This window comes from Mauremys reevesii, linkage group 25 (assembly GCF_016161935.1).
Source record: "Mauremys reevesii isolate NIE-2019 linkage group 25, ASM1616193v1, whole genome shotgun sequence".
NCBI lineage: Eukaryota > Metazoa > Chordata > Testudines > Geoemydidae > Mauremys > Mauremys reevesii.
Window position 1 is genome coordinate 3,277,093 of NC_052647.1, and position 71,003 is coordinate 3,348,095.

The 71,003-nt window shown below is 49.3% G+C and overlaps 3 protein-coding genes across 4 annotated transcripts in view; 2 read left to right on the forward strand and 1 right to left on the reverse strand.

The window, feature by feature from the left end:
• The first annotated feature begins 23,281 nt into the window (after positions 1 to 23,281).
• On the forward strand, positions 23,282 to 25,919 carry LOC120391270. 2 transcript variants are annotated; one of them, XM_039514758.1, is made up of 2 exons: positions 23,282 to 23,420; positions 24,400 to 25,919. In XM_039514758.1, exon 2 carries the CDS (start codon positions 24,507 to 24,509, stop codon positions 25,407 to 25,409), a length of 903 nt encoding a protein of 300 aa, XP_039370692.1. In that variant the 5' UTR covers positions 23,282 to 23,420; positions 24,400 to 24,506; the 3' UTR covers positions 25,410 to 25,919. The 2 variants fall into 2 exon arrangements, with proteins under 2 accessions (XP_039370692.1, XP_039370693.1); XM_039514759.1 differs by having other exon boundaries at positions 23,310 to 23,413.
• A 4,944-nt stretch (positions 25,920 to 30,863) lies between these two features.
• Positions 30,864 to 34,893, reverse strand: TRAPPC5 (trafficking protein particle complex subunit 5). The gene is made up of 2 exons (XM_039515139.1): positions 34,738 to 34,893; positions 30,864 to 33,722 (listed from the first exon to the last, which is right to left on the reverse strand). Exon 2 carries the CDS (start codon positions 33,716 to 33,718, stop codon positions 33,152 to 33,154), a length of 567 nt encoding a protein of 188 aa, XP_039371073.1. The 5' UTR covers positions 33,719 to 33,722; positions 34,738 to 34,893; the 3' UTR covers positions 30,864 to 33,151.
• A 21,837-nt stretch (positions 34,894 to 56,730) lies between these two features.
• The window catches only part of LOC120391209 (C-type lectin domain family 2 member E-like), a 16,842-nt gene continuing 2,569 nt past the window's right edge, over positions 56,731 to 71,003 (forward strand). Inside the window, exons 1-6 of the mRNA XM_039514681.1 lie at positions 56,731 to 56,747; positions 57,972 to 58,156; positions 61,658 to 61,771; positions 64,341 to 64,466; positions 66,094 to 66,239; positions 67,168 to 67,274. Coding sequence (XP_039370615.1) covers positions 56,731 to 56,747; positions 57,972 to 58,156; positions 61,658 to 61,771; positions 64,341 to 64,466; positions 66,094 to 66,239; positions 67,168 to 67,274 — 695 coding nt within the window. The remainder of the gene's footprint in view (positions 56,748 to 57,971; positions 58,157 to 61,657; positions 61,772 to 64,340; positions 64,467 to 66,093; positions 66,240 to 67,167; positions 67,275 to 71,003) is intronic.

The window sequence follows — 71,003 nt, forward strand, 5'->3', positions numbered from 1 at the left end:
TGGGCAGGCAGTTCTAGGGTCTCCCCCTCCCAGAGGGTCCTGACTGTCCCTGACCTGGGCATTCCAGCCGCCCTCCCCCCAGGACTCGCCCCACTCACCAATCACCACCTCCCACTTGCCCTCGCTGGCCTGGGTCACTTTGTAGGCACAGCGCATCTCAGACATGGACACCCCACCCAGCACGTAGATGATGAGGCGCTGGCCCGTCGGGTTCTCGGCTGCTGGCTTGTTCTTGTGCCAATGCCTGAAGTGGGGGCTGGGGGGAGAGAGGGGCAGTGTGGATACCGGGGGCTCGCTGAGGGAATGCCAGGCAGAGGGGTGGCACTGCCTGAAGCGGGCACTGGGGGGAGAGAGGGGCAGTGTGGATACCAGGGGCTCGCTGAGGGAATGCCAGGCGGAGGGGTGGGCACTGCCCGAAGCGGGCGCTGGGGGGAGAGAGGGGCAGTGTGGATACCAGGGGCTCGCTGAGGGATGCCAGATGGAAGGGCAGGACCCCGAGGAGGCTGGGGGGCAGGCCCTGCCCAAGGCCGTGGGACAGGAGCCCCAAAGCAGGCAAGAGGGAGCAGGGGAGGGTGGCACCTGCCCTGGGCTGGGGGTGCTGTCTACAGCCCGGCCAGTCCCTTCCCTCCATCCTGGGCCCTGGTGTGTTGAGGGGCTGGTGGGGGGCGGGAGACATGCTGAGAGGGGTCCAGGGCTCCAGGCTCTTGGGCACCCCGTTCCCTGTAGAGGGCCGGGTCCTGGCCACACACTCCCAGGCACGGAGGCTCCTACACCCTGGGCGCGGGGAGGGGGAGGGGGAATGTCAGGGCTCTGCCCCCCACAGCCCAGCCAGGCTCAGCCTTACCTGACAACAGCCTGGGGGCTGGCGGCAGCAGGGGCGGCTCTAGACACCAGCGCGCCAAGCAGGCGCTTGGGGCGGCCGTTTCCCGGGGGGGCGGCATTTGGCTCCGGTGGAGCTCCCGCCGGCATGCCTGCGGCAGGTCCACCGGAGCCCGGGATGAGCGGACCTGCCGCAGGCATGGCTGCGGCGGGTCCCGTCTTCCCGCGGCTCGGTTGAGCTCCGCGAGCATGACTGCGGCCGGTCCGCTCGTACCGGGCTCCGGTGGACCTGCCGCAGGCATGCCGGCGGGAGCTCAACCGGAGCCGCGGGAAGACGGGACCCGCCGCGGGACCGGGGAAGGGCGGCGCAGTGCTCCGCGCTGCTTGGGGCAGCCGGATTTCTAGAGCCGCCCCTGGGCGGCAGGGACCGAGTCCAACATGAAGGACCACAGCTTCCTGTCCAGTCTGTCCTCAATGATGTTCTGGGGGGGGGCAGTGGGGCAGGACAGGTCAGCAGGGGCCAAGCAGTAACCTCAGACCTGGTGGCCAAGCCAGACCCCATTGGGGGGGGGAGGGGCTGGGACAGCTCCTCACTGAATGATTGACAACCCCTGGGGGGAGCAGCCTGGGGCCCCCTTTCCAGGGAGGGGCATGGGGAGCCAGCAAAGACCACGCTGACTCCTCCTGTGATGCCCCCCCATCTCCCCACATCCCCCTCAGCTGCTCAGTGCCCTGCTGTGAACTCCCCACTCATCCACCCTTATGGGGAGGGCAGAGACGTCTTGCAGCTGGATCCAGGGCCCCGCACTTGGGAGGGGGGGAGGCAGGGGGCTACCCTCAGTGCCCCTTTCCTGCTGCGGGCAGATCCAGGCCCTGCCTCTTGCCCCATGAGGTGTGTCCCAGCCATGCAGGGGGCCCAGGCTATGATACATTCTAATGCCACATAATAGGGGCTTTTACATTAATCCGCTGAGTTGACTTGTACAGGGAAGCTTAAGGCCTGCCGAGCTGCGGCTGGCGCGGGGCGGGGCGCCCCTGATTGGATTAGGCATGGGATTGAGGCTACCGTAACTGCCTGCCCCAAAATCCCACAGGAGGAACCATCAGAGCGCTTGAGCAGGGGCCTGGGAGCCTCCTGCCTGTGATCTGCCAGAGACAGGAGCTCGGGCAGCAGGGTTAATTCATGGCCTGGAGGAGCCCCAAGCCAGTAGGTTAAAGGCAACTAAGTGTGCTCCCCCCACCCCCTCGAGGAGTGCCGCACAGGGCAGGGTGATGAGGGGCTCAGGCCCCAGCAAGGTTGTCCCACCACAATTACCTTACAACATGGGCTACAGCTATAAGTGAGGTTAACACATACAGCAACTTACAAGCATTCCATAAAGTCTAAACACAGAGAACATTTTTATAACCATGTGACTGAGGTCCCTGGGGCGGGGGGGATGCTGCAGCTGCTCAATTAGGGCAAACTGCAAAGAATGGGGCAGACAATCCTCCAAATTAGCAGTTATTCTAATACTTAGATTCACCAAGCCAGCAACAAAACAGCTTCCCCAATACCTTACTGGTTACCCAGAAGCCAGAAATACATTTCCCTTATAGCAACCCAGCCTTGAGCTTCCACCCAGACAGCCAAGTCAAATATGATGAGGATTACAGAAAATTTAGTTCATTATATAAAAAGTTTTACCAGTCCCAAAGGATCGGGCACATCACCCACCAAGTTAATGAATATTTCAGCTCTTACTCAAATCCATGCTAACAGCCAATTCTTGAGAACTAAACTAAAATGTATTAAAAAAGAAAAGAGAAAGTATTGGGTGGAGATCATTATACATACAGATATGAATAAAGTTCTTAGGTCAGTTTCATAGCAGAGATGGTGAGCTTTAGAGTTGCAAAAAGTACTTTCAGAATTAATCCATAGGTTACAGTCCAGTGTCCAATATCAGGGTGATTCAGATGGGACTGGAGACCTTAGAATTGTGACTCAAACTTCCCCTGATGAAGCTTAAGCAGATCTGAGATGAGAGGATCAAGGCCCTAGAGTTCTTTTTATAGTTTCCTAGCAGCCTCTTGACAGCGTGCAGTCCTTGGATGAACAATAGGCAATTATCCTGGCTTTGAGTATTCCCTACACCTCACCGATAATTAGCTACATGATTAACATAAGGCAACTGCCCATCGTCAGCCATTCACAGGTAGTTTACTACAAACTTCAGAGAGAAATAAGGACGATGATATTACTACATTCACAGTTCATCTAAATGTTAACATTTCCTTTTGATCTCTGAATTAACAGAATACAGCGATAGACAGGAACCATTTGATTACATTGTCAGCCTCTAACAATAGGCAGGTAAACACACAAAAAGCACAATAATTATCCACTAATATGTCTTTAAAGGTTGAATCTGGGTCAATTAGCCTCCTAGTTGTGTAACCCTTTCTGGCCCTGTGTCACAAACCCTAATACCTAGTTTAACAACACTAACACCCAGGCGAGCCAGACTGGCTCCAGCTATGTCTTTGTCAGGCTTCAGTTGAGGCCTAGAGGCCTTGACATGAGCTGGCACCTAGTCTGCCAGCATCACAGTCTATATTTCTAGACAGGGTAATCCCCTGTCTGTTGTAATCTTTTTTTTTTACCTCCAAGAGGTTTCAGTTGTTTGCAGTTCTCTCTGATGGTTTGCCATGGATAGTCTTGGGATGGAGCAAGGCTGGACAATGGAGCCTTGCATTACATCACCGACTAACCAGGGCAGGTACAACTCCCTCCTGCTTGAACAGGCCGTCACTGAGACATATTATCCCCATGGTGACTGACTTTTACTCCAAGTTTACAAAGCATGTTATCAATATAAAAACATTATTCCTTAAATATGACCTGTACATACCTATGTCTTATAATGAATACGAATCTTGACAAGTTATGAGCTTTCTGTAGATACCTTATACATTACCGTTTATGAGCAATATCCTGCAAGTCTTGGTTGGTGTAGAGAGCTTGTCGGGTCAGAGGTGAGAGATGTTTGCAAAGAACAAGGGACCCTTTGCCAAGGAGTCTCTATGTCACACCTCCCCTTTCATTATTACCACCCCTTGGTGCTGCTCATGTAATTCCACGAGCAGCCTTTTCTGTAAGATTTCTGGTATTATTACTCATAGGCACCATGGCAAACAACCATTCTCCATGGATAACTCCACTTTCCTGAAATAGCAAGGGCCAAGTTGCTCTTTGATTGTGTGATTTGGCCACCCTGAAAGTGCTCAGTGCATCACCTTAACTAAAGCAGGGTCTGTGCTTGTTATCAGAGCAATTTCCTGAGCTGTAATAGGGAGGTGATGTAGGAAAGAGATTGTATACACAGCGTTTCCCTCTCTCTTTCTCTGTGTAAATAAGCAAATGGGACAGTGCATCAGATGGTGTATGTGTGACACTATGTACCTCAGGGGAACACCTTGCACCCTCATGTTCATCCTTATAGGATTGTGTGGTTTATTCTACCTGACGCAGTGTATTTGGTTGAAGCGTGTCAGAGATTCCCCTGGGGATAACAAGCCTGGTACATGTCAATTTCTTTGTTAAATTGACGAACTCATATAAGCTTGCAGCGTTCAGCGGGCATAACTGGACACTGCAAAAATGGAAGTTCCTAGGGTCGTGTTTGGGACCAGAGATATTGGCTAGTGTCATTCGGTTGCACAGTCCAAGGAGCAGTTACATGCCAGAGGCTGTGTGAACAGCCCCGGAGTGGGGTTCTCACAGCAGAGCAAGGATGGCTCCCAGAGTCGAGGATTGGAGTGACCTAGCAGATCACTGGTCCAGATAACACCAGAGGGGAACATCACAGTATGATAAACATCATTCTGGTAGGCAGCTGAGATCACAGCTGTCATAAACAGTTAGTTAATGGTTAAGGTCTCTTTTACCTGTAAAGGGTTAACAAGCAGTACCTGATGAACACCTGACCAGAGGACCAATCAAGGACAAGATAATTTCAAATCTCTGTAGGGAGAATTTTTTTTTTCCTCTCGGTCAAAAGCACAGTGAACAAGCAACATAAGCATCACACAATTGCAAATCAAAAGCTTTTGTTTCTTTCTATTCAGTCGCGAGTAGACAGGGTAGGAATTGGGAAGCAAGCAACCCAATTCCCTGACTGCAGAGGGGTGTGGCCAGCACCAGAAGGCACAAACATGAGTGGCAGTGAAACAGTTGACAATCTGGAACTTGCTAGGGTGCAAATAGAACTAACGAGGGTAGAAATGGCCAAGGAGGAAGCTGCCCACAAGAGAGAGCTGGAGAAGCAAGAGAGTGACCACAAAGCCAAAGAGGTTGACCACAAGAGAGAGATGGAAAAGCAAGAGGCTTACCACAGGAGACAAATGGAGTTAAAAGAGAAAGACCTGGAATTAGCCAGGGCTAACCCAACTGTTCCACCCAACCCAACGACCCTTCTCCAGGCACTGTCCCCCATCCCAAGATATTTCCCACCTACAGGGCAGGTGATGACACTGAGGCCTTCTTGGAAAATTTTGTACGGACCTGCCGTGGGTACAATATCCCTGAAGACCAGTACATGATAGAGCTGAGGCCACGGCTCAGTGGACCCTTAGCAGAAGTGGCAGCTGAAATGCCTATGGACGACATGAACAATTATAATCTGTTTCAAACAAAGGCCAGATTCAGGATGGGGCTAACACCTGAACATGCCCGTCGGCGGTTCAGAGCCCAAAAATGGAAACCAGATGGGTCATTCCCCAAAGACGCCTACTACATTGACAAACATTGGTATACATGGCTATCGGGAACAAAAACTCACAATTTTGAAGAGCTGTCACTCCTTATAAGACTGGAACAGTTCTTAGATGGTGTTCCTGAGGAAATAGAATGGTACATCCTAGATAGAGAACCCAAAACTATTGTCCAGGCAGGAGAGATTGGAGCCAAATGGGCGGAAATAGCAGAAAAGAAAAAAGCTACCACCCAGGGGAGCGAATCTAACAAGGGACAAACTGACAATAAATCCTACCACCGGGGGCCAATCAAGACCCCAGCTACAACCCAAGGAAAACCTCAAACCACCTACAGTCCCACCTCACCAGTCTCCAGCAACCCACCTCGGCCCAGTGACCCGTCAGCTGGGCGATGTTTTAAATGTAATGAACTGGGACATATAAAGGCCAAATGCCCCAAGAACACCAATCGAGTACAGTCCATTACACCATCATCACACCAAGGATCCCCAGGCCCAGATATCTCTCAAATACCCCCGAAGCGCAGGGAAACCTTGAGAGTGGGCGGGAAAAAGATTACAGTGTGGAGAGACACTGCGGCAACCATGTCAGTTATCCACCAGTCCTTAGTGGACCCAAAATTCATCAACCCAGAGGTCAAAATCACAATTTCTACATTCATGTCAAAATCTGTAACCTTACCTACAGCTGAATTGCCTGTCCAGTACAAGGGCTGGTCAGGAAAGTCGACTTTTGCTGTCTATGACAATTATTCCATCCCCATGCTACTGGGGGAAGACTTGGCCAACCATGTGCAGCTGGCCAAGAGCGGGGGAGTGGTCACCCGCAGCCAGGCCAAACAAGCTTCCACTCCCATCCCTGTTCCTGAGCCGTCCACCAGGACCCCGTCTGTGTTACCAGAGACCCAGACAGAGGTGGTGGAACCGGATCCCATGAGAACAACTACAGCAGCCATAGTACATCCAGTCCCAGAACCGGAACTGGAAGAGCAACCAGCGGCAAAACCATTGCCAGCACTGACCCCAGCGCATCCAACTCCACTGCCAGAGGGCGCCAATGGGCCCGAACTGGCAGAAGCAGCAGACAACCCTAACCAAGAGGCTCAGCCAGAGCCTGAAATATCACCTAGTGCACCAGCGGAGAGCGGTTCACAGTCAACGGAAACAACCTCATCACCTACATCACTTCCGGAGGGATCAAGCCCAAGTCCACAGTTTACGGAGGAACTGGTGTCTCCAGCCTCAAGGGAACAGTTCCAGACTGAGCAGGAAGCTGATGACAGCCTTAAAAAAGCATGGGCGGCGGCACAGAGCAACCCACCGCCTCTCAGTTCTGCTAACCGATCCCGGTTCGTTGTAGAACAAGGACTTTTATATAAGGAGATTCTTTCTGGTGGACACCAGGAAGGCTGGCATCCTCAAAAACGGTTGGTAGTTCCAACTAAGTACTGGGAAAAGCTCTTAAGCTTAGTCCATGATCATCCCAGTGGTCATTCTGGGGTGAACAGAAGCCAAAGACAGGTTGGGAAGGTCCTCCGACTGGGAGGGGATGGGAAGGGCCATTGCCAATTATGTCCGGTCTTGTGAGGTATGCCAAAAGGTAGGAAAACCCCAAGACCAGGTCAAGGCCCCTCTCCAGCCACTTCCCATAATTGAGGTCCCATTTCAGCGAGTAGCTGTGGATATTATGGGTCCTTTCCCAAAGAAGACCCCCAGAGGAAAGCAGTACATACTGACTTTTGTGGACTTTGCTACCAGATGGCCGGAAGCAGTAGCTCTAGGCAACACCAGGGCTAAAACTGTGTGCCAGGCCTTAACTGACATTTTTACCAGGGTAGGTTGGCCCTCTGACATTCTTACAGATTCGGGAACAAATTTCCTGTCAGGGACCATGAAAGACCTGTGGGAAGCTCATGGGGTGCATCACTTGGTTGCCACCCCGTACCACCACCAAACTAATGGCCTGGTGGAGAGGTTTAATGGAACTTTGGGGGCCATGATCCGTAAATTCATAAATGAACACTCCAATGATTGGGATCTAGTGTTGCAGCAGTTGCTGTTTGCCTACAGGGCTGTACCACATCCCAGTTTAGGATTCTCACCATTCGAGCTGGTGTATGGCCATAAGGTTAAGGGGCCATTACAGTTGGTGAAGCAACAATGGGAGGGGTTTACGCCTTCTCCAGGAACTAACATTCTGGACTTTGTAAGCAACCTACAAAGCACCCTCCGACACTCTTGGGCCCTTGTTAAAGAGAACCTAAAGGATGCTCAAGCAGAGCAAAAGGTCTGGTATGATAAACATACCAGAGAGCGTTCCTTCAAAGTAGGAGACCAGGTCATGGTCTTAAAGGCGCAACAGGCCCATAAGATGGAAGTGTCATGGGAAGGACCATTCACGGTCCAGGAGCGCCTGGAAGCTGTTAACTACCTCATAGCATTTCCTAATTCCTCCTTAAAGCCTAAAGTGTACCATGTTAACTCTCTAAAGCCCTTTTATCCCAGAGAATTACAGGTTTGTCAGTTTACAGCCCAGGGAAAAGATGACGCTGAATGGCCTGAAGGTGTCTACTACGAAAGAAAAAGAAATGGTGGTGTGGAAGAGGTGACCCTCTCCACAACCCTGGAACGTCTACAGCGGCAACAGATCAAGGAGCTGTGCACTCGCTTCGGCCCTTTGTTCTCAGCCAACCCAGGATGGACTGAGCAAACGTACCACACCATTGACACAGGTAATGCTCACCCGATTAGAACCCCACCCTACCGGGTGTCACCTCATGCCCAAGTTGCTATTAAACGGGAGATTGAAAACATGCTGGAAATGGGTATCATCCACCCCTCTACCAGTGCATGGGCATCTCCAGTGGTTCTAGTTCACAAACCAGATGGGGAAATACGCTTTTGCGTGGACTACCGAAAGCTAAATGCTGTAACTCGCCCCGACAATTACCCAATGCCACGCACCGATGAGCTATTGGAGAAACTGGGACGTGCCCAGTACATCTCTACATTAGATTTAACCAAGGGGTACTGGCAAGTACCACTAGATGAACCCGCCAAAGAAAAGTCAGCATTCATCACCCACGCAGGGGTGTATGAATTTAATGTGCTTCCATTCGGACTGCGGAATGCACTCGCCACCTTCCAAAGGCTGGTAGATGGTCTACTAGCAGGATTGGGAGAATGTGCAGTTGCCTACCTCGATGATGTGGCCATTTTTTCTGATTCCTGGCCCGAACACCTAGAACATCTGGAAACGGTCTTTGAGCACATCAGGCAGGCAGGACTAACTGTTAAGGCCAAAAAGTGTAAAATAGGCCAAAACAGAGTGACTTACCTAGGGCACCAGGTGGGTCGAGGAACCATAAACCCCTTACAGGCCAAGGTGGAGGCTATCCAAAAGTGGCCTGTCCCAAGGTCAAAGAAACAGGTCCAATCCTTCTTAGGCTTGGCCGGATATTACAGGCGATTTGTACCACACTACAGCCAAATCGCTGCCCCACTACCTGATCTAACCAGAAAAATGCAGCCAAATGCTGTTAAGTGGACTGATGAGTGTCAGAAAGCCTTTACCCAGCTTAAGGCGACGCTCATGTCTGACCCTCTGTTAAGGGCCCCGGACTTTGACAAACCCTTCCTAGTGACCACAGATGCATCTGAACGTGGGGTAGGAGCAGTTCTCATGCAGGAAGGATCGGATCACACCTTCCATCCTGTCGTGTTTCTCAGCAAGAAGCTGTCTGAGAGGGAAAGCCATTGGTCCATCAGTGAAAAGGAATGTTACGCCATTGTGTATGCCCTGGAAAAGCTACGCCCATACGTTTGGGGACGGCGGTTCCAGCTACAAACCGACCATGCTGCGCTAAAGTGGCTTCATACTGCCAAGGGAAACAACAAAAAACTTTTCCGATGGAGTTTAGCTCTCCAAGATTGATTTTGAAATTCACCACATTTCAGGAGCTTCCAACAAAGTAGCTGATGCACTCTCTCGTGAAAGTTTCCCAGAATCTCATGGTTAACAACTGTTCTTGAAATGTGAAAAATCTCGTTGGTTACATACTTAGTAGTATCTGTAATAGTGCATGTGTTTTATTAATCTGTTTATTTTAAAGTTCTAGGAGGAAATCACCGCCAGTGTGGGTCCCCCACTGTCTGCGATTTGGGGGGCATGTCATAAACAGTTAGTTAAGGGTTAAGGTCTCTTTTACCTGTAAAGGGTTAACAAGCAGTACCTGATGAACACCTGACCAGAGGACCAATCAGGGACAAGATAATTTCAAATCTCTGTGGAGGGAAGTTTATTTTTCTGTGTTTTTGTTTGAGTTGAGTCTCTCTTGGGAGCTAAGGGAGTCCAGACATCTTAATCAAGTCCTCCCAGGTTTCTGCAGTATTTTTCATCTATTCAGTCTAGTGAGTATTAGAAAGGCGTACTAGTATTATAAGTTTATTTCTACATTTGCAATTGTGTGTTTTGCTGAAGGAATCTCTTTATTTCTATTGCTGTTACTTTGCTTTTACTGAGAAAGAAAGGGGGAGGGGGAATTCTCTCCAGGTTTATAGGTTAGACTCTGTGTATTGTTCCATCCTGGTATTACAGAGATAGTGTACTTTCTTTTTGTTCTTTTTAATAAATTCTTTTCTTTTTTGGACTTGGTTAACTCCTTCTCTTGTGGGAATTCAGGGGAAGGGGAGGAGGGAAGAGTGAGTTCCTCCTGGGTTTGATTCAGGGAGTTGAATCGGTGTGTATCTCTCTGGAGTAGGCTAGGAGAGAGGGAGGGGGGAATTGGGCTGCTTCCCTTTGTGTAGAGATTCAGGGAGATTGAATCTGTGTTCCCCAGGGAAAGTTTTGGGGGAACAGGCAGTGTGTTACCCACTTTAAACTTAACTGGTGGCAGCAGGACCAGATCTAGACTGGGATTAGTTTAGAGGAGCCCATGCAGGTCCCCATCTTGGAACCCAAAAGCTCCAAGTGGGGGAGAAGACCTATGACAACAGCCCATCTCTGAAGCTTAGCTGCCTCTAGCAGTGAACACCTGCCTTTGGGCCTAGGGTTTATGATCAGTGATGAGGGCAAACGTGTCTAAACAGACCCTCATGGAGTTTAAGTCCCCCCCCAAATGGTGCCGAAAGCCTCTCTTTCTATTTGTGAATAGTTTCTCTCAGCCTTTGAGAACATTCTGGAGTGAATGCTCTGGGGTTTTCACTCCCATCTTTACCAGTGTGTGCAGCGACAGCCCCAGCACCTACAGGAGAGGCCTCACTCACAGACCAGTGCTAGGGCGATCCCGGACTCAAATGTTCCAGGAGCCTGGAACGACTCCGCTTCTTTTTTGTGACCTCAAAACCCTTGTTTTCCTTTTCTGTCCAAACCGGCTTCATGTTTTTCCATAACAGCGCGGACATCAGACTGCTTAATGTGACTACATTTGGAAGTAGCCTTCCACAGTAGTTTAACGTGGCCTGAAACAATCTAAGCTCCAAGACATTCTGTGCTACTGGTGCATTCTCAGTGGCTTCTCTTTTAATGGGTTTACCCTTCTCCACCTCTACAATGCTCCAAGTGCGTAACCTGATTTTGAAACACGTACACGTCTCTTTGCAAAAATATAACATTAGAGTTAACAATCTCTGTAGATCCTCCTCTAGTCTTTGTAAAAGTTCATAACAGACATCACCATTCATCCCCTGCAGCGCCTGACCATTACTCTTTGATACACAGCAGGTGCACTCCCCACAAGGGGTCATAAGGGCATCGTTCACACCCAATAGCCCCTTCTATGGCTTCACTGTCAGGTATTTTTTAATCTGGTTCTAGTACCCCCTGCTGGTAGGCTTGAGACAAGTCTATTTTGGGAAACATCATTCCTGCTGCCAGTTCTGCAAATACATCTTGTTGTTTAGCAATTGGATATGGGTCCACTTTCAGCCCGGGGTTTATGGTGATGTTATAGTCCCCACACATTCTTATGTTGCCATCACTCTTTGGAGTTCACACAACTGGGGCAGCCCATTCAGTGAACTTGAACTTACACCATTTTGCAATTTCTCCATTTGGTTTTCTTCTGTCTGTCGCAGAGCATACAGCACAGGTCTCCGTCACCAATCCACAGGAGCGGTGCTATGAGCCCAGCTTTGCAACAGGCTCTGGGAGAACTCCTTCAGTGAGCCAGACCCCTCCTAGTGGCCTCACTCTTCCTCCAGGGAAAGCACATGGCTTCACCACCTCCTTAGGCTGGACCTCTGGGCCTTCAGCACCCTGCTTCGCACCGTGTGCTCCATTCAGCAAGTCCAACTGAGGCAGATAGCTGAGGGGGACTTGTACTATCTTAGGGAGCAATGCTCCTCCTCCACTAGCATCCGCATGGACACCAGCCAGCGCTGTCACACAGAAGAGTTTATTAGTTGGCTGGAACACAGCAAAGGAAGTCCTTGGCTAGCACAGAGAAAAGGAAGTTACAGCAGGGTCCATCCTGGTCAGCACAGAGCTCAAAGCTCTGTGCCTCCGATTGCTCTGTCCCAGTTCAGGTGTGTGACCAGAAGCCCTCAGCAGCCAATACTTAATCACCCCCTGGCACCTCCCCAGTCCTTTGTTCTCCAGCTGGGCAAACACCGCTTGCTTCCTGTGGAGAGGTGGGCCATCCATGGTCATTGGTATCAAAGTCTCAGTGATTGGGTTTGCCATTGTCTTCTTGAGAACTCCATTGATATGGGACCCAAGCCTCAGGCAGCTAGAAGCCATTCACACCAGAGTCTCTGAGCCTCTGCAGAGAGCAAACAAACCTTTTTACCCCCTAGGGTAACCCTGAAGCTCATAGGGGAAACTGAGGCACACATAGGCTTCATAAAAGATATTACAGAAAATTCCCACTTTGTCACAGTCTAGCCTTCAGGAGTTTAGAAATGGCCTTGTCAGATGCAACCAGCCTTGCTGCTGTGCCTTCTACCAATCCCATGTCTGTACTACATGCAGCTTTGTAGTTTTCTTTCAGTTCCCTCTCTTTGTCTGGCATGTGGTGCACCACTCTCCAAGCCAGTCAAACGTTGGATACCCACTTTCTGCCCATCAGTGGGGGACCATTTCCTTCCGTTACAATTAACTCTAATGGGGATCAGCTACCTTTATATTGCAGTGACTGGGAGACTGCCTAATACTCCTGTCTGCCCATTATTGTAATTCTGTAAAAGCACCTCAGTGTCTCTCAATCGTCCCCCGGGCGATTGGTAACCCCCTGAGTGACCTCGGACTTTGCCCCTCCTGTATCTAATTCCAGGTCAATGTCAGATCATTTCCCTTTGCATTAAGATAACGAGGGGGATGATATGACCAAGCCTGTGTCATTATCATCCTCACTCCCTGCGGAGGCCCTTCTTCCTAGCCCCATGGGGCCAGGCTATTTTTAAATGGTGCATTTTTCTTTGTGGATTCAAAAAGCATAATCTCCATGGTGCCCTCTAGTGGCAGTTTCTCATTATACACAACATTCAACTGTTAATTCAGGTTTCAGAGTAGTAGCCGTGTTAGTCTGTATCCGCAAAAACAATGAGGAGTCCTTGTGGCACCTTAGAGACTAACAAATTTATTTGGGCATAAGCTTTCATGGGCTAAAACCCACTTCATCAGATGCATGGAGTGAAAAATACAGTAAGCACTATATATATGAAAATATGGGAGTTGCCTTATGGGGGTTCAGTGCTAACAAGGCCAATTCAATTAAGATGGAAGTGGCCTATTCTCAACAGTTAATTACTTTTGTAGTGCTAACGAGGCCAACGCAATCAAGGTGTTTCTAACAGTTGATAAGAAGGTGTGAGTATCAGCAAAAGCTGGAAAAAAATTAAGCAGTTAAACATTGTAAAAATGTTTTTTTTTTAAAGTGTTATAAAAAAAAATCTTGGTTTCTTTGCAGCCATTCTGAAGGAAAAAATGGGCCTTTTTCTAAAGGAATGTCTGTAAATAAGCCAGGCAAAAAAAATTCTAATGTAAATCATTTGACTATGAACAATTTAGTCAAATTCGCTAAAAAAAATAAGGGGTTTCTACTGGAACTTAACGGCCCCCAAATATATACAAATGTAATCTATGTACAGCTGTGTAAAAATTAAAGCAATGGAAAAAATATTTTTTTTAAAAGTGTGTATAAATATATTGTGTAAATATGTAAAGTGTTTAGGACCTAAACCAACACTCCTGGTTTGTAAAACTCTTGTTTTGTAGGTTTAAAATAAATTGGTTTTGTTTTTAAATAATGCCACTAAAATTCATTTGAATCTTTCATTCGAAGTTGCAAAACCAAGAAACACTTTTTGCCGGAGAGGGGTAACCAGTGTTGTTTGGGTTTGGTATTTAGCATTTAATCCTTAAGGTACCTTAATGCTTTATAAGTTTAATATCTTTTTAAAAGACCAAAGTCGTGGCTGCAGCAGGGCAGTCAAAACCGAAAAAATGAACAAAAATTCTAAATTTGTTTTTTGGTAACAAAATAGCAAATAAAAGCTGTAGTGTAAAAAAAAAAAAAAGACAGTACCCCACACTCAGGGGCGGCTCTACCTTTTCGGCCGCCCCAAGCAGTCATGCGCGGGAGGTGCCCCGGAGCCGCGGGAGCAGCGGACCTCCCGCGGGCATGACTGCAGAGGGACCGCTGGTCCCGCGTGGCTCGGCTGGACCTCCCGCGGCTGTGGACGGTTCGCGGGTCCGGCGGCTCCGCTTGAGCTGCCGCAGTCATGCCTGCGGGAGGTCCAGCCGAGCCGCGGGACGAGCGCCCCCTCCGCAGTCATGCCTGCGGCAGGTCCAGTCGTCCCGCGGCTCTGGTGGACCTCCCGCAGGCGTGACTGCGGCAGGTCCGCTGGGCCAGCCAGCCGCCCCGGCTGCAGGGGACGTGCCGCTCCTCGGCTCGCAGCGGCAGGATGAGCTGGGGCCCCAGCCTTTTGCCGCCCCCTAGATTTTGCCGCCCTAGGCACCAGCTTGTTTTGCTGGTGCCTAGAGCCGCCCCTGCCCACACTGAGCCTTAAAGTGGCTCTGTTTAAGTAAACTGTCACTTTAATAAGGGTGCATAAAAACTCTGTAAGCACAAAAAAAAAAGCCCCCAAAAAACCCCATTTCCACCTTATGTAAAACTAATGCACCCACTGTAGAAACTGCTAAAAACCCAAACAACATATAAAAGAAAAAAGCAGAACTCCACTTTAACCCTGCTAAAACAGAAGGCTCTCACAGCCTCAGCCCTGCGTTTCCCTGGGTGAATCACAGTCTTTTGTTTGTTTGGTGGCTAATAACATGGCCGTGGCTGCCACACTATTACAAAATATTTAAAATGGGAACCAACATGAATGTCTGGAGGTCACTCTGGAGTAAAAAATTGCTTTGGTAAAGGCACCCCCACTGGAAAAATTAAATACCGTGGGCCAAGAAAAGCACGTCTGGTTTACTAATGAAAGTGCAATAATAATAATTTAAAAAATGTGTAAAATACGCTGCCGTTAATTTAGAAGAGGAAGTTATTCAGGGACATTTAGACCATGGATCAGCTCAGCATGTTGAGCTCCACGCAATTTATCAGGTTTTAAGGGAATATAAAAATTCCCCATGACCCCTATATATTTCTGCTAACAGTAATTTTTATGTAAAAGAAATACAGTTTAAAATACATAATTGGTATAAAAATGGGCAAAAAGCAGCAAATAAAAAGAATATTGCATATTCAAAAAAATTTTTTTTACCAGTGGGTAACAAAACACCCTAAACAGTTAAATGTACGACATGTAAAAGCACACAGTAAAAAAACCGGGTATCAAAACCACCTAAAATAATCAGGTAAATACAATAGTTCAACAGCATAACATAGCAGTTGTAACCAAAAATAAATAAATAAATAAAAGTCTGTGATAACGCATCTAAGCTAACAAATAGCACATAAACCACCCTAACCAAATTTAAACCAAACAAGCAAACAAACAAAAACAAAAAAGCCACTTAACGCAGCCCATCAGTTTATGCATAAAAACGTAAAAGGGACTTTAAAAAAGCTAAAGCAAGTAGCAGACTAGGAGTGTATGGAGGATGATGTTAAAACACGGGTGCGAAATTGTGTGCAGTGTGCTCAGGACAAGATGCATTCCCTGCACTGACAACCCATAATACACCAATGAAGGCTTGGGCTGTAGCACAGAGTTCAAATTAATTTTATTAATAAATTGCCAAAAAGTAGAAAAGAATTCTAGTATTTATTGGTAATAATTAATTCCTTTTCAGAATGGGTAAAGGCATTTCCTACTAAAAATAATAGCACCAGGGTAGTTGCCAAAAAGATTTTTAATAAGGTAGTATGTAAATATGGCACCCCAAATTCTGACAATGCAGGAGCCTTTGTAAAAAAAAAATCTTTGCAACAATAATACAAGCCTTGGAAGTTAAACAAAAGCTCCATATACCATACTGGCCTCAGTCCTCAGGCCAAGTAGAGCCCATAAACTGCCCTATTAAAGAAGCGCTCTGGAAGGAATCACACAGAAAAAGACTGGCTGGATAAACTGCCTCAGCAGTAATAAACTAAGAATAAAAATCCAACCCTTTCAAATTCTGTTTGGACACCCAATGCGCCTAATGATTGATCCTAGTTATGTAGTACAGGGCCTAGAAGAGAGCTCTAGTTTGATTATTTTCAATGGCTTAAACAGTTACAAGAAAATAAAACCACCCTCCAGTGTAGGGTTAATCAGGCCATCAAACACAAACACAACAAAATTCAGAAACAAAGGCCCACAAAGGCAGCCCACAAAGGCAGCCTAGTGGGACCAAGTCATGTACCCTTACTCCCCAGTGGGCTGCCTTAGCCCCTTGGCACACCGTATCAAAACAGATGGAAAACTGAAATGGAATTAAACAGTTTACATAAACACTGATGTTTGAATTGTCTGCAGAAAAGGACATCCCAGAACCTGAGCATGAAATGTTGCTTAACCACCACAATTTTAATCCACAGAAAATGAGACTCCAGTGTAAGGCCTGGCTTTACCTGCTTCTGGGAACTTTCAGTGCCCAGATAATTAGAGTGATCATGGGAGAAAATGCAGCCCTCCTCATAAGCCAATATTTAAGGAATAGAATCATAGATTATTAGGGTTGGAAGGGACCTCAAGAGATCATCTAGTCCAACCCCCTGCTCAAAGCAGGACCAATCCCCAAATGGCCCCCTCAAAGATTGAACTCACAAGCCTGGGTTTAGCAGGCAAATGCTCAAACCACTGAGCTATCCCTCCCCCTAAAATAATTTACTCCCCGCCAACAATCATGGATTCCTACCCATGATCCGGTGATCCTCATGAAAGAGTATAACACTAGCCGACTCTTAAGACCTGTAGGAAATACCAATGTGTATGCCTGGGAAGGGGAAGTGGAACTTCAAGTGTACCTTATAAACACCACAAAAATACCAAACCACTGGGAAATAGGGGTTAAAATAGAGGGTCCTAATGGTGATGCCACCTGGAGTTCAAGGTACCCACAACTACCACTCAATGGAACGAGCCTGTTAAGACAGGAACAATGTGGGGTACTGTCCAATACCCCGTGGTGAATTGAACCTATGGTTCCTGGACACATGCACCAGAATCTGGACCAGAGACTAAGCATTTAAAAAAGGTTCCCCAATTAAAATAAATTGTTTTGTGACTCAAAGTGATCCAATAAAATCCACTATTAGTAACAAATAAAAATTGGTATGAACTGGACTCTGCTGAATGTGTCTAAATTGGAACCCAAATGTTCACCCTACTCCCTTCCTATTATAATGGTCTGGATAAAAACACATCAACACTCCAATGGCCGAGCAAAACGAAATGTAGTAGACACCATATTAGGAGGAGTTGGTTTGGGAGCAAAAATGATAAATACTATAAACCTAAAGGTAATTAAGAATAAGTTAAGTTCCTTGTCACAACTGCAAGATAGTCTCATTCACAAGCAGGCAAATACTACTGTGGACTTGGTACAAATAGTTCTGGGAAACCTAAAAGCAACATGGAATATGTGGTGGTGGCTGAACACCACCTCCTGGCTCCTGTATAAACAACAAATAAAATTAGAAAAATAAAACTGCCTTGGCCATAGGATGTATTGAGATGGAAAATCTTAACTGAGCATTTTGAACACAAAATGTTTGGGGTAATATCTAAAAATGTAGGGTATTAACACATCTTTTAAAACAAGAGAAGAGGTCCTTGTTTGAGACCTACAAATATGAATGGATGCAGCATGTTTCCAGCACGGTTAAGCCTGATTTGTTATTAGGTGACATTTATGTTAAAATTACTCCCCAACAGTCTGTGGAGACAGAAATATGGGAGGTAAGCCTGCTCCCAAAATTGACCATGGGATCCTTTTGGCTACCCCGGGTTATGGGTAAGTGGGCTGGAAAAGAGAAGAAATTATTGGATGCCCGAGGGTATACGAAATGGAGCCCTCAGAAATGGGTGTGCTTGTCCCTACCTGTCACCGCAGAACCATGCAGCAAGGACACATTAAAAATGTGTTTAGAATGAACTAAAAAAGGTGACTCCATTTTTACAAGAAACACACACACACACACAAAAATAAAAATTAAAATAAAAAAGCATGTCATTCAAATATTACATGCCAGTAAAAACATGCTAAAAATTGCTAAATCTAAAAAACCCTGACAGCCTATCATTGGTACAATGTTTTTACAAGCTGGTCCCTGACCTCTAAGGGCATATTGTCTATTATCTTTCACTCATTACTAGTTGTGTTAATATTGTCCTGTGTTTGCTTGCTAGAAATGTGTTGTATGTGCTGTTAAACAAACAAACAAAAGTTTGTTGGATTACAACCACGAGCTCAAATTGTTTCTCAGTATATTGCTATAAAACAGTTGTATAAAATATGACCCACTCAAGAATTGTTCTCAAGGGGTCGAAAGGGGGACATGTAGTAGTAGGATTTTATGTTGGTATTTTATATAATTTAGGATGAAGAATAAAGAATAATAATGTAGCATACATTAAATGTATTGGTGTATGATTTGATCATATCCTGCCAGCCACCCTTTTTGAATAACAGAAATGAATGGCCTAATGGGCCAATGGTTAGAGATACATCAGCCAGAATCTGTGTCTGGACTGATTTCAGAGCAGAAACAGACCTTTGAGGCCTTGAGACCTTTGTTGTAGGTTTACCATTTTAGAATAAGTCAAAGAATGCCACGATTGTTTTCTTTTGCATTGCAATTTGATGTTCCTGTTCAAAATATTCTGTGTAAATTAATTCTGTTTTGTGTGTGAATGAGGAATGTGTGTGTAAAGAGGTAAGTGTGAAGGCCATCGCTGAACCAGATGTTTTAGGGAGCACTGGAGACAGACGCAAGGGCTCCAGGAGACTGCAACATGCCCCTATTGAAATGTCAGAGGAGGGCAGATTGACGCCTCTAAAGATGAGACAGGCACCTGTCAATGGGGACAAAATAGCTGTGATCAAAACCAGCCTAGGATAACTCCCTGAGGATCTTGATGAAGGGACAAAATAAAGAATAAGAAAGACAATTAAAAAAACCAAGCACTCGTCAAACAACAATTGATTACAGCATGATGGTGCAAAACTCATTGGTCCCAATGAAGGAAAATCACTATATAAACAGAGTGCCTTGCTATGAAACTTTGGGTTCGTCCTGCCAAGACTTCCCTGGAGCATCGTTTCGTAACCAATGGAACCTGGCTCCTCCCTACCCGTGATCAACCTAGCTGGCCACGAGATTGATCTGGACTCTGGACTGGTAACTATAACATCAACTGGCAGGACAGTATGTGTGCGTGTGTGGTGTGACTGAATGCATATGCTATCAGTAAATGCGGTGTATTGCCTTTTCCCCTAAAAAAAATCCTGTGTGCTTCTTATAAGCATAACACGGGTAGACTCCAGAGAAATCATGAGGGTTTTTTTAAAATGAAATGTGGGTTTTCTTTATTTCCCTTCTGGTTTCTGGGCCTTTAAGGTGCTCTCAGGTCCCATTTTCCTCTGCTACCAAACAGGCTAGAAACTTACCTTTCTAGTACAAATACGTACTAGAGACCAGAGCCCCCTGCTGGGGCTGAAAAAAAAATCCGAAGATTCGATAGTTCTCTCGCGAGCTCATGAGTGAGGCTTAATTTTACTTAGAAATCTCGTCACTTGCAATAAATTTGTGAGAGTTGGCAGGTCAGCTACCTGCAAGTGAGCTACTCTGATCCCATTTTCAGCTCCTCCTCCAGCCTGTGCATGCATTGCAGGTGTGGTGGTGCAGAGCAGCCTGGGTCCAGAGCAGCTCCTTAACCCCTTCCAATCCAGTGTGGTTTACTTTTTAGAGTTCAGAATGATAACACACAAGAATCCAAAATAGAGACCCAGCAGGCTCCTCCCTCTAGCAGAGAAGCACAACACACCCCTTCTTGCGACAGGCTGGCTCTTTCTAGACTGGTGCAGATCATATACCTCCCTACAGAGCTCCCAGCCTGCAAGCAGGACCAGGAAACCCCCTGAGAATTTAAAATGATAGATCACAATGTTAACAAAGTTTTCAATACACTACAACCACTTAGCCCAAAAGCACGTGCTCTCCTAGTTTTTCTCAGGGTCAAACTGATTTTTTTTTTTGGCCATCTTGGCTTCCTTGCTGCTTTCTCCCTGTTCTTCTCTGGTGTTTCTGCTGCAATACAATCACTCCCCGACCCCTGCTTTTCTTATCATCTCCCCACCCCTGTGAAACTTCTTAGACTGCAAGACCCAGCCACTGCCTGAGCTTGCATAGGATGTGGTTGTTCGGCAGTGGTTTTCCATTGTTTCAGCTATCATAAAGCAAAGAAGCATTTAATTGCTCCCTCCTTTAGCCTGAATGGAAGGCAGCTGTGACACCCAACACCTTCAGCAAGGTGTGATTGTCCAGCCCCCAGCATAGCAATGTGCAGCCGGACCTGGCATGTTGGGGATATTCAGCAAAATTATTGTTGTACAAAGAGCAAAAGTCTCAGCAGTGCAGGTGGCCAAACTCCTTCATGGGACAAAGCAGGAACAGCACACGACAGGAGGGAGACACATTCCCTTGTGCAGCGAGGAGCCAAACGAGGAAAGGAGGTGACACATCTATGCATAAAGAACGAGGAGTTCTTGTGGCACCTTTAGAGACTACCAATTTATTTGGGCATAAGCTTTTGTGGGCTAGAGTCCACTTATCAGATGCATAGAGTGGAACATACAGTAGGAAGGTATATAAATATACAGAAAACATGAAAAGGTGGAAGTTGCCATACCAACTTTAAGTGGCTTAATCAATTAAGATGAGCTATTATCAGCAGAATTAAAAAAAAATTTTTGTAGTAATAATCAGGATGACCCATTTCAAGCAGTTGGCAAGAAGGTGTGAATAACAGTAAGGGGATACTTAACATGGGGAAATAGATTCAATTTGTGTAATGACCCAGCCACTCCAAGCCTTATTTAATGGTATCCAGTTTGCAAATTAATTCCAGTTCAGCAGTTTCTCATTGGAGTCTGGTTTTGAAGTTTTTTGTTGAAAAATTGCCACTTTTAAGCCCGTTACTGAGTGACCAGAAAGACTGACATGTTATCCTACTGGTTTTTGAATGTTATGATTCCTGATGTCAGATTTGTGTCCATTTAGTCTTTGGCGTACAGACTGTCCGGTTTGTCCAATGTTCATGGGAGAGGGGCATTGCTGGCACATGATGGCATATATCTGTCGGAGAAAAATGAGTTCTCACTCTTGAGTTTGAAGCAACAAGCCAGAGGCATCTTTATTTTCCTGACACTTGCAAGGGGAGAGTACTCACGGGCATGGGTTCCCCTCCCGAGGCAGGTCTCTGTTAGATAAACAATTAAGGCAAAGCATTTATATCGTTTGTCACATGCAGTAATGATCAACAGCTGCATTTTGTTTATACACATTCCTTCCTGATATTTCACTTTTTCCCATTAATTTCTGCCACAGTCTACATTCCATTCTTATCTAACACAAGGTCAAAACAGTATCGCTTACAGTCTGTTCCCACTCGCCTAGGCCTTCAAGTTTCACATTATTAAATAGAAGAGTTAGCCTGACTCTTGCTTTTCCTGGAAGACTAAGATGTCTGCGCTTTTCCCAACTTCCACATATCACATTGGTAGATGTCAGGGGTGAAAGTAACTATAGACACTAACCGATACGGGGCCGGGCTGGGGCTGGCTCTGCCCCCCGGAAGGGGCGGGGGCCTCGGGCGGAAGGGGCAGGGCTGGGGGGTCAGAGCTAGCCCCAGCCTGCCCCGTACCGGTAAGTGCCTGTAGTTGGGGAAGCTGTTCCCTTTCCCTCACTCTCGCCGTTGGCTGCCAATGGGCGGGGGGTGGTGCAGCAATATTAAAGTGCTGCCGCGGCAAAGGAACATCCTTTATGAACTATTACAATTATATACAAATGATGAATATGGGGGTGTGATAGACCCAGGCCAGTTGGGAACAGCAGAGTAGTCATAGGGAGATATACTGGCCATTGGATAAGCAGTTTTCTGTTCCCTGAGTGACCAGAGCAGGGGCTGCTCCAGGCTAATGAGAACACCTGACTCCAATTAATCTGCTAAGAGTCAGGTGAGGCTCACTCCAGTCAGGCCAGAGGAGAGGAAGTGCATGTGAGGAACTGGCAGCAAGAGGTGTGCAAGAAGCTGAGAGTGAGTAGGCACACTGCTGGAGGACTGAGAAGTACAAGCGTTATCAGACACCAGGAGGAAGGTCCGGTGGTGAGGACAAAGAAGGTGTTGGGAGGAGGCCATGGGGAAGTAGCCCAGGTTGTTGTAGCTGTTGTGCAACTGTATCAGGAGGCACTCTAGACAGCTGCAGTCCACAGGGCCCTGGGTTGGAACCCAGAGTAGAGGGCGGGCCCAGGTTCCCCCCCAAACCTCCCAACTCCTGATCAAACACAGGAGGAATTGACTTGAACTGTGGCTTCTACCAGAGGGGAAGGTCTCTGGGCTGTTTCCTGACCCACAGGGTGAATCTGTGAGGTGAGCAAATCCGCCAATAAGTGCAGAACCCACCAACGTAGAGGAGGAACTTTGTCACAGGGGGTTACAGGGTGCTCCCCTGGGGTGTAGTGTCACAGTGTGAATAGGGGATTGTGAGGTGCAGATGTGTAGATCAGAGAGTGAGTGTATACACGCATGTGCGTGAGTGAATATGCATGGTTATGAGTGTGCATGGGCCTATGTGTGAATAGGGAGTTGTGGATGTGTGTGTAAATGACTGGGTGTCTGTGTATGGTTGTGTAAGTGTAAGGGATAGTGGTTGTAGTTAGGTATATCACTGAGGCCATGTCTGTGTGTGCGCACAGCTGTAAGAGGCTGTGCTCCAGCAGACGTGTGCCAGCGGATGGGTCCAGGGGCAGAGAAGAGACTCGTGCGGGATGAGCTGGGGGCGGGGGGAGACCCTGAGCCCTCAAGGAGCAACTCTAAGCTGTGTCCAGAAATTAGTGGGTAGCTGGAGGAGTAGCTGGAGACGGGGACTCAGAAGGGGTGTGGCCTGTGGAACATGGGGCGGATCTCGGGAGGGACAGGGTTTCTTTCTCCAATCAGAGCTTTACTTCACCAATCCTCTTATGCCCATTGGTCAGATTTCCCATCACTCATTCATTGGGCAGGGCCAATGCCTAGAACCAAGGGGGCAGGGCAAACTTGTTCTGTGAGATCCTAGTAGCTGCTGATACTTGATTGGCTGGGGCAGGGGTGGCCCTGGTAACGGCGCCTGCACTGGGAGCTGGAGACCAAAGGGCTGGAAGGGGACGGGGAACAGAGGATATAGGGAGGATGAGGTGCCAGGTGCTATGGGGGGCACTGGGAGTAGAGTGGACAGAGGGGGGGGGGCACCAGGCACTATGGGGATGTGCTGGGAGTGGAGGGCATGGGGGCACCAGGTGCTATGGATATGCACTGGGAGGGGGCACCAGGCACTACGGGGATTCGCTGGGAGGGGATGGGGCACCAAGAGCTATGGGGATGCCCTGCGAGGGGGCAGGGACACCAGGAGCTATGGGCCTCTGGAGAGAGCAAACAGCCCTTTCCCACCCCGGGACAGTGCTGCAAGGAGGAAACTGAGGCACACAATGTTCATAGAAAATATTTACAGAAAATTCTCACTCTGCCAGAACTAATAACTCATTTCACGCAGGGCAGCAATGCTCCAGTGAGTCACTATGGCTACTGGTCACTGCTGACCTCAGGCAGCTTCCAGCTGAGGAGCCCAGGGATTACCGTGTTGGTCTAGAGACCCATTGGGTCCATTGCCTGTCCTCAGACAGTGGCGGTGCCAGATGCTTCAAAGGGAGGTGCAAGAACCCTCGTAGGGGGAAATTACTTAGAAGCAAGAATCTCTGTGCCTCAGTCCCCAGCCCTGCCAGGGCTATTGCTTCTTGAAGCTGACACAAATCAGAGCTGAGCCAGCAGCTCTTGTTCCCTGAATAGCAAGTTAGGAGCCTCTGGGGCACCTGTGCCAATTGGTCCCTCCCCTACCTCCCTAAGCTGCAGGGCAGCCTAGAGGATTCAGGGGGCCTGGAGTCTTCGACGGTGGGGGGCCCCCGCCGCCGAATTGCCACCAAAGACCAGGAGCGGAAGACGCTCCGGGGGCCCAGGCCCCATGAGAGTTTTCCGGGGCCCCCGGAGTGAGTGAAGGACCCCGCTCCAGGGCCTCTGAAAAACTCTCGTGGGGGCCAGGGGCAAATTGCCCCACTTGCCCCCCCTTCTGGGCGGCCTTGGTAAGCTGCTTCTCAGAGGCACTAAGGGCGGGTTTCTTTGTGTTTAGGAAAGTCGCCCTCCCCCTGCTCCTGTTCCTCCTGGGAAGTCTCGTCTTGCAGCAGGGAGCACGTCATACTGGACAACCCATGCCCGCTGTCCCGGTGAGAAGAGACCATGGTAGCTCTGCCATTAGACCTCGTACCAGCCCCAGGAGCGCCAGACTGTCCAGGGCAGAATGAGGCACCCCTCCTGCCCCAGACAGGCTTTAACACAGATCATGCCGATGCTACCCCCTCCCTCCCCATGTCCTGCTCCGAGGAGGACCACTCCTACCCGCGGTCCTCATCTTCCAGCCCTGCTGGAAACAATCACTCCAGCCTCAGCCAGAGCGAGACAACAGACCAAGGCTCCCTGAGCGAGGACAGCATGAGTCTGGAAGCATCAGAAAGCCCGAGGCCAGTGGGCTTGAGTCAGAGCCCCCCATCACAGCAGGCAGCCAAAGAGCCCTGGCATCCTCTGCCACAAGCCTCCAAGGGCAGAGATGGGAGCCATGTCCTATCTCACGTCTCTGAGGCGGCTTCTCTCACCCCAGGGCTGGAGTGTGCCTGGTCCACTCCCAGTTTCTCTCTGACACCGGAGGTCGGGTGTCTCCGGTCAGCCTCACCCCTCCAAGACGGGGCGCTAGGATGTGCCTCTCAGCATGTCCAGGCTTCTGGCTCTATCCACCTGAAGCAGAAGGAGCAGAAGAGAGAGGGCAACAGCAGTGAGTGGATTGGGAGGCAGCTGTCTCATATGGAGGACAGGCTGAGAGCCATGCAGCAGCTACAGGGACGTGTGCAGTGGGACCTGGTGCAGGCTGTACGGCTTGTGCATTCGGAACTGGCCACTGTCAACTGGCACCTGAGCAGGCTGGTGCAACTCTATGAACATCAGGCTGCAGCTACTCAGGCACTGCAAGGGCAGGGGGCCACTGTGCCAGAGGGGAGACCCCCTTGGAAAGCAGCCAAGCAGCTCCAGAGCCCCCCCTCTTCCCAGGGCCCTTTCCAAAGCACTCCAGCTGGGAGGGGTGGGGTGTGAGGTGGGAGTGTGCATCCGGGCCCTGGGAGTGCTCTGGGAGCAGTGCTGGCGCCTTTGGTTGGGATTATTAAACAATAAAGGATTCAGTCCTAGCAACTGATACCCACAGGGCACCATGTGCTGCTCACTCATATAAGGAGATACACCGGCCGTAAATGTCAGTGCAAAGCGACAGTTCTTGGAACACTGCTCACTCGGTCACATTGTCTGGGGAGAGCGGGCCTGTGACTCTTTGGGGAGCACCGTCAATACCTGGTTCTGTCACCGCCTGCCCTGTAACCTTGGGGGCCTTAACGCTGTGCTGCTGTGGCTCAGAGTCCTGACACCCATAGCCAGCCCACAAGCATAAAGGTCTTGCTCTGGCTTCCACCAGCCTGGTTGCTTCTTGCAGGCTGACCCCAGTAGCCCTCCAGCCACACGTCTTCCCAAATCCATCCACTCCGAGTCTCTCCTACCAGACACTCCGACTGTTTCCTCTGGCTCATCTCCCCTGGCGGCAGGAAACCAGCCCCCGCGCACCAGCTCACTTTGGCGCACACACTCCATACAGTTTGCCCAACAGAGACTGACCTGGGGTTTAAATAAACAAAAAATGTATTTGATGGAAAAATTCCAGACTCAAAGATGAACTAGCAGGGGAAGCAACGTATACAAGTCACACTGAAAAGAAACAGAACTGCGCAACCGCAAGCTTTCCCTTTTCAGGTTCGATAAACCCCTTTTCTGTTACAAGTTCCCTGTTGCCTTTGGACTGCTTCCCAGTATATGCCCCGTCCCAGAAGGAATTTGGTGTGTGACAGACAGCTCCTGCCACGTGACCATCCCTCAGTCTCTGGATAAAAATGTCAGTTTCAAACTTCCTTTTAAAAAGGCTTTCCCCTCGCACCCACTTTTTTTTTCTCCTGGCATGGTGACCCTCAGCCATTCAGGGGGACAGGGGGAAGGTCATTTGAGTTGGTGTCACTGTGCCTCTGTGGGTCACAACTGAGAATACCCGATTCAGAACAAAGTGCTGAGAAATGGGGCAAATGCACCCCAAAATTGGTGGTTATTCTTCCATAAGATATACCAAACCAGCAACAAAAGTAAACTGTCTCACCACACTGGCTAACAAGAAGTCAGAACTGCAGCTTCCTTAGATATTCCAGTCCTGGATTCAACACCCAGACACTAGACTTAATAATGAGTGATTATTTAAAACCGATTTCATCCCTCCCGGATGGATTGTGGAGAAGGTAGGTGGAGTGTAAAGAGCTATCTGACTAATATTGTCACTCAAGTGCCAACCTCAGCTTCCCTTGTGGTCGGTGCCCTTGCAGAGCTTCAGTTGGCACTTCGGCCCAACTCCACAAAGGGACTCAGGCCCTGCACCCCTGAGCAGTGTGATGCTTAGCAAATCACAGGAACTCCCCTGCGATCCACAAGGCCTGAGTTAGGCTCCTATGCAATGAGGGGCAGGGCTTGGGGGCGGGGGGTGTGCAATTCACAAAGCCAGGCCAGAAGGCGGGGAGCCACCTACACTAGCCAATAAGAGAGGGAGATCTTGACGATAGGATGGGTCCTATGCTCAACCCCTCTCAGAGACAGGCACTTAAGTCCAGGCTGCAGGACTCTGCTTCATGAGCCACAAACAGGAACCCGCTGTCTGCAATCAGCCAACTTGGGTATCTAAGTCAGTTCTTGTGGGAACGAGTTTGGCACCTACCTCGCTCCACCCAAAACTGGCCAGAGGAGATGGTGCTGCTGCTCGCCATACAACTTTATCCCAGTGGTTAGAGCACTTCCTTGGGATGAGTGAGCCCCCAGTTCAATTTACTCCTCCCTTCCGGGTGCAGGGGAGAAAGGATGTGGACATCCCACAGGTACATGCTCCACACTTCTGAAGGACAATGAAGCCATCAATTCTCACAGGAAAGAACATTTTGAAGATTTCCTTAACCATCATTCTATGGTTGCAGTTGGAGTCCTCGAGCAAATCTCTCAATGACCATTTAGGGATGAGATCAGAGACCCTCCCACTTTGTATGAGGTACACAGTGCCACCAAGCAGATGAAGAACAAGGCAGCACATCTAGAGGGGATCCCTGCTGACATCTTTAAAGATGGTGGACCAGAGCTAATTTGGCAGCTTTACCTGCTTATCCTTAAAATCTGGATAAAGGAGGAGATACCCAGTGAAATGAGGGATGCCTTGATTGTCACCCTCTTCAAAAAAGGGGATAAAGTGGGAATGTGGAAATTATCATGGTATCTCCCTCCTAGTCATTGCAGGCAAAGTTCTGGTGCAGATCCTTGCAACCTGCCTTCTGCCTCTGTCAGAAGAAGTTTTACCGGAGTCACAGAGTGGTTTCTGACCATGTCATGGAACTGCGGATAAGATCTTCACAGCACGGCAGCTGCAAGAAAAGTGTTGGGAGCAAAACCAACCACTGTACATGGCTGTCATTGATCTAACTAAAGCCTTTGATTCAGTGAATTGCTGTGCCCCCTGGACTGTACTTTCTAAGATTGGATGTTCTGATAAATTCATCAGTGTCCTAAAATTGCTTTATGATACCATGAAAGCAACTGTTCTGAGCAGCACTGTCTCCCAGTACCTTTCAAAGTACAAACAGGAGTCAAACAGGGCTGTATCATCGCTCCAACCATGTTTGAGGTTTTTATTGCCATCATTCTTTAACTAATTGGTGGGAAGTTTACAGCTGGCATTGAAATCATTTACAGAATGGATGGAAAGCTGTTCAGGCATAGCAGGCTGAAAGCCAAGAGTAAGAGTTCCACAACATCTATTGTGGAACTTCAGTATGCTGATGACAATGCAATCTTCACCCACTCTGAGAAAGATCTTGAATGTGTTTGCTGATGCTTACACATGTCTTGGTTTCACTCTTAATATCAAGAAGACTAAAGTGCTCTATCAGCCCTCTCCAAATGAGGTATTACATGCCCCATCTATCAAAATCAATGGAGTGGCACTGGAGAATGTCAATCATGTCCTCTACCTTGGAAGTCATTTTTCATCAAAGGCAGATATTGATGCAGAAATTCAACATCGTCTGAGCTGTGCCAGTGTAGCTTTTTCTTGCTTATGGCACAGGGTTTTTGAAGATCACGGCATTCGACAGACCCCAATGTTCTTGTTTATCAAGCCGTTATTCTCCCAACACTGTTGTATGGGTCCGAAACTTGGACAATCTATAGACACCACTTGAAAGTCCTTGAGAGGCACCATTGATGCTGCCTTCGTAAGATTCTGAAGATCAAATGGGAAGACAGGCACACCAATATTAGTGTTCTGGAAAAGGCAAAGACCACCAGTATCGAGGCAATGATCATCTGTCAGCAGTTCCGCTGGGCTGGTCACATTGTCTGGTGCTAGACCATTGCCTCCCAAAACAGGTCCTGTTCTGTCAGCTGAAAGAAGGGCACTGTAACGTGGATGGACAACGGAAGCGTTATAAGGACTTGCTGAAGGACAATCTATAAAAGTGTAATATTGACATTGACACTTGCCCAGGATCACTTAAAATGGAGTGAAGTCCTATGTGATGGTCCCCTGCATTATGAACTTGCTCGCTGACAAGCTGAAGAGGACAAGAGGCACAGGAGGAAGGAGAGACTGGCTCCCAGTCATGGTTGTCAGCCTCTTGCTGAGCCTTAAAATATCTGCCCTCATTGTAATAGAACTTGTGGTTCAAGGATTGGCCTTATTAGCCACCTGAGGACCCATAACTCCCTGGAAGATGATCATACCCAGTAACAAGTGATCACCCATCATCACATGCTCTAACCACTGAGTTGCTCTGATGTGGGGGTCCCTCAGTCTCTCCTGTTGAAGCTGTACCACTGTGGCTAACTAACCACAGAGCTTCAGCAGGAGACCGAGGGAGCCCCACATTATATTATCCCATCGCTTAGTGGTTAGAACACACTCCTGAGAGGTAGGAGACCCTTGTTCAAATCTCCCCCTAGAACAGGAGGGAATTGAAATGGTTAGGTGGGCAGCACCACCTCCTCTGGCAGCTGGATTTTGACTGGGACTTGATCCAGCAGGCAGCATCCGAGCACCCTACCAGATCAGGTCCCACCTGCAACTTAGCTGGAATCCTATCTTCCCCATGTTTATGAATGGGGGTTGGGGGGGAAGAGAGGCAGCCAGAAGGCTAGACGCTGCCATGCACATGCCCAGAGATAGAAACACAGATGTTGAGGGAACCTTTACATTTAAAAATTAGGTGCCAAATGAATTTAGGTGCCTACAGGGATCGGAAGATTTGTGGATCACAGCAAAGCCTAAAACTAGAACTTAGGTATGTAAACCTGAGCCATAAGCACCTTTGTGGATCTGGGCCTTTGTCCTCTTTAGCTTTAGACCTATAGTAATCAAGCTGTCTTGATTTGCGCCTGTACCTTATGTACCTGAGTGGGTGGGGAAGGGGATGTGGTTTTGATATGCAGTGTTTGCTGGCTGACCACCCCTTCCCTCTCCTTGGTTGAAAGGAACACCTTGGAGAAGGTGATAACTGGAGCGTGCAGATGGTGCAGTGGGCTAGGAGTCATACCAGTATCCTTCCCCAGGCTCTGCCACCAACCTGCTGCGTGACCGTGGACAAGTCAGTTCCCCTCATCTTTTGCCCGTCTGCTTCCACCGTGATCTCTTTGGTGCAGGGGCTGTGCCTCACTGTGGCTTTATCTACGCTACCGTTTAAGTCAACGTAAGTTATGTTGCTCTGAGGTATAAAAAACCCACTCCCCTGAGCGACGTAACTTACATCAACTTAATGCGGTGTCTACAAGGAGACGCTCTCCCATCAGCATAGCTTCCGCCTCTTGTTGAGGCGGATTAATTACATCAATAGGACAGCACTCTCCCATAGACTTACCACATCTTCACCAGACCCGCTAAATCGCCACTGCTGCATTGATCACAGTTGCGCCGATTTAGCACCATAATGAAGACAAACCCTGTGTGTCTGCATCACCCAATCCAATGCATCCCCAATCTGTGTTGGGGCCTCTCAGCGCTACAGTCATACCAATGGCAACAGGCAACGGACTCTGGGGTGTCCCTTGGGCTGCCTACACACCAGCAGTACATCCGCTCCACGCAGACTCTGGGCATCAGTAACTGGCACTGTGTAACAGAACCTCCCATTGTACTAAAGACAGCTAAAATACCCTAACATTAATTATCCATGTAACCAATTTACGGGGTGGCATGTATGCTTAAAGAGAAGGAAGATGACAGTGCCTTAACTGTCAGAGTGCAAGCAATCATGAACAGAAGGGTGCTCACATAAGAACTAGAGGGGGAATGTCTATGTGACACTCCCACTTTCAAGAGATGATCCACACAATCTGCAACTGTGAGAACCTGTTGCTTATTGTTCTTTAATGGTGCCTGGAACAAAACCTTGCTTTGAGACTCAAGCGTTGAGGACACATGCACATGCAGGCTGGGTATAAACTGATTTTATTTGTAGTTAGGTCCTGCTAGGCTTTCCCAAGATTATATACAGCACTCGTTCCCCAAAGAGCAAGTACAATAGAAAAGTGATCAGTAAAACCAGCACCACACAGAATGCAAAACAATCCATTTCTTTGTGAACCGTGGAATGAGCGGTGAACTTGAAACGGGGATGGGGAAGGGTAACAACCTCACAGAGAGAAACGAAAAAAGGCCATTTAACTAAACTGAATTTTAGTTTAACTAGGAAAAAACGATCAGCTTGGTAAAGATCCAAAGGATCTGAGTCTCTGGTTAACAGGGGCTCACTGTCAACCTGAGGATTTTGAAATTCCGTTTTTTGACAGAACCTCCCTTTTATATAACAACATTCTGAATATTTCCATTTTAACTTGAGTTCCTTTTAAAAAAAGGTGTGTGAGGGGGAGGGGAAGCTCGCTCCTCTGTTGTTGCTTTTAATGCTCTTTTCAGCAAGGAAGAAACTGACAACAGAGGAATAGTGAAACTGACGGCATGGAATTGCTGCACAAAGGAAAGGAGCAGAAAAGTGGAATCTCTTTTCTTTGCTGCTTCCCATCAAAGTTATATTAGGAGTTACATGCAACTGTCACAGATGCAGAGTTTTCAGTGAGAATTGTTTTCAAGCCAGTCATGTCTCTTTCATTAAACTTGCACTGTGGGGGTGGAATAAGGTATCACAACTCATTGCCTACTGAATGTTTAGGGGCAGCAACTCCTCCAGCAAGACCAGAGGCTGCCAGACATCACATCTCAGCTGTTTCGAAGGTTAAACGAAGCATCAAGTTTCTGAAGAAAACCCCCACTGCTCCCACATTCAGATCTCCTTCATACACTGTAAAGCAACAGCAACAGAGAACATGTTCCCTGTAGCAGGTCACCTTTCAGGCAAGAAGCATGTTAAATCTCATCTGGGGACAGCCTGGCTGTTGGCATGGCGAAGAGCCCTTGTGCTGTCTAGTTTTGTGTTTCCATCCTCACCAGGTACTGAGCGTACATGCCGTGGGTTGAAAGCGCGAGCGTGCTATGCTTTGAAAAGAAAAGCTGGATTTGGACCCCACAAAAAGCTTCATTTTAACCCTCAGACTAACTGACCCATTCAGAACCTGCTTCATGGGCAGCAGAAGGGGAAGCTTCTGACACAAACTCTGTCCCCGTCCCTCCCCACCAGTGTGTCTCAAACCTGCCTTGGAGGGATCCGCTCTAGAAGGCAGAGGAGTGTTCAGTGCTGGGCTTTGCTAGGACTGTCAGTCAGGGCAGCTAGTTGGAGCTGGCTGAGCGAGTGGTTCTGGGGTGTGGCTGCCTGTCCCACTAAGAACCACGCTGAGTCTGACACACTCAAGCAGTCAAAAAGCAGAAGTCAGAACTGCTGAAATAGGCCAGAGCAGAAGCAGCAGCCTAGGTGTAAAGACGCTGCAGCCCCGGAACCAGCATTTCTTGACTTTATTTTATTAAACGAGGGAAAAATTCAGTTTTCTCCAATCTTGAAAAACAAGTCACATACCCACCTCCTATGGGGTAACTTGCTCTCTGATCAGCTCTGAAGGCAGGGGGTTAGGCATATGGGGAAAAAACTTCCTGATGCTGCCCCACCAACATATCTCAGCTCTGCACGCGGGAGAGACCATCTCTTAGGCAAGAGCAGAGTTCAGAGCCTTAGTACGTTTACACACAACAGGGAGGTGTAATTCCCACTCAGGTGGCGATGCACACGCTAGCTCTGTTCAAGCTGGCACACTAAAAACAGCAGCAGCAAGGGCTAGCTGCCAGAGTATGTATCTAGGATCTCAGATGGGATTATGTTCTGGCAGGGGCTGCGGCTCGAGCTAGCTGCCTGAGCACAATCCTGTCTGAGATCCTAGGTATGTACAGGGTGGTTAGCCCCAGCCATGAGCTACATTGGTATTTTTAGCATGTTAGCTCAATCAGAACTAGCCTGCATACCCCTATCCAAGCTGGGAATGACAACTGCCAGCTGAAGTGTAGATGCATCTTTGGTTGCCAGTTGGCATCCTTGGCAGAAGCCAAGAATTGAACAGAGGGGTGGGGGAAGGGAAGAGGGGCAATTGATATGATGGGGAAATGTGTTCCACTGGAACTGGGCTGAGGCCCCCTCTGCTTCATGCAGGTTCATTCTGATCTACACACAGGCTGCACCAGACAAGCCACGGCACCCCGTTGAGGACATCCTAGCACAGTCCTTTTAGTTACAGTCCACATGTACAAGAACAGCACATCAGCTCCCCCCACAGTGCGCTCAGCGGCCGTCCAGGGCTTTGTCTCGCGCGATGACGGACTCATCAAATTTGATCATGAGGGTGGTGCCCTTGTGCCAGTGGGCTGTCACCTTGGCGGGGAAGCCGCTGTAGGTGAGTATGGCTTCCACGATGCCAGCTGTGAAGGAGGCACAGTTAAGCGTGCTGTTCTCCTTGGGCACTGAGATGTACGTGTTGATCAGCGGCTCTTTCTCAATGATGTAGTAGGTCTTGTCATCATCATTGGCCTGCTCCAGCTTGTCTGCCTCCTTTCCGAACAAGGCCTTCCACACCGTCACCTTGATGAAGAGGAGAATGTTGATGACCTTGGTCTCTCGCTTGCCATTTTTCTCCCGCATGACCAGCACATCCAGGATGCGAGCTCCCACCTGCTGGCCCAGCTCAGAGAGCTTGTTCTGGAGCTCTGAGACGGAGTAAACCCGGTTCTGACAGTACTGGACTATCTCAGAAAAGAGCAGAGAGAACGCGCTCAGGCTGACCTCCGTCTTTGGCCGGGTCAGAGACCGCTCCAGGATGGCTGATTTCCCACGCGTGAAGCGTGAATCCATTGTCCTAAAGGAGAAGAAAATATTCAGTTCTGTGGGACAGGGACCATCTGTTATGGAGTGTCTTTGTACTGCCTGGCACTATGGGGTCCTGAGCTGCAGGCTAAGGCTGAGGCTGCAAAGTGTTACTGTGATACACATAATAAAAATAAAAGAAATCTGATGAACAAATCTCTATAGCACCTTTAATTCCCAAGTGCTTTACAAACAATACCTCTGCAGGGATCCCTTCCTCAATGTTGAGAGGCAGCCACCTTTAGGTTAGATTAGAGGAATAGCTCAGTAGTTTGAGCATTGGCCTGCTAAACCCAGGATTGTGAGTTCAATCCTTGAGGGGGCCATTTAGGGATCTGGGGCAAAAATCTGTCTGGGGATTGGTCCTGCTTTGAGCAGGGGGTTGGACTAGATGACCTCCTGAGGTCCTTTCCAACCCTGATATTCTATGCTTAAACAGGGCTCCCTAGCCCAGTGTGGAGATGCAGCCAGGTTTAGAGTGGGGCACAGAAACAGTCAAGAAGTGAAGGAGCCGTTCAACTGAAACCTCACAGGGAGGACTTGAATTTGGGGAGCTAAAAATTGACACCAGATTTGGAATTTGGCTGAGATGCTGGGGTAACTCCCCAGTAGGGTGACCAGATGTCCCGATTTTATAGGGACAGTCCCGATTTTGGGGTCTTTTTCTTATATAGGCTCCTATTACCCCCCAACCTCTGTCCCAATTTTTCACACTTGCCGTCTGGTCACCCCAGGATTTATACAACTGCCTAGGTCCTTGGAGGGACCCTGAGGACCCCACATTACACATGGTGACTAGACACGTACGTCCCTGTGACCCAACCCCATCACCCTGTCCCTGCCCACCCCGCCGTCTGCCTCCACCCCCAGACCCCAGCACCACGAACCAATGCCAGGGACGGGCCCCTGCCCCTCCCCCAACGCCCCCAGAACCGCCCCCTGGCGGGCCCGGGGATGCCGCCCCGCCCCCACCTCCCCCAGCCCTGGGGCTCCGGCCGGGCACTCACGGGGGGCGGGGCGCTTCTCTCCAGGAGGGGGAAGAGGGACCTGAAGCCAACGAGCCGCGGCCGTTCCCGGTCCGCTCTGCGCTTTACGGCCGCCGCTGCTGCAAAAGGGCCGCGCTGCAACTGCGGGCAGCCGGAAGAGGCAGCGGGGAGGCGGGGTTTGGTCACCACAGCAACCGGGATTCGGTGTGGGCGGGGCAGGGGTCCTGTGGTAACGGGCTCAGCCGGCGGAAGGGAGGGGTGGCACCGGGGGCGTGGCCTAGAGGGTGGGTGTGGCTCGTTATCAGCCGCCAGGCTGTAGGAAGCGGGCGAGACGCCCCCCGGGAGGTGTGGCCTAAGGGAGGGGGTGTGGCTTGTCGCGAAGGAGCGTGGAGTCTCAGCCCCGCTGGGCGCAGGGCGGGGAGCTCTGGCCTCTCCTTGCAGGGAAGCCGTCACCTGGCCGGGCTTTGCCATGTCAGTTACATTGTGTGTCAGTTATATCCTGTGGCACCTTCACTGTGTGTCAGTTACACCCTGTGTGTCCGTTATGTGCTATGCCACCTTTACTGTGTGTCACCTACACTGTGTCAGTTACACCCTATGTGTCGGTTATACCGTGTGTCAGCTACACTGTGTCAGTTACACCCTGTGTGTCTTTTATATGCTGTGCCACCTACACTGTGTGTCACCTACACTGTGTCAGTTACACCCTGTGTGTCGGTTATACCATGTGTCAGCTACACTGTGTCAGTTACACCCTGTGTGTCGGTTATACCGTGTGCCACCTACACTGTGTCAGTTACACCCTGTGTGTCGGTTATGACTGTGCCACCTACACTGTGTGTCACCTACACTGTGTCAGTTACACCCTATGTGTCAGTTATATCGTGTGTCACCTACACTGTCAGTTATACCCTGTGTCAGTTATACCATGTGCCACCTTCACTGTGTGTCACCTACACTGTGTCAGTTACACCTTATGTGTCAGTTATACTGTGTGTCACCTACACTGTGTCAGTTATACCCTGGCAGTTATACCATGTGTCACCTACACTGTGTGTCAGCTACACTGTGTCAGTTACACCCTGTGTGTCAGTTATCCCATGTGTCACCTACACTGTCAGCTACACTTTGTCAGTTACACCCTGTGTGTCAGTTATATGCTGTGCCACCTTCACTGTGTGTCAGCTACACTGTGTCAGTTACACCCTGTGTATCAGTTATGCCGTGTGTCACCTACACTGTGTGTCAGTTACACATTGTGTGCCAGCTACACTGTGTGTCAGCTACCCTGTGTGTCTTGTTAAAAACCAAAATTGTTTTAAAAACAAAAATCTTGGAAAATTGATTTCTCTCCCCCTCCACCAGTCAGGGGTGTTGCAGCATGTCTAGTGGTTAACACATGGGAGTGAGGTGTTCAGTTTCAGCTCTGGGAGGGGAATGGGCTCTAGTCGTTAACATGGAGTGGGGCAGGACTCCGAGGTTCAGTCCCAGCCCTGGGAGGGGAGTGGTGTTGAGAGGTTAGAGCACACAAATTTGAAAACAGGACTCCTGGGTTTTCAGCTCTGGGAGGAGATGGGGTCAGTAGTTAGGTCTAGAGGCTGGGGAATGTTCTCCCATTTGAAGTGAACTGGAGAAGGCACTTTCATGTGGATAGTGAGGAACTGTTCTAAGTTAGCAAGGAAATGATTATGCGGAAGCCTTTCTCAGCTGTAGCTTCTCTGATTCTGCAATACCCATGACTGTCACCAAGCGCAAAGGCAGAACTTGTGGATTATGGGGGCCATTGTGAAACTTTTGCTGTCTAGTAAACGTTCCCAAGGGTTTATTACCATCTGCTTTGGAGTGTTAGTGTTTGGAAATCAGACAGACAGGACGGAGTGCAAAAAAGAAAGGGATCAGCTTTCCCTACCTCAGAAGACTTTTATCTAGTGGGTTAGGGAGCTGGGAGTCAGGACTCCTCCGGACACCTCTGGGAGGGGAGTAGGGTCTAGTGGCTAGAATGGCGGTGGGGGTAGAAATCTGGACTCCTGGGATCTATTTCCCTGCTCTGGAAGGTGAGGCAGCTTGTTGTCAAAACAGCTAATTTGGAATTAGGATTCTGGAGTTCAATCCCTAGCTTTGTTGCTGACTCCTATTGTGTGAACTCAGGCAAATCATTTCCCTGCCCCATGCCTCAGTTTCCCCATCTGTGAAAAGAGGCTACTCATCTACATTATGATGAGAATGACTGAATGGTTGTAAAGCACTTTGGACTATGAGAGAAAGGTTTTATTCTCTAAATGTAATGCATCACCATCTGAATGGGCCTGTTCTTCTAGTCATAGAGGGCTTTGATGTAATTTGGGACATTACAACTGAAAACCTATGGCTGTGTCTACACTGCCACTTTCAGCGCTAAAACTTTAGTCATTCAGGGGTGTGAAAAAACACATCCCTGAGCAACAAAAGTGTTAGTGCTGAAAAGCGCCAGTATAGACAGTGCTTTATCACTGGGGGCTGTGCTGTAACGTGGGCAGTTAGACATACCCTATGATTCAGGCTATGTTTTAATCATGAGTATTTTTAGTAAAAGTCATGGATGGGTCACATGAAGTAAACAAAAATTCATGACCCGTAACCTGTCCATGACTTTTACTATATACCTCTGACTAAAACTTGGGCGGGGGGGCCGCAGGTGTTCTTGGAGGGCAGTTGGAGGTGATGGGGGAGGTGGCCTGGGACCCTGCTGGTGCTGCAGGGGGTGCGCAGGCAGCAGTGCATGGCCTGGGATCTCTACTGGTGCTGGGGTGGAGAGGGTTTCCGAGGCTGGCAGGGGCTCCCTACCCAGCTTCGCGTGTCCCTGCAGCTCCTAGGCGGCGGAGGGGAAGGGGGCTCCGTGTCCTGCTCCCGCCACAAGCACCGGCTGTGCAGCTCTCAGTGACTGGGAACCACAGCCAATGGGAGCTGTGGGGGCAGGGCCTGAGGGCACGTGGTATGGAGTCCCCTGGCCCCTCCGCCACCTAGGAGCTGCAGAGCCATGCCAGTCGGAGCTTGGGAGCCACCCACCCTGAGGTAAGTCCCTCCCCACCCCCTCCAACCTCCTGTCCCTAGCCCAGAGCCTCCTCCCATACCCCAAACTGCTGCTGCTGGCCCAGGGTCTGCTTGGCTCAGGCAACCCCTTCGTCAGCACCAGGCACTGCAGAAGTCACAGAGGTCAGGGAAAGTCATTGACAGACTCACAGCCTAATCTCCAGACAGTGTCAGGAAGGAACGATTCCTCATGGAGCCATAAGAGTCAGCTGGCACTGGTGCTGGGTGATTCATGGGCTCTGGGACGTTCTGCTGACAGCAAGAATCTTCTCACCCTTTTGATATCTTAGAAAGAGGAAGGTGATTCCAAGTATCTCACCCTTATTTAGTTCCATCCCACAGTTACTCCCCCACCCCCACCCTACTACAGCATCATGGTTGACCTAGGCCAGCTGATACTTTCAGAACAGCCCCCTCCCATTCCATCCCCTCCACTTGTGCCCATAGGGCCTTTCTCAGCAAATGCCAAACATAAGGGATGTGATTAGGATGTGTCCCAGTAATGGGGTCCTCTCCCCTCACTGACTGACCCATGAGGGGGCAAAGAGACGGGGAAAAGGAGCAAAGAAAAACCACAGATGTGAAAGAGGGAAGAAGAAGAAGAAGAAGATTAAAACAAAGCCTTAACCATCCCATCCCAATCACAGGGATACCTTGGAAGTACCCTCCACTGATAGATAGAAGGGCATGTAGGGGAAGAGATAGGGGGACCATTTTGGAAGAAGGGAGACTCCTCACTATGACTTTGCTGAGCACGCCAGCAGCTTGACCCTTCTCCCACTCAGAGTCTGAAAGAGACAGAACCCTGCTTGCTCCTGGATACCGGAGAATTTTCTCACACTGCCTCCAGCTGCTGCCTTGCTGGGGATGTCGTATAAGGGGCACAGAGCTCTGAAATGCCTCTGGGGGTGCTAGCAGCATCAGCAACTGACCTTGCTCTGCATTTCCCTTTCTAGGGCTGTGACCGGGGTCCTAATGGGGAGCCAGCGGTGGTCACTCAATTAAGGTGAAATGCAAAGAATGGGGCAGACAATCCCCAAAAAGCTGGTGGATATTCCAATATTTAGATTCACCAAACCAGCTTCTTTATTACCTTACTGGTTACTCAGGAGTCCAAACAACACAGTTCCCTTAAAGTGATCCAGCCTCAGGGCCCCATCTACGTCCCCATGTCAAATATGAAAGCTTATGCTCAAATAAATTTGTTAGTCTCCAAGGTGCCACAAGTACTCTTGTTCTTTTTTGGGGATACAGACTAACACGACTGCTACTCTGAAACCTGTAAATCTTATTTCATCATATAAAAGAAAAAGTTCTACCAATCCCAAAGGATCAGACACATCACCTCCCAGGTTATTGAATATTCCATATCTTACCCAAATACACGCTTACAGCCAATTCTTATTAACTAAACTAAAATTTATTGCAAAACAAAAGAGAGAGTATGGTTAAAAGGTCAGTATACGTACATACATGAGTTCAATCCATTGAGGTGCAGATTCATAGCAGAGATGGGGAGCTTTGTAGTTGAAAAGAGTTCTTTCAGAAATAGTTCATAGGTCATAGTCCAATGTCCAATTCTCATATTCAGGACGTACCAGCATAACTGGGACCTCAATCTTGCGACTCAAACTTCCCCCTGATGAAGCCTAAGCAGATCTGAGATGACAGAATCAAGACCCAAGAATCTTTTATACAATTTCATGTCTTTTGACAAGTTGGAGTTCCTCAGGGAACAAATGGTAATTAGGATGACTTTGAAGGAAGTCCATCACCCGTACTTAGCTATACAAATTAACATAAGGCCATTTGCTTGTTCCTCAACCATTGACAGTACATTTCAAAGAGAGATGAATACCGAGATAGCCCATGTTTACAATTCATTTAAATGCTAGGATCTTCTTTTGATCTCTGAACTATCAGAATACAGCGTAGACGGGACTGATGATTACATCCTTGACCCTTCTCACACGTATGTAAATACACAAAAACACAAACATTATCTCCCCACATGTCTTTTGAGAATTATTTATTTTGCAGGATGTTTAACCCTTTCTAGCCACGTGTCACACCCCCAAAGTGAGACTGGTGTGGAAGGGCGAAATTAGAGCTCCTGGATACACCTTAAAGACCTTCCAACATTGATATGAGCTGTGCTTACATTAAATTCTTTGTAAGGCCAAATTATTGATGCCTGCTTTGGCCCCAGCCAAAATCTTAGTCCATACTTTGTGTGATATAGCATGGCCAGAGGGCAGCAGGAGAGTGATAGATGGGAGATATGTAAGCCCCAGGATGATGAGAGCCTTATTCCCTGTAGAGGGAAGAGAGGCTGCTACAGCTTAATTAGAGCACCTGAAACCAATTAAGCCAATTAGAGCACCTGAAGCCAGTCACCTGATAACCTGCCCCCCCTTCAATCAGACAGTTGGAGGAGTTGAAGCAGAGGGGTTTGGTGTTGGAGCAGAGAGCAGTTTGGAGGAGTTGAAGCAGAGGGGTTTGGTGTTGGAGCAGAGAGCAGTTTGGAGGAGTTGAAGCAGAGGGGTTTGGTGTTGAAGAGGGAGCAGTTTGGAAGAAAGCAGTTTGGAGAAGTGCTGTGGCGGGCCAGAAGACCAAGTCCCTAGGTAAAGGGAAACCCGGCTTATGCAGAGCAGAGGGACTCTACAGACACAAGGGGTTGGGAGAATCTTGGCCCAAGCAGAGAGAGGGCAGGAAGCCCCACAAGCTGAAGGGCTGGAGCAGGGGCGGCTCCAGGCCCCAGCACGCCAAGCATGTGCTTGGGGCAGCACGCTGCAGGGGGCACTCTGCCGGTCGCCGGGAGGGTGGCAGGCAGCTCCGGTGGTCCACCAAAGCCGCGGGACCAGCGGACCCTCCGCAGGCACGCCTGTGGGAGGTCCACCGGAGCCACCTGCCGTCCTCCCGGCAACCGGCAGAGTGCCCCCTGCGGCGTGCCGCCCTGCTTGGGGCGGCGAAATGTCTAGAGCTGCCCCTGGGCTGGAGAGGGAAGTAGCCCAGGGGAAGGAATCACTAGTTCAAGTGGTTTATCACTATCCCTAGGGCCCTTGGGCTGGGACTCTGAGTCTCTCCCTCTCCCCTCCCCTTTTCTGGGACACTAGTGGGACAGTTGATACCCCAGTTCAGAGGTGAGAAATGGCACCTTGAACCCCCACAAGAGGAGAAAGCGCGGGACCCATCATAATAGTGCCAGCAATTTGCCACATTTTGAAACACATTAGTGATTCCAGGGTTTGGTCTATGTGTTGACTTAACATAGCCATTAATGTTCTTCAGAGAGCACTAACTCTGGCATGCAGCCAGGAAGGCTGTGAGGTTTTGCACGTCATTTTGCCCTTTTGCACAGCAGTTCAAGCTTGTAGTGTTCTTACTGCTGTGTACAGTTTCAAGATTAGATACAGGTGCTAACTGTGAAATATTAGTATCACGAGGCCTTTTAACATAGTGTGTGTTGTCATGTAATGAAACAGTATAACCATCTAGGCTTTTACAACATAATGAGTTCTTATGTATCACCCCCAACATGTTCAAAAAAACATGCACACTGTATATTTTTACAGTTCTTGGTATCAGGACCACAATCACAAAAGTTAACATTAGCATTAATATTAACATAAAATTCATTGCAGGTGTACATTCACAATCATTTTTGTTATGTCACGCCTTTGGCTCAATACCATTGTGGTTTTGGCATTTTAGGGTTAACCTGTGGCTTTCATTAGCATGATAATTTTCCCTCTTTCTCCCTGTTCCGAAGGGTCAAAATCTGAGCTCCTAGGACTATAACAATGTTTAAAAGGGACTGGATAAATTCATGGTGGCTAAGTCCATAAATGGCTATTAGCTAGGATGGGTAAGGAATGGTGTCCCTAGCCTCTGTTCGTCAGAGGATGGAGATGGATGGCAGGAGAGAGATCACTTGATCATTGCCTGTTAGGTTCACTCCCTCTGGGGCACCTGGCATTGGCCACTGTCAGTAGACAGATACTGGGCTAGATGGACCTTTGGTCTGACCCGGTACGGCCATTCTTATGTTATGTTCTTATGCTTAACAGAATCCATTGGCCGGCTGGGTGTGTCCTTTTTGCTAACAGCTACAGGCAAGTCTTTCTCCCACCAGTCAGTCAGGTAATTTGCATCTACACAGACACTCGACTGTTTACCAGTTTATCAATTCCAAGGCTGGACTCTGTCTTAAAGAGATTTCATCCATTTTCACTAGCATGTTAGACTCAAGGTTCTTTTGTCCTTCCATTACCAACCTCTGCGTCCACATGGAATCAGATGTCAAGTCCACTAAGAGACTACAAGTCCTATCCAAAATATCTAGAGATGAGAGTTTGCCTGCTGTCCCCTGCATCCTTGTGGGTTCAGTTATAAGGCTGTTCTGCTCTGAAAAAACAGTAACCTGATTTTTCCTCAGTACCTGAGTCACAGACTGCTTACTTAAAAAATCAGCATGGAGACTTTCATGTTCCAAAAGCATTGTCTCCCCAAAAAGCTGGTTAAGTTTATAGGGCCCTTTAAACTCCCTAACAATTTTTATTCCACCTAAAATCTTCTCAAAGCTATCCACACTGGGTGTTTTCAAAGCAAATTCAGTGGATTCATTTTCATTCGAAAGACTTTGGCCATTAGGCACCAGCACACTTTCATCAGAAGAGGGATGTTGTTGTTTACTATCAACACTGGCCCATTAAGAATCAATGGGAATAATTCCTTTTCACAGACGTTAAAGACTTCACCAAGAAATTCCTTTCCTTCTGCAATATCATGCATTGCAACAGATTCTTTCTGAGCTTTATTTATCTCCAGAACTGACTTTGGCACAACAGACAAATCACCAAACTCCTTCTATGCGTCACATACATCCAGAATCACCTCTGGCCCATCAGGAGGATTTTCACACAACCCTCTTTCAGGTAAACTATACTAGACTTCATAATCAAAAGATTAGAAGCATTCTCTTCCTTGTTATAACGTTCCACACTGTCAGTGGGTAACATAGTCAAATCATCTTCATGCTTTCCTTGTGCCCTGGCTATGATATCACCCTGATCAGACAAGGTTGTCATATCTTTACCCAGCAACACACTGGCAACAGGCAAAATAGAAGCACTAGAATCGCTTGGTCTCTGGGAGCTATTTATGACTGGATGCAACATAGTTGCAATGTCATCATCCCTAGCAGGCACAAATGTATGACCACTTCCTTCCTGGGCTTTAGTTGTATCCAGAATCAACTTTGGGTCAACTGATACATTTTCAACCATCATAGGCTGACAGGCTTCTTCTGTCTGCTTTACAAACAAAAGAGCTGGAGAAACATTCCCCTTTAACAGAAAAACAGCTTGGGATATCCTTTCCTTTGTCCCAGCACACATGGTTATTCACAGACAACTGCCAGAGACTGGGGTAGCTCCCTTCATGGGCAAGTCATTACCCCTGACAGACACAAGAATATTTCCTTCACTGTCACAATTCTCCACATTGGTAACAGGTAAGGCACATGGATACTCATGTTCCATTAACCTGGCCTTCCCAAACTGCTGATTAGAAAAAGCCATCCACTCAGAAGGCTGCCTATGCTCATCTAAACGTTCTTTGACTTCCCCTCCCTTAACAGATAAACTGCTGTTTTCCACAAATAGTGTCTTGTTACACTGAGCTACTTTAAGCACATCACTTTTATCTGGGTCAGACTTACTTTCCCAAGCTTTACTAGCCAACAATTTATCATTCACCAAGAATGTCCCCCTTCCTCCCTCCCTCAGTTAGGGCTTTAACCTGATCACCAACTTTAATCTGTTTTAGAGAAACATTTCCCTGAGCCCTATCTAATGTCAGATTCACTTTCAAGATACCAGACAGACACACAGAAATTTCCTCCACATATGCACTGCTTCTTTGCACAGATAAACAGCCATCTTCCTCAGACAAACATTTGGAGAAACCCTCCATAGGCAAATCCTTGCCCCTAGTAGACACAGGTTCAGGACTATTTCTTTCCTGTGACTGATTTATGTCATCAACTTGATTTAACAAAGTTTTAATATCATCCTTAATCAAAAGATCCTTAGGCAATAACTTTCTTACACCAGCTATAACTTCATGTTTCCATTCAAGATGGATCCTTGCTAAAGGAACACTTACAGTAAACTCATGGAGGATTACAATATTCACACTCTTGTCTGGTAAATAATCTGCCTCTTTGACAAGTAATTTGCCCTAAACAGCTTTTACCATTGACTTTTACATTCTCTGCACAAGTTATGGGGTTACCTTCACCCGAGCTCACAGTAAAATCATTTACATAAAAGGTGGCAGTATTGAGGTAAATTTGGTTACACACAGACAACTGCTTAGAGTCAAACAACATAGCAACATTGTTACAAACTGGATAGATTCTATCCCCATCTCTGTTGTTGAGAGGCGCTGGCTTTCCAGGATGATACAGTTCCTGTTGTTCCTTTATTCTTTTGAGCTGAAGCTTAAGTCTGTCCACTTTTGCCTTAGCTTCCAGTTCCTGCAGTTGAATATTTGCCATTCTTTGTTCATGTTCAAAACACAAGCTTTCTCTTTCAGCAGCTTCTCCTTCCATAGCAGCTACTTTTTGTTCATGTTCAAACTGCTGCTGGTTTCTCACCCCAGGATTTTTGCTGGGTCTGCTTTCTTATCACTGGCAATTAACGGATTTTTCAGTTCCTGCTCTGGGGCTTTTTTCTTAAAAGACAACTCCCTCTGTGAGCACAATTCTTCCAGGCTTTTTCGGTCAGGATCTTGATCATGGGTCACTCACTGTAACTGATTTTTAGTCCTTAAACTCTCCAATATCAACATTTAATTTTGACAAGCACGTGGTTCTGATCCAAAAACCCAATTAACCTGTGGTAATGTGTATCCAAGCAGGCCTACATCACTGTGACCGGGGCCTAGTGGGGAGCCAGCTGTGGTCACTCAACTAGGGTGAACTGCAAAGAATGGGGCAGACAATCCCCTCAAATATGGTGGATATTCAAATACTTAGATTCACCAAACCAGCACAAAACAGCTTCTTTATTATCTTACTGGTTACTCAGAAGTCCAACACAGTTCCCTTAAAGTGATCCAGCCTCAGGCCCCCATCCACATACCCACATCAAATATGATGACAAATTCTGCAGATCTTATTTAATCATATAAAAGAAAAGATTCTACCAATCCCAAAGGATCGGACACATCACCTCCCAGGTTATTCAATATTCCAGATCTTACCCAAATACACACTTACAGCAAATTCTTATTAACTAAACTAAAATGGAGTGGGTGTGGTTTACATGTACAAGGTGGGGTTCAGTCCCTGCACCCTCCTTAGCTCTTCCCCTGCATCCCCCTTACTCCCAAGGAGCTGGGTTTATGGGTAAGTGGCCCCATGGAATACCTGTTTGTCCCAGGGCTGGTTTCTTTCCAGAAGCACCCAGAGGGAGAATGCTGCATGCTGGGGAATCACTCTCTTCTGTGTGCTGGGATCGATTCATCCCCCTCTGAGCACTCAGCCTTCTGCACATGAACATAGTTATCCATGTGATGGGAGATTCAGGTTGGCCAGACCTGAGAGGCCAGATAAATCCAAGATGAGTTTGCAGGAATGTGACAGACTCAAGGGCCAGGTCCTGTATTTGGTTAGACTTTGACTGAGTAAAGAGTTGCCATGCTATGGGAGATCAGAGGCCTTAATCATGAGGTGTTTATGATAACCACAAACCAACAGGCTCTAATCTAAAAATTACAGAAACTGTAAGTAATAACAAGGAAATACGTTAGATTATCTTTTGTTTTAGCTTGTGAATTTTTCCTATGCTAAGAGGGAGGTTTATTCCTGTTTTTGTAACTTTAAAGTTGAGCCTAGAGGGGAATCCTCTGTGTTCTAAATCTTTTTATTTACTCTGTAAAGTTATCTTCCATCCTGATTTTGCAGGTGTGATTCTTTTACTTTTTTTAAATGAAATTCTTCTTTTAAGAACCTGATTGATTTTCAGTGTCCTAAAAAACAGGGATTTGGTCTGTGCTCACTTTGTTAACGTATCGGTTGGTATATTATTCTCAAGCCCTGCCCCAGGAAAGAGGGTGAAGGGGTTTGGGGGGATATTTTTGGGGAGATAGGGCTCCAAGTGGCTCCTCCCTGAATGTTTGTTTAAATCACTTGGTGGTGGCAGCAATACCGTCCAAGGACAAGGAAAGGAATTTGTGCCTTGGGGAAGTTTTTAATCTAAGCTGGTGGAATATAAGCTTAGAGGGTCTTCCATGTGGGTCCTCACATCGGTACCCCAGAATTCAGAGTGGGGAGGGAACCCTGACTTCTCCCCTCCCCCTGCTCCAACCATTGCCCCGTAACTGAAAGCAGAGGAAATGTGCTCACTACACATATGCTTCCCCTTCTGACAAGTGTTCCACTCTGGTTTGAAGCCTGCTAGGTGCAGAGAGGAACTTGTGGCACTGGAGCAGGGCCACCCTGGAAATGGGATGAGTCAACTCAGGCTGGAATGACAGAATGGAAAACCACCTCAGCCCCTCGGATAGCAGCCAGCTGCACACAGAGGGGTGGCTTCAGCACAGACCTCAGATGTCTTCTTGCCACTAAGATGCTGCCTGGAATGTGGCCAGAATCTGGCACCCACTCCTAGCCCTTGAGTGAGACTCTGAGTAATGTTCTTCCTGAGAAGGGGATATGAAGGGCTTGTTTATCTCACTACATCAATGATGGGTCTGGAGACGAGATACAGAAGCAACTAAACTTGAGGGTTTGTCTGAAAAATACAGTATGGGGCAGTAGGGACCAGAGGTTAGAGCAGAGACTTGTAGCCAGAATTCTTGGGTTCTATTTTTAGTTGGTCGGGGGAATCTAGAAGTTGGGGAGAATGTAGACACTGGACTCATCCCCTCTTTTTCTTCTTTGCTATGTACACAGGAGGCCAGGAGTATTTTGGGGGATTGTTTTCCACACAGCGAGGACGAGGTGAAAATTACTGCAACATTCAACACGTCCCAAGAAGAAAACAAGTCCAAGTTTGCCCTCTGCAGCTCGCCTTTAAACACACTTTCCCCCCCAAACACTTCCACCAGGATCTCCGCTAGACACTTCTGAGGCCTGGACAGGGCAAGGATATTTTGCGCCCTAGGCGAAACTTCCACCTTGCGCCCCCCAAGCATCGCTTATTAAAAACTTTACAAATGAATGCTGCATAATGTGTTCATTAGAATTAATACATGTTCCACTTGAAAATGTATTAATTTAATTATTTAGTCTACATATTTAATGAAAATAAATGAATAACCTGACAGAGTTGACAGTGTTATTGTTTTCACTTTGCACAACATAGCATGGATCTTAAAATAAATCACATACCTTATACACAATGCACTGTCACAAAGTAACATGTTATAATTTATTTTTCCGCGCTTTCAGTTTAGCAAATTTAGAAACAAGTTCCTTCAAGTCAATGTTGCGAGCAACACCATGTTCTATTGACAAGGTCGAGAGCCCAACAAGTCTTTGTTGCAACATTGATGTTCGCATGTATATTTTTATCAACTTGAGCTTCGAGAAGCTTTGCTCACCACTGGCCACAGAAACTGGGAGAGTCAAGAGGATGCGAAGAGCAATACCTGTGTTGGGGACACTATCTGTCAGTTTATTTGTGCATATGAAGTTCAATACAGCTTGCGGCCAGCTTGCATGGGATGCTCCTCAGAGAGCAGGCTGCAGGTTTTCCAGGGCAGAGGCTCTGCTCCCTGGGGAGAGAAGGGAGGGAGGGAGGCCACGGCTGGCAGCTCTGTGGGTTCTCTTGCGTGGAGGGGCGGCTAAGCCGCTTTAACCCACCTCCCTGTGCCCCAGCTTTCTACCCTCCCGACCCTGCTTTGGTGTGAGGGCCGCACACTCTCTGCCTTACAGTCCTGCCTGCCCCACGCTCCCCTGCCGGAGCGAGAGCCCAGCATTCAACTCCCCAGCCCAGGCGCAGGATGGACTGGCGACACGCTCCCATTGCCCTGTTGCAATTGCACTGTGACTTGGGGCTTGGAGAAACCAAGACGTTTCTTGTAGGCTGCAGAAGTGATGCAGACTTTGAGAAAACATTGGTAGATGCAGGTGAACTTGCGGAGGAGTTGGATGTACCGGCACTTTTGGAACCAGATCCAATCCGTATTAGAAAAAAAAGGAAGCAGTTCACATATGAAGCAGATGATGAACCTATTTATAATCTGAAAGAAAAATTCAAAGTGAACTTTTACCTTGCAGTCATCAACACAGCAATACCTTCAGCTGAAGAAAGATTCACACTGATGCAGCAACTTAGTTCAGTATTTGGCTTCCTATATGATGTTTACAGTTTTCAAAATACAACACCAAAGCAAATTATGGAACATTGCTTGAATCTGGAGCAAGCTTTGCAACATGGTGAATCCAAAGATATCGATGCCTTTGACTTGTGCAATGAATTGCAAGCTATTGCACGACGAGTCCAAAAGAGTGCATCATCACAAGATGTACTGAACTTCATATGCACAAATAAACTGACAGATAGTGTCCCCAACACAGTTATTGCTCTTCGCATCCTCTTGACTCTCCCAGTTTCTGTGGCCAGTGGTGAGCAAAGCTTCTCGAAGCTCAAGCTGATAAAAATATACATGCAAACATCAATGTTGCAACAAAGACTTGTTGGGCTCTCAACCTTGTCAATAGAACATGGTGTTGCTCGCAACATTGACTTGAAGGAACTTGTTTCTAAATTTGCTAAACTGAAAGCGCGGAAAAATAAATTATAACGTGTTACTTTGTGACAGTGCATTGTGTATAAGGTATGTGATTTATTTTAAGATCCATGCTATGTTGTGCAAAGTGAAAACAATAACAATGTCAACAGTCAGGTTATTCATTTATTTTCATTAAATATGTAGACTAAATAATTAAATTAATACATTTTCAAGCGGAACGTATATCAATTCTAATGAACAATGCCACATTATGCAGCATTCATTTTAAAGTTTTTAATAAGCGATGCTTGGAGGGGGGGAGGCGCAAGGTGGAAGTTTCACCTAGGGCGCAAAATATCCTTGCACCAGCCCTGCAGGAGAGCAATTCATTGGGAGCGTAGTTCTTACCTACGTCCTCCCTACAGTCTGCGATCTGCAGCCTGAACCTGCGTCTATTTTTAGGCACCGGCTTTTTAACGCCCCCCCAGATCTCGGCGCCCTAGGCAGCTGCCTAACTTGCCTAGTGCTTCCACCGGCCCTGGGCCTGGAGGTCCCACCATTGCAGTGTGTTTGGTGGGTCTCAGCTGGATTGACTGTGCCCTGCTCTATACCCAGAAGTGATGATGGCACAGCTGTGTCACTGAGGGGGCTACTCTGTTTGCTGAAATAGTTATACTGCTAATACACCATGTTCCAGCTGTGTCCATTCCAGGCAGGACAAGAAGTAAGCTGTTGCATCTGCTCAGGGAGATTAGGCAAACGTTTTTAACACTAAGGCTAGTTAAGCACTGGAAAGGTTTCCAAGGGAGGCTGTGGAATCCCCCTTACTGGAGGTGGTTAGACAAACACCTGCCAAGGATGGTCTAGCAGGAGGCTGGACCAGATGACCTCTCACGGTCCCATCCAGCCCTGCATTTCTATGATTCTGTAACAAGATCCAATGGCCGGAAGCTGAGGCTATGTACATTCAAACTGGAATTAAGGCAGCAGGAATGTTTGACAGTGAGGGGAACTAACCACTGGAACAAAATCTCTGGCCACTGTAAAATCAAGGTTGGCTATTTTGCTGTCATTCAAACAGGAAATAATTCAGGGAAGTCCTATGCCCGAGGCTGTTCAGACTGGCCGATCACAGTAGTCCCTTGTGCCCTTAGAGTCTCTGGTCATAGGACTTCCCTGAAATAATTTTTCTTCCTCCTTGTAACAACTTTTTATGTACTTGAAAACTATTTTCATGTCCCCTCTCAGTTTGCTCTTCTCCGGACTAAACAAACCCAGTTTTTTCAATCTTCCCTCATAGGTTATGTTTTCTAGACCTTTAATCATTTTTGTTACTCTTCTCTGGACTTTCTCCAATTTGTCCAGCTCTTTCCTGAAATGTGGTGCCCAGAACTGGACCCAACACTCCAGCTGAGACCTTTATCAGTGCCGAACAGAGTGGAAGAATTACTTCTATTGCAGTCTCATTATTAATAATCGTGTTTATTACCATAGTGCCTGGGGATCAACCAAGATCAGGGCCCCGTTGTGCTAGGTACAAACAGAGGAGTAGCCAGTTCCTGGCCCGAGGAGCTGACGCTCTCAATCAAGTTGGTGCTGTTGGAAATAAACATTGTGTGTGTTTCAGAAGAGCTGGTGGAGCTGAGCAATGGCAGTAATTGTCTGCTGGAGGATCCGTGAGCCCTGACAGTCATGGAGAGAGCTGGCCTGGCTCAAAGGGCACAAAATGAGCCCAAAGCAGCATTGGCACATCTGCATTAGGACAGATACCGCTTCCTTGATACATTCCTCACACCCTCCCCTCCTTCTGTCTCCACTTCTCTGTCTGCACAGGATGTTGCTGATTTCTTCCACGAGAAAATGGACAAAATATGTGGCCTTCTCCCTCCTTTCCCCACTACCCCCTGTAACTCTCTCCTCCTTCTCTCCAGTCACAGAGGCAGAAGTTTCTCACTGTTCTCCTCCTCCTATCCCTCCACCTGCCCCAGTGACCCCATCTAAAACCTGATCTCCCTTGCACCCATTCTCATCCCCTCCCCCATGGCTATGGTTCTTCCTGTGGCTCTGCAAATGCCAGAGGATCGTGTGTCCCACAACTTCAGCATTCATGAGATCAGCGCAGTGCTGGGTGGGCTCCATGCTTCCATCAGAGATGGTGGACACTGGAAAGTGCTGCGTGGGTTTGTGAGATTTTTTTTAAAACTGCAAGAATTAGGGGATACGGATGGTATTATGAGATAGAAAAAGTTGCATGCTGGGAACTTGACCCCTGACTCCCAGAGATCCCTGGGTGACACATTTCTACCCCACAACACATTGCAAACATTTCTCAAAAGGCATTACATTGGGCGGTGGCCTACTGGGATACTTATCCATGGTGCACCTCCCTTTGCATCAGCACAACCACTGCTAGTGAGTATGTGAAGCACCAGTGCAAGCAGCCAAGCATGCACCCACCCGAGCGATAACTTTGGTGGCTCTACACCAAGTTAACTTGGGTTGACCAAAGTCCATAGTGTAGATATGGCCTTATACTTAGGGTATGGCTACACTGATGAGTTGCAGCGCTGGTAGTTTGCAGTGCTGGTCGTCCAGCTGTGCAGGGCCAGCGCTGCAGTGTGGCCACACTGACAGCTACCAGCGCTGCAGTGTGGCCACATTTGCAGAATTTGCCGCGCTGTACTGAGAGGTGCATTGTGGGCAGCTATCCCACAGAGCACCTCGTCCCGTTTTGGCGCCGTTTTGCCGCTGAGTATTGTGGGAAGGGGAAGGAAATGTGTGGGTCATTCCGCTTCCTGTTCCAACGCCCCGTGGTGCATCGCTTCACTTCCCAGCAGTACAGTTTCCCCGTCCACGTTTCTAGCCATTGTGAATGCAGCATGCTTTCAGTGTGTGAAATGGAGCCTGAGCTGCTGAGGACTTTGCTGATGACTGTCACCAGCACATCACGTTTGGCAGTTGAGCTATTCCTTCAGCTCCAAAGTGACAGTGAGGAGTCCGACGATGATCTGGATTTGCCTAATGCGGGTGACATGAAATTGCTTGTGGCGGTAACGGAAATGCTCAGCACCGTGGAATGCCGCTTTTTGGCTCGTGAAGTGAGTGGTGGGATCACATTGTCATGGAAGTCTGGGCTGATGAGCAGTGGCTGCAGAACTTTCGTATGAGAAAAGCCACTTTCATGGGACTGTGTGCTGAGCTCACCCCCACCCTGCGTCACAAGGACACGAGATTGAGAGCTGCCCTGACGGTGGAGAAGCGGGTGGCTATTGCAATCTGGAAGCTGGCAACTCCAGACAGCTACCGATCGGTTGGGAACCAGTTTGGAGTGGGAAAGTCGACTGTGGGAATCGTTTTGATGCAAGTTTGCAGGGCCATTAATCGCATCCTGCTAAGGAGAACCGTGGCTGTGGGGAACGTGCAGGACATTGTGGATGGCTTTGCAGAAATGGGTTTCCCTAACTGTGGAGGGGCAATAGATGGGACGCATATTCCTATCCTGACACCACCCCACCTAGCCTACGAGTACATTAATCGCAAGGGGTATTTCTCTATGGTTCTCCAGGCGCTTGTGGATCACCGTGGGCGTTTCATTGACATTTACACAGGCTGGCCTGGAAAGGTGCATGATGCACGCATCTTTCGGAACAGTGGCCTGTTCAGGAAGATGCAGGAAGGGACATTTTTCCCAGACGAAAGATCACAGTAGGGGATGTTGAAATGCCCATTGTGATCCTTGGGGACCCCGCTTACCCATTAATGCCTTGGCTCATGAAACTCTATACAGGGAAGCTGGACTGGAGCCAGGACCGTTTCAACTACAGGCTGAGCCGGTGCCGAATGACAGTGGAGTGTGCTTTCGGCCGTTTAATGGGGCGCTGGAGAGCCCTTTATGGGAAGCTAGACTTGGGGGAAAGCAGCATCCCTGCGGTTATATCCGCGTGCTGTACCCTCCATAATATTTGTGAAGGGAAGGGTGAAACATTCAGCCAGGCATGGACCAATGAGGTACAAGTCCTGGAGGCTGAATTTGCACAGGTGTCGGGGGCAGCTGGTGATGGTGTAGGTAAGAACCTGGATGCTGGGGAACGGGACTTGGAGCTGACATTGGTGCATAGGGGAAAGAGGTTTGGGAGGGTGGGGGTTTGGCACGGTAGTGCTCTGCCTGCATTGCTACCAGTGACTGCATACAGTCTGTTTGGCGCACCATGAGGTTTATAAGCTGCCTCGTGGTTTTCTTCAGCATCAATGCCTTTCTCCTGCTTTCTGTTTCCTTCCAGCGCTGCATCTTTTCTCTCCATTCCTGCGCAGTTTTATTCTCTGTTGCACACTGATTCATAACTGCCTTCACCAGATCTTCCTTGCTTTTGTTAGGCTTCCTTCTCAGGTTCTGAAGTTTTCTTTCAGTCACTGATAAGACCGGTCCAGGACTAGTCAAGGACACTGTAAAAATTCAGCAAATGATACATTTAAAGAGAGCCTGCATTGTGTATAATCTGAAGTTAGTTTCAAGTCTCACACTGTAGCATTCCTCAGACATTTCAAACACAGCTAGAGAATTCACAGCCTCCCAGAAATGGTAAGTGAGGGTATGGCATAGTAGAAGTAGAAGTCAATAAAACCTGGGAGACATGCTGGGAAACACTCCCTCCATGTCCCTCAGGAATTAAACCTGGGGTTCCTGCCGCAGTTTGCCTGGGCAGGGTGCTTTTTGCTTCATGGGTGAACTGCTTTTTTTGGGCTTTGGTAAAGGCAGGAAGCAAGCAGCAGTTGGGAGACCTGCACTGCCATGTCCCTCAGGAATTAAACCTGGGGTTCCTGCCGCGGTTTGCCTTGGCAGGATGCTTTTTGCTTCATGGGTGAACTGCTTTTTTTGGGCTTTGGTAAAGGCAGGAAGCAAGCAGCAGTTGGGAGACCTGCACTCCCTCCATTTCCCACAGGAGTTAATACTTGAAGATATCTCCCTGCTGCGGGTTACCTGGGAAGCAAGGGAGGGTCTCCTACAACAATGCGGATTCCGCCCTGGCCCCTATGCAGCTTGCCTGTGTGCAGCAATGGTCCTCCCACCCCTCCTGGAACAGTGGCGCGGACGCGTTAGCCTGACTGGGACAGGGACCACACTGGCTCTCCCTTTAAACTTGGTCACGCGAATTGCCTATGCTCTTGCAGAAACTTTTGAAGAGATTACAGAGGCAGATTACTGCGACGTGATAGACCACATCAATGGGATATTCCATGTCTAGGCATGCAAGCATGCAGCCATACCACCCCCCTCCTCTCCCAAAACCTTTGCATTGCAATAAAAGCTGCTTACCTGGGACCTGCTCCTGTGATTCTTCTGCACCAAGTCCCAGGGGCTGCGACTGGCTAGCTTCCTCCTGGCTTGAGAAGAGCTCCTGACTGCATGCCTCCTGGGACTCCGGGGTGTCTTCCCCCACCACAGTAGCCTCACTGTCTGCCTCCCCCTCTCCCTCCCCCTCCTCTACCGGCTCTGAACTGTCCATCGTGGTCCTTGGATTTACAGAGGGGTCACCCCCATAAATTGCATCCAGCTCCATGTAAAACCGGCAGGTCGTGGGGGCAGCGCCGGATCTGCGTGCTTTGCAATAGGCACTCCGCAGCTCCTTTACTTTTACCCTGCACTGCAGCGCGTCATGCTCATGGCCCCTATCCTGCATGGCTCTTGATACCTGGGCAAAGGTATCATAATTCTTACGGCTAGAGCGCAGCTGTGCCTGCACAGATTCCTCCCCCCAAACACTGATGAGGTCCATCAGCTCGCCATTGCTCCATGCTGGGGCTCGTTTGCCACGTGGAGGCATGGTCACCTGTAAAGATTCACTGATTGCACTCCACACCTGGCTGAGCAAACAGGAAGGGGATTTTTAAAATTCCCGGGGCATTTAAAGGGCGGGTCACCTGAGGCCAGGGCAGTAGAGTCTGACCTGATGAGCAGAGTGGCTGAACAGGCATTCTGGGATACATCCTTATACCCTGGAGGCCAATCACAGCGCTGGTGTGTGGCCACACTTGATGACTGGTGCTGCAGCGCTGGAATCCTTATTCCCCATGCCGAGTGAGGTATACGGCCAGCGCTGCAGCCAGGGAGTTGCAGCGCTGGAAGTGCCCTGCAGGTGTGGCCACTTACTAATTGCTGCACTGGTGGAGGCTTTCCAGCGCTACAAATCGCCAGTGTAGCCATACCCTTAGATTGGACGCTCTTTGGGTCAGGCACTGTCTTTGTTCTGTGTTCGTACAGCATCTAACACAATGGGGTCTTGGTCCATGTCTGGAGCTGCCAGGCACGACCACAGTACACAAAATAAACAAGGCTACGATTCTGGCATGGAAATTTGTAGTAAATTTCACAGCAGAGCTGAGAGGGGAAAATGAAAAGTCATGGAAAGGTCCCTGACATTTCTTCCTGGCCACAGGTTAGCCATGTGTCTTTCTCTTCAAGGCATTACACAGGAAAAGGCATTTCCTGCGCTTTTTTCAGTGACCCAAATAAAGTCTGTGAAATCTTGAAAGGAGCTGCCGGGCGGGGGGGTTGGGTTGGAGAGCGAGCCCAGTTCCTGTCCTGTGGAGCTGGGCCTGGTTCTGAGGGTTGCAACCTGGCCCCACTCAGGTATGGTGCACCTGCCAATCTTAGATGGAGATGGGGGGGGCACAGCTGGGGCAAACCTCAGTGGTGCTGTGACCTTGTGCACCAGGTTGTAACATCTGCAGCGGGGAGCTGGGCCCAACCCAGTGGGACAGGAACTGCAGCTGAGGTGGGCTCACTTACCAGCACACACACACACACACACACCCTGCCCCCCTGCCATTTCCAAGAGTTCACAGTCTTTATTTAAATTCACAGTTTCTGTGACCACTGTGACACTGGCAGGCTGGATGCCAGCTCTTGCCCGGGCTGCAGGCACTAGCTATGAACTGACAAATTCATAGCAGGAGACCAGACCAGGTCACCTGCATGTTAGTTTTGCTTAAAATAGGGATTAGTCTAATACAGGGGTCGGCAACCTTTCAGAAGTGGGGTGCCGAGTCTTCATTTATTCACTTTAATTTAAGGTTTTGCGTGCCAATAATACATGTTAACCTTTTTAGAAGGTCTCTTTCTATAAGTCTATAATATATAACTAAACTATTGTTGTATGTAAAGTAAATAAGGTTTCAGAATGTTTAAGAAGCTTCATTTAAAATTAAATTAAAATGCAGAGCCCCCCGGATTGGTGGGGCAGTGTGAGTGCCACTGAAATTCAGCTCATGTGCCGCCTTAGGCACCCGTGCCATAGGTTGCCTACCCCTGGTCTAATAAGAATGTGTTCAGTGTTTAGACTCTGTGAAATGCTTGTAAGTTGCGCCGTGCATCAATCTCACTGGTAATGTCTATGTGCCATGTTATAAGGTAAGATTTCAGTGTTAGTGCTGTAACTGGAAACCCCCCCAGTGAGGAGAGAAGCATTACCAAATAAGTGTGAAATACTAGTTTGCTACACAAGGTGTCATTTCCTGGCCAGCACAAGAAGGCTCAAAGACACCAGACAAACCGTTGTGGAGCATCAGAGGACAAAAGATTTTACTGATTGCTTCTCCCTTCCCCCCCAGTGCATATGAACTTGTCCCATCACCCCATGAACTGTGGGGGAAGGGAATAAAAATTCACGACAAGAAGAAACGGCACCTTTGTGGCTGTTTGAACTGTGAAGGGCCAGAGACTTGAAACTGAAGCCAGAGATCCCCAGGGGCTGCCTCCTGGGGTGCCTTGAACGACGCTTTGAATTGATGGATCAGGACAATTCTATCACTCTCGGGGGGGGTCTAACTCAGTGATTTGAGCATTAGCTTGCTAAACCCAGCATTGTGAGTTCAATCCTTGAGGGGGCCATTTAGGGAACTGGGGTAAAAATCTGGGGATTGGCCCTGCTTTGAGCAGGGGCTTGGACTAGATGACCTCCTGAGGTTTCTTCCAACCCTGATATTCTGTGATTCTCTCAGGAGTTAGATGGTAACTCATTGGCTGTACATGTTAACTTGCTTTGACCTGTAAATGACACATTTATTGCTTTTCCCTAGTTAATAAACCTTTAGATAGTTTATTTCAGGATTGGCTACAGGCACCATCTTTGGTATAAGATTTAGGGTACCAATTGATCTGGGGTAGGTGACAGGTCTCTTGGAACTGGAAGCAACCTGAACATGGCATCATTTTTGGTGTAAGTGACCATTTATCCCTATGTCCAGTGTGTCTGGGTGGCAGGATAGACTGGAGAGTTTAAGGGGACTGCCTGACTCCATGGCACGACTGGTACAGTGATCCAGGAGTTCACAGTTGTTACTGACTGAGTGAAAGCTAATTAGAGATCGCACCAGCACTTTGGGGGATCTGCCCTATTTGTGACAGTCTGAAGAGGGCACTCCTGGTAGTGAGCTGCTCCAGACAGTCTAACCACCATCACCTCTGTGCCAAAATCGTAGCCTTAATAATAAAGACTAGCAAGGTGTGTTCAAAGGTGAGGAAGAGGAAACCCTGCATTTCATTTTATCTCAGCCCCTCTCCTCAGCCCCAGGCACTTCCCCAATGTCTGAAAGTCACAGCAATTCACCACAAACAATGGAAACAAAAGAGGTGCCCTGTCCACCCCGGCTCATGCCATCTACGCAACCCACTCACAACTGTATCGACCCCACCTCACTAGCCCCCGCCTGCCCAAATACTTGGGGAAATGCTGCAGTGGAGGACATGCCATGCTCTGCTCTGCTTCTGGGATCAGGCTGGCCTGGGGTGCATAGCAGGGGCAGAAAGAGTAAGCAACATGAGTTCAATTCCCAGCTCTGCTGCATTGTGACTAGGGACCAGTCACTTTGTCTGCTCTCCAGCTCCCACGTGGAGGAGGGATAATAATCTACCCTGTCTACAGTTCTAGCACAAGGGGGCCCTGATCTTGGGGGTGCTGTGTGACGTGGCTGGTACCATGTGGGCTCTGGGCAGCACTGGCACAATTCTGATCCCAGTATGGGCCCTAGATGCTGTTGTAACAATACAATGTAGGGAAAAACATAGGGAGGCAAACTTGGAGAGCTGCCTCTAGGACTCCCCCCATAAAAGGTATGTGACATTATATTGTATCCCCCTAGTTTGAGACGCACTGTTGTCTTTCTCTGCCCTGCCCTCAACGGTGGGGTCCCTTTGGGGGAATGTTGGATTCTCCAGACCAGCCCCCTCCAGGCACTGGTGAGCTCGGAGCCTCGCCTGCTCACCTGGCTCAGAACAATTCCCCCTGCCTCCTACAGGAAGGGCATGTCTCCTCTACAGGACCTCAGTGTTAGTCAGTGGCTCCCCCCCCATCAACCAGCTGACATTTTAAAGGGCTAGAGCTGTGCCCATGGCAGGGAAGGGGTTAACGGTGGGTGTCTTCAGCACTCGTGGTTTGTGAAAGGGAAGAAGAGGCTGTGGTGTGTTGCAAGCCCAGGCGCTGCAATCAGTCTGTGGTGGAGACGCTGCCGCCCGGGAGGAAGCTGCTTCACAGTGTGATACAAACAGCACCCAGTGACTGCAGGTACCAGAACAACTCCATGCAGCTGTCGCAGACCAAAAGAGCCAAGATGCCACATGGGAGGCCAGGTAAACACGGGGGGACTGACCTTCTAGCTCATCCCTCTAAGGCAGCGGTTCTCAAACGGTGGGTCAGGACCCCGTTTTAATGGGGTCACCAGGACCAGCATTAGACTCGCTGGGACCGAAGCCGAAACTTGAGTGCTTTAGCTCGGGGCAGCGGGGCTCAGGCTCTGCCCCCGCCCAGGGTCATGTAGGAATTTCTGTTATCAGAAGAGGGTCGCAGTGCGGTGAAGTTTGAGAACTGGTGCTCTAAGGCGGTGCAGAGAAATCTCTGCTTAGATGCCTGGCTGGTGGGTCTGGCTCACAGTCACACAGATTGCCAGCTTCGGGGTTGGGGGGGAATGTTCCCCCAGGTCAGATTGCAGGGACCTTGGAGTTTCTGGGAATTCCCCCCCTTCCTCTGTAGCATGGGGCGTGGATCGCCAGCCGGGATCGTCTGGGCATGTCTCCCTACTCCCAGAATCATAGAAATGGGAGGCTGGACGGGACCTCAAGACATCAGCCCCCTGCGCTGAGGCAGGCCCAAGTAAACCCCTAGACCATTCCTGACAGGCGTTTGTCCAGCCTGTTCTTAGAACCCTCCAGACGGGATCGCAGAGCCTCCCTCAGCAACCTGCGCCAGCGCTGAGCTACCCGCACAGCTAGAAAGATTGTTCAAATATCTAATCTAAATCGCCCTGGCCTCAGATTAAGCTGGTTGTTTCTTGTCCTACCTCAAGTGGATGTGGAGAACAATGGATCATTGTCCTCCTTATAACAGGCCTTAGCAGGTCCCGCCCCGCCCCAGCCTTCTTTTTTCAAGACTAAGCCTACCCCGTTTTTCTACCTTTCCACACAGGTCAGGTTTTCTAACCCTTTGATCATTTGTTTTGCTCTTCACTTGACGCTCTCAAATTTGTCCACATCTTTCTTAAGGCGTGGTGGCCAGAACTGGACACCATACTCCAGCTGAGGCCTCATCAGTGCTGATTATAGCAGGACAATTACCACCAGTGCCTTACATATGCATAGAGGGGGAACATGGGGATAGATAGATAGATAGATAGATTAGATGATGTGTAACCCTTCTGCCAGGTGGAGTCAGCAACAAGTAGGGCCAGGTTCAATATCTAGGGGGTTCCTCTTAACAATACAGAACAGAACCAGCCCCCACTCAGGAATCTGGGAAAACCAAACACAAACACTGAGTGCTATTAAGAGGCAACACTTCCCCACTCAGAAGCACTGAGTCTGTGTGTAACAAAACAGAACTTGTATTAAAAGAGAAAGGGAACCAAGCATTAGTTTGGGGAAATACCACAACCCCACTCAAAAGCATGTAATGATAAACAAACACGACCCCACAGCACAATGGGCTGTGTCTTTTGCCTCAGTTTTCCACCTTGGGGTGGGAAAGTCCAATGAATTAATGTCCCTTTACCACATTATTCTCCTTTCCCTCCACTGCACCCCACTCACAGGTGGCCCGTCCTTGGTTAGCAAAGACCGAGAGTTCAGCGGTGGGTCATAGGGGGTTACTTCCCACCCCAGAAAGGGTGCGGGGGGGATCAAGCAATGTCTCTGTGGTTGCTATGAGCCTCTGCAACTAGATGTCGGCTGCTGCTTCCGCTGTTTGTCTCTGCTGCTGCTGGTCGGCACCGCCACTTCTGTCATTCCATGGGCTGAGGTCACCCGGCTTAACCCAGGTGTTAGTGATTTCAGCTCTTACTGGTCTCTCTGGCTATACAGCCTCTGCCTTGTCTTTCGTGTCACCACAGTCCTTACCCCACATTGAACGGCTCGCGTGTAAACGCCCCCCCCCGAGTGATGTAAGTTACACCCACAGATGTGCTGGTGTGAACAGTGCTATGTCAGAGGGAGATGCTCTCCCACCATCCTGGCTCCCGCCGCTCGTGGAAGGGGTTTTATGATGCCAACGGAAGAGCTCTCTCCCACCGGCATAGAGCAGCAACACAAGCGAGCTTGCAGTGGCACAGCTGCAAGCTCGCTAGTGCAGATATGGCCTAAGGCATAGCCCCTAGAGCTACTAACATTCAGTTCCTGGTACCCCGAAACAGAGAAACAAGGTCTCTCACTTGAAGCTAATTAGTTCGGTCTCTAAACACAGAGTGCAGAAGCAGCTAGCATCTAGGACCCTCCTTTAGCCACACCTCCCACCTCAAACACCGCTCCCACCCTTGCTCTCCTTCACAGGCCTTTGGCAGCCCTACCCCACGCGTAGCAAATGAGGTTCAGATTAGGGTGGCGCCTCACAGGCCAGACTAAGTACGGTTCTGCTGCCCTTTCTTCATACAATAAGGAGAAAAATATTTCATTACCCCTGCACTCGATAGTAAAGTGAATTGTAACCCAACGCCAGCCAAAAGTGACCATTTTGGTCAAGCTCTCCATCATGCTGCACACCTAGGCAGAGGAGAAGCAAACACAGGCTGTTCCTGAAGTCTTTTCCCCAGCTCATCACTAGATGGCAGTGGAGGGCTCGTTCAGACCCTGCTTACAGATAGAGAGATCGATAGATAGAGAGATACGTATGGGGGTGGATAGATATAGGGAGGTGTATGGAGACGGATAGATAGATAGTTAGAGTGTATGAGGAGGGGTGGATACAGGGAGGTGTATGGGGATAGATAGATAGATACGGTGTATGGGGATAGATAGATATAGGGAGGTGTATGGGGATAGATAAATAGATAGATAAATAGATTAGATACAGTATATGGGGAGGGATAGCTACAGGGAGCTGTATGGGGATAGATAGATAGATACAGTGTATGGGGATAGATAGATATAGGGAGGTGTATGGGGATAGATAAATAGATAGATAAATAGATTAGATACAGTATATGGGGAGGGATAGATACAGGGAGCTGTATGGGGATAGATAGATAGATACGGTGTATGGGGAGGGATAGATATAGGGAGGTGTATGGGGATAGATAGATAGACAGAAGGGGCGGATGGGGATAGATAGATAGATACGGTGTATGAGGATGGATAGATACAGGGAGATGTATGGGGCTAGACAGATGAATACCTGGTTTAGCCAACTCCTCCAGACAGCACAGGTGAAGGGTTTGGGCAGAGGGAGGGTAAGTTAATCATTAGAGGGCAAATTTTCAGCCCTGAGAACAAGGATTTTGCCCAGGGATTCCCATGAACATTCTTGCAGCTGTAGACATTCTCGCAGCCCAGGCCAGCAATCAGCGGCTGACTCTGTGGGTTGTGAACTGCTTTGATTGACTTAGATTGGAAGCTCTTTGGGGCAGGGACCTGGGTCTATACAGCGCCTGGTGCAGTGGGGGCCTGGGCCACAGCTGGGGTTCCGGTGCATCTGCAATACAGATAAATAATACTAACAATGACAGCGAAAGCCACAGCTGGGCTGGGAAGTGACTGGACCCAACAGCCAGGCCTGGGGAAGAGTCTGGGTTTTAAACGCTTTGTGATCTAGAATAGACAATAAAACAGGTCCACAGCTGTTCTAGAAAACCCTCTTTCTGTCTCTAGATTCGATGGGCAGTTTTGAGGACGACTGCGAGAGGGATTATGAGAACATCGATCCCAATCAGCCACCACCCCAGCCTCAGATGCAGCCCCAGTGGCAAGCAAAGGCAGAGCCAGGTGGGTGACTCGCTTGAGGTGCATCTCACAGAACACGGGAGGTGCGTGGGCCACAGAATTGATTTGTCAGCACAACCGGGCTTGATGTCTGGGTCTGGCAAAGGGAAAAGCATTAATGTGAGGCTACAGATGGAAATGAAGAGCAATTGGCTCAGGCTCTCTGCAGACTCAGGCAGCCTCTCTGCATCAGTCACACCTGGGTCATGTTTCCAGTGTTATCTCCGCTGCCAAAGGGGATTGTTCAAAGGCAGTACAAGCCGTTGGATGCCCAACTCCCACTGCCCCCCACCAATGGGAATTAGGTGCTCAGTTCCCACTTGTGCCTTTGAAAATCTCCCCGATGGTTTTATTTTTAAACGAACGTTGAGGTTTTTGGAGCATGACGCAGCTGGGCCAAATCCTGCAGCCACTTCCATGGGTGCCGAATACCAAGGGCTGTGGCCTAGACACGGCATCTGAGCACAGTGGAGAGGCTCAGGCTTGCAAAGGTGAGTTTAGCGGGGCCCCTGACTGAACTGGACACAGATAATCCTTGTTCCAGGGAAACGATCCCATTAGAAAAACTCCTCTTCAGAAGAAGGCTGAAACCCAGCCCCCTAGAGCTGTGCTGCCCTGCGTGGTGCTGGCGTGCGTTCTCCCCAGCCCTCGGGCGACTGCCTGGCTCGGCGTCTCACGCTTGGGTGAGCAAATGGGGCATTTGCAGGAATTAACCCCTCAAGCCCCTACTTGGGCAAACAACCCAATGCACACTCCGTGCTGTGGCGGTGGGTTCAATGTATGGATTGCAGAGGCAGTGAGCGAGATCTCCCCAGAGGCTCTCAGCACTTTGCCGGGTTAACTCCCAGCTCGACTCTAGTGTTTTTCATCAGTGGATCTCCAAGAGCTTTATAAATGAGAACAGTAACATTATTGGCTTTAGTTGTGGCTTTTCTGGTGACATCTGCCTCTGTCCCTGCTGCTGCGGGGGGTGGGGGACCGCTACCGGTGTGCCAGCCCCCTGGTGTGGGGGAGGGGGGATGGTGGGCATCCAGAGCACCTGGTGTGGGGGAGGGGTGGGCAGTTGCTGGGGGATGGGAGGATGGCACACAGGGAGCCCTGGCGGGTGCCATGTGCTCTATACAGAAGCTACCACGCCCAGGCCCCCTGGTTCCAGGAAACCCACCCAGCTTGGTGCCCCCTGGCTCCCGTGGTTGCTACTTCGACCCACTGATCCATGCGAATGCTCCAGGCTGCCTTCTCTCCGCTGGGGGCTTGTCTACTCTTCAGAGCCTGCGGCGGTATAGCTGTGTCTGCCGAGTGCCCTGGGTCGGCCAGCTGGAGGTGTTCCTGGGCTGGCGGACACAATGACATTAGCCACGCCCACAGGAGCATTCTTCTTTTCACGGGGTTGTGTCTACACTGGGAATTTTGCTGGCATTGCTGTGTTGGCATGAGAGCGTGTGTGGTTTTTGCACACTCCTAGCCGACATAGCTAAGCCGGTGAAGCTTTGTAGGGTAGATCAGGCCTCGGGCATTACCCCATTCTTCCTGTCACAAGGTAAGAACACTCCCTTTTTTCATAGCAAAGACAAAGGTGGATGCTCTGATTTTTGGTTTATTTGGGTTTTTCAACCCTGCTCCTAATCAATTGAAACTAACTGAAGAAAGGGGCTGTTAAGTGTGTCTACACTGGTTTGATTAAAGCAGTTTAAATTCACATCTCTGCCGAAATCGGTGTGCCTTTTTCGTGCAGATGAGCCCTTTGTAATCTGCTTAAGATACAGCTCTGTAAGAGCCTCTTGAATTGACTCAAGCATGTCTACACTAGGGACTTGTCTGCATCTAAGTTGCACCAGTTTTGTTTTAATCGGTTTACAAACCGATTTAGTGCAAATCAGTGATTTAGTGAACACTGTGAAATCGGTGCCGATAGCTGGTGTTAAGCTGATTTAAGAGTGTTCACATACAAAGCAGCCCCAGTTTAAATAAAGGGGAGTGAAATTGCATCTTCAGTTAAACCAGGGAAAGTTTTTGCATAGACCAGGCCTGGGTGAGTCACACCAGTTTAACACACTCACTTATGTGGACAAGGCCTCGAAGAGCTGGATTCTTAAAGCTGCTGAGTCTCCGCAGTGCCCATGGACCCTGGCAGGAGTGGAGAGTCATCAGTGCTTTCAAGGATTGGGACCGTAGCGAGGCAAACAAACCCAAACACCATGGTGATGGGCTCGGGGTCCTATGGGGACAAGAAAGCTCTGGTCTCTCCTCTTTACAGTTCACACCCCAGAGTGCACTCTCTGGTGCTGTGGGGGGCACCCAGTAGACCCTGCTCCTCTCCTAGAGGGGGGAATAGAACCCAGGAGCCCTGGCTCCCAGCCCCGTCTGCCACTCCCCTCCCCGAGCTGGGGATAGAACACAGGGGTCCTAACTCCTAGCCCCTCCCCGCACGTTCTAACCACTAGACCCCTCTCCCACCATCTTGCACATGTAGGTCATTCTCCTGCCCGTGGCTGGTGGCATGGGGAGAGATTACACCAGCTGTTCTTCTGCTGACTCATGCTCTAGCCGCTGATGTTGCTGTTCTTTGCAGCTGTCTCCACCCCGAAGGCAGCAGAGCAGAGAGGCTGTGGGAGAAAATCCTTGGGCATCCTCTACGCCCTGGTGGGGGTGTCTCTGCTGGTGTCAACAGCTGCCTTCTTGCTCATACTCCTGAAATGTAAGTGCTGGTCCCAGGCCTGCTGCCTGATGTGTCTGGATGGAGGCGCCAGGCAGCCAGCCCTGCACCAAAGAGGGGCAGGGAGGTGACAGACAAACCTCCCGCATGCCAGTGCTGCATCCACGCACCCTGCAGGGGGAGGATCAGTGGCCTTGAGATGGACCCAAAGTGGGATCTAGACCCAGATCCGGATCAGAACTTTCACATAGTCTGGTCACGTTCAGACCTGAAGAGGGTTTAGACAGGGGCTGATTTGCTTTGTCCTTGAATGCATCACTGTCCCAGCACCTATGCTGCATAGAGGATAACAGCCTATTACTGCCACCAGCTGAGGGAGCTACTCCTTGACCTCACACGGCTGGAGCTGGGTGCTCATGGTACCAGGTTCATTCTCAACTGTAGAAGTGACTTTGCCACAAACCTGGGATGTTTCTTTCCCCCTCAAATCCGTCTTGTGACTGAGCTGAGCTGTAGGTGCTAGATCCTGGGTGTCAGTCAGGGTGACTAAGGCTTCCTGTAGCGGTGGTTTTGCTCTGGCCGAGCTGGTTTCCCACAGTGACAATTTCTTGTTTATTTCTTTACTTGGGATCCTGATTACTCAAGATCCGACGGATGCAAAACAGGAACAAACACATCCAGACAACAATCTGAGGGGGGGGGGAGGGGAGACTGTGTGTCTCAGACCAGAACTCTGCAATCACAGCCCATGGCACACACGCTCCTCCCCCGAGCAGGACGACAGGCTCCTTAGGGGCCGAATGGGTGCTGTGGGAGGTGTGAATGTGGGGGCTGGTGGAGAGGAGTCAGGGCTCGGCTCTCACCTGGAGGGGAGTCCAGCGGGTTGGGAAATGTTGGACAAAACCTTTTTTCCCAGGAAAATGGCGATTCGTCAAAACCGAAGCTTTTCACAGAAATGGGTCAGTTCTGACTAAGTGTTCGGCAGGAAGGTCTGTCAGGACCGGGGTGGAAGCTCTGGTCAGAAGCAGCGATAGGAAGCTCCACCCCATTCTGGGCATGGCCTGGGGCACGCAGCTGGGATGTGGGAGACCACACCAGGCACAGCAGGGATGCAGACCTGGGTCTGGCGAGTGCCCAAGCCAGGGGGCTCCAGGGTCAGTCACTCCTGTGCAGGTGCACACTTGCTCGCTCCCCCTCCCTGAGAATGACTCTATAGTTGGGTCAGGGCACATGCCAGGGTGGTGGGGGATGAGGTTCAAGTCCCTGCATTACCTGAGTCAGAGGCTTGGCCCTGCTTTCCCATCCCCCTGGTCGGTGCCCTGGCCACTGGTTATTCTGGGCCAGTCTTGGCTTCTTTTTGCATTGGAATGAAAACAAATGTCAAAACCTTCCGTTCAGTTCAGCCCGTTTCCTGCCAGCCCCGGCACGGAGGCAGCGCATTCGGCTGTGTCCAGCCAGGAGTTCGGGAGGCCCCTTCTGGCGAGAGTGCGTAGCGCAGGCTGGGAGCTGCAGAACCACAGAGTCTGTTCCTGTTCCGCAGCCTCCTTGGCTGGGAGCGAGCAGCCGGCCGGGATGCTCGTCGGGGTTGGCCTGGGCTGGGATGCAGGATTAGCAGGATGTTACCAGCCTGGATTCTGTGTCCTGGGGTGAGCTGCAGCCTGTGTTGCAGGGATCCCGTGCTGCCCGCATGGCTGGGAGGAGTTCCAGAAGAAATGCTACTTTTTCTCCCTTGAAAAGGAGCCCTGGGAAATGGCCAGGAACTCGTGCAGCACCCGCAGTGCAGAGCTAGTTGTCATCAGCAACCCGTGGGAGCAGGTAGGTCCCGATCCTCCTGCCCCCGGGGAGAGGCAGAACTGGGTGCAGTGTGGGCCACCTGCCTGGGATCTCTCCTCCCAGGCCGAAACTGTTGCTGTGATCCCAGTGCTTGCACTCAGCTCCCCCAGCCTCCTAGGCCCATGCTTTGCAGCCTCTGGATCCAGCCCACCATCCCCAGGGGGAGGAGGGCAGCTGCATTGCTTGACCCTTGGCCCTGTGCTGTGAGGACATTGCAGGGACCTACTTCCCTGCCCCAAGTCCCCTGGGCACAGCAGATGCTGCAGACAAGCACCAGAGAACTCAGCAGAGGCTCGCTCTAGGGATTTCTGCCACAAAGCTCCAGCAGTGCCCTCCCAGCCCTGCAAGCCCCACCAGCCCCTGCCTCCTGCAAGTCCCTCGTCCCTCCCACTCCCAGAGCCACTGCAACCCCCTCTCAGCCTCCCAGCTCCTGCAATCCCAGAAGAGACATGACCCCACTTGCAGGCCCCTCACCCAACCACCCGCTCCGATGCAGCCCCCAGTGGGGGTTGCCCTCCAGCCCCCAGCCTTTGTGATCAGCTCTTCAGGGTGCGTGTGGCCAGAACCGATCGGCATAGGTGCACATTGTTACCCAGAGACACTGCCGGGATCCAGACAAAGCCCCATGACCAGATCCTGTCTTGTTTACAGCAGTGTAAATCCATAACCCCATTTCACCTCACAGCCTCTTCCCAGTAGCAACGGCTGCTTGCTTTCACCCCTGCTGCTGCCTGGCCATCTGGTCTGTGTGCCTGCAGGTGGGGTGGGCGGTTTCAGCACAACACCCGGGCAAGGCAGGTGACGGAGGGCTGGGCAGGCCTGGTGGTACGCGGGCCCCTGGTGGCTTGCAGAACCCCAGGTAGGAAACAAATAGCTGCTGCTTTGTGCTTCTCTCCCCCCCACACCTTAGGCCTTCCTGACAGTGGGGATCAATTCTGTTCACCACTGGATCGGCCTGAGCCACAAAGGCGCAGAAGGAAACTGGACGTGGGTGGATGGCTCACAGGTATCATACAGGTGAGTAAGGCCATGTCTACACTACAAAGTTAAGTCGACTTATGTTAGTCTATGTACTGCCACCAGCAATTACTGTGTTTGTCATGTCCACACTGCCCTCCTGTCAGTCATGTGTGGTCTCACCAGGAGTGCTTGCGCCGACTTAAGACAGTTAGTGTGGGGGAGGCTGAGAGCCTGGGAGGCACCTGGGCTCCAGCTGTGGGGACTCCACTTGGGACCTCTGCAGGGAGCTCACAGCCTGGGCACTCAGCACTGGGCAGTGAGGTTCCAGCTGTCTGCGCTGCTGGGGCTCACAGCGGAACACCCCTGCCTCCGCTCAGTTTCAAAACAGGGACCCTACCTGACACGCTGACAGCCAACAGGCAATGCAAGTAAAGCAGTGTCCATACAGACACTGCGGCGCCTGGACTATGTTGACCTAAGCCTTATGCCTCTCGTTGAGGTGGATTTACTAGGTCGGAGTAGCGGGTGAGTTACAGCAGTGAGAGGAACTCTGTAGTGTGACACTTACATGGTTAGGTCAACATAAGCTGCTTTACGTTGACTGAACTTTTACTCCTGGGGGAGCTCTGCACCGAACAAATTCTGTGCCAAAAATGTAGAATTCTACAGATAGTATATTACAATTCTGCATATTCTATTTGTCAAAACAACAGTATAATCACACCAGTTACAATTATTTTGGCAATTTATTTCAAAATACCTGTGAGCAAGTATGTCTGTAACAAGACATGCAAAAAAAAAAGAAAAAGAAAAAAAGATTCAGGAAATGGGCGGGTATTTTTTGACAACTAGATTCCTTACTAGGCATTTTAATATAGAAATTTGAGTAATTCATTTAAACTACAATACAGAACCGTATTTCCACACCCCTCAGACACAGTGCAAAGGCTTGGGGAAGTCGGGGTAATGGAGGAGCTGAGGGAGAGGGAAGGAGCTCAGGAGTGAACCTGGAGGGTTGTTGGGTATGGGTGGGAGAAGTATGGGACAGTTTCTTTGGGTGAAGGGATAGCTCAGTGGTTTGAGCATTAGCCTGTTAAGCCCAGGATTATGAGTTCATTCCTTGAGGGGGCCATTTAGGGGACTGGGGTAAAAATCTGTCTGGGGATTGGTCCTGTTTTGAGCAGCAGCTTGGACTAGATGACCTCCTGAGGTCCCTTCTAACCCTGATATTCTATGATTCTTTTGGGAGTGGGGGAATTGTTAGGGAGTTGGGGAGCCTCCCCCATGCAGAGGAGCCTCTCCCATTGTCAGGTACATCTGGCCGTGGTCCTAGAGCCCTCCTATCCCCAGTCCCCATGAGGCCTGGGGCCTCCCTCTCATTCAGTCCCTGGATCAATGTTGTCACTCCACTAGCTCCTAAGCCCGCACCCCAGTCTGTCCCCTCACTAGTCCTTCTGAACCCCAGGCTATGACCCCCTGGCAGCACCATGTGCCCCACTGTGCCTCCTAACTTGGCTCCACCGGCAGGCTGCTGTAATGAATGCGCCGTTACAGCCGGCCAGACAGTGATTCTGGTGGGCAAAAGGCAGAACTGCAGCACTTCTTGGGCAGAACGTATTTTCTGTGGGGAAAAAAAATTCTGCACCAGACATGAATTCTGTGCGTGTGCAGTGATGCAGAATTCCCCCAGGAGTAAACTTGGTAGTGTAGACATGCCGGAGCATTCATTGTCCTCTGCCTGCTTTCATCTGTCTCCTCACCCTGCTCCCACACCCAGCAGGGCCCTGTGCTCTGCACCTCACTCACCCCCTCCCCTGGAGTAGGGGAGGTGGCCAGCTTCCCCCCCCAAAGCACAGTCTGGTCCCTTGGGCTGGTGAGTCCCAGGGTCAGAACTATGGGGCGAAGGGAATAGCCCACTGACTTCAGGCTGGCATGGCTGGGAACAAGCATTGTTACATGGCCCAGAACCAGCAGGGAGTCAATGGAGCAGGTTGAAAATTTTCCACTGAATGGTTCTTTTATGGGAAATTGGGATTTTGACTCAACATTTTTTGCATCTTGCAAAACATCTCAATTTTTTGTTGAAAAACATGCCCCAAAAGCAAAATATTTTGGGTGCAAGCGCAAATATTTTCCTTCAGAAATAATGCCCTGGTGACTCATGGGAGTTGTAGTTCAGTTACTGCATGTTCTCCTTTTCCATTATGGTCCAGCCTCCCCAGTGTGACTACAGCTCCCATGATGCTCTGCCTCTCTTCTCCAGAGGGAAGACCAATTGTTCAATTGTTGTATGTCATCATTCTCCCCATGAGCTCCCAGCAGGATTACATCTCCCATGCTGCACCATGGCCAGGGAGTCCCAGGATACTCCACCTCTCCCCTCCAGAGGGAATACCATAGTGCACTGTGGAAAATGTAGTCCAGCCAGGGAGCCTGCCTTATAGAGGAGAATAGGACATGAGGCACCCAAACACAAGCTGATCTCAGCTGTTCTCAGTGGAAGCACCAGGTGCTCAGCACCAGGAAGTCTGGCTCTAACACACTGTGGTCCTGCAATAAACATTGGGTAGGATTACAGTGAGGAGGACGGGATTAGCACAGGGAGCGGGAACAAACATGAGCTTTATGCACAGACACTGCAGTGCAGTGCAGCTCTGCTCTGAGCTGGGACTCTGAGGTAGCTGCACTCTAGGGCGGACCATCCCTCCGAGACCCCAGACCAAGTAGGCTCAGGGGGCAGCACTGCAGGTTTCCTTGGGATCAGAGTCAAAAGGGAGCTCATCACTTCGCCTTGATCTTCCCCACTGACCCTAGTGCTTCCACCCCCTTCACTCTGTCCCCACCCCCACAAAAAATAATTGGCCAAATCTAGTCAACAAATTTGTGTCAGATTCTCAAATGGAAAAAATAATTCACCTAGCTCTAATGGGAATGGTTGTATGGGAGTGTCTAGGGAGAGACAGGTATAAGCTTATGGAGATAGATAGCCAGCAGCTATCAAAGGCCAGGGGTAGCTAAACCTCCCCTAACCTAGGCCATGGCTCTGCCCTCTCTCCCCTGAAGCCAACAGGATTGGAAGAGACCTCAGGAGGTCATCTAGTCCAGGCCCCTGCTCAAAGCAGGACCAATCCTCAAACAGATTTTTACCCCAGTTCCCTAAATGACCCCCTCAAGGATTGAACTCATAATCCTGGGTTTAACAGGCCAATGCACAAACCACTGAGCTATTCTTTTTCTCAGCTCCTGCCAGTGCCCTGGAACTCGGGCTGACAGCCAAGGGCTGGGGTGGCCAGGGCAGCTCGGGCTGGTCTGGGAGTTGGGCCAGCCAGCGCAGCTGGGGCAGGTCAGCCAGGGCTCCTTCAGCCGTGGGGGATGTGTGTGTGTGGGCCCTCGGGGCTCTGGTGGGCGGGGCCTTGGGTGGAAGGGGCGGGGCCGTGAGGCTAGCCTCCCTGAAGTGGGGGTTCATCTGCCACCCATGGATAGATAGAGAGTGTGGGTATAGATGAGTGTGTATGGGGATAGATAGGTGGATTGCTAGATGTATGGGATTGGTAGAAGGGCATGGGGATGGCTAGGTAGGGGAGTGGATGTGCACAGTTAAGTAGATGTGAATGGGACAGATAGGCAGATGGTGCGAGTACATGGGGATGTATCATTCGGGAGGTGTGTGCTGGGATTGCTAGGCAGAGTGCCTGGGATGGATGGCTAGATGTGTGATATGGGGATAGATAGAGAGATATGGCAGTCTTCCCTTGCAGCGGTTGTGGTAAGTTGCTCTGTCGGATC

Coding starts and splice junctions, on each gene's coding strand:
- LOC120391270 (XM_039514758.1), top strand. CDS start 24,507: ATGGTAGCTCTGCCATTAGACCTCGTACCAGCCCCAGGAGCGCCAGAC.
- TRAPPC5 (XM_039515139.1), bottom strand. CDS start 33,718: ATGGATTCACGCTTCACGCGTGGGAAATCAGCCATCCTGGAGCGGTCT.